The 72089-nt window shown below is 45.8% G+C and overlaps 1 protein-coding gene across 2 annotated transcripts; it reads left to right on the top strand.

The window, feature by feature from the left end:
- The first annotated feature begins 18620 nt into the window (after positions 1–18620).
- On the top strand, positions 18621–70821 carry LOC144501938 (transient receptor potential cation channel subfamily V member 6-like). 2 transcript variants are annotated; one of them, XM_078225971.1, is made up of 15 exons: positions 18621–18746; positions 37492–37589; positions 40162–40284; positions 41213–41353; positions 42365–42463; positions 45648–45814; positions 48754–48903; positions 48996–49208; positions 50359–50445; positions 51972–52048; positions 52731–52896; positions 59190–59256; positions 63344–63612; positions 66887–66993; positions 68896–70821. In XM_078225971.1, the coding sequence occupies exons 2-15, from the start codon at positions 37496–37498 to the stop codon at positions 69134–69136; spliced, it is 2001 nt and encodes a 666-aa protein (XP_078082097.1). In that variant the 5' UTR covers positions 18621–18746; positions 37492–37495; the 3' UTR covers positions 69137–70821. The 2 variants fall into 2 exon arrangements, with proteins under 2 accessions (XP_078082097.1, XP_078082096.1); XM_078225970.1 differs by lacking the exon at positions 18621–18746 and adding an exon at positions 34196–34326.
- Positions 70822–72089: the final 1268 nt, after the last annotated feature.

Raw genomic sequence — 72089 nt, 5'->3', positions numbered from 1 at the left:
CTGTTCGCCTCCTATTCATGTGTCTAAGATGGGTGCCTGGAACGCACTGCCTGGAACGCGCGTTTCTTAAGTGCCTGCTTCCACCACCACTGGCAGTGTGTTCCAGACACCCACCACTCTCTGTGTGAAAAACTTTCCCTGCACATCTCCCTTAAACTTACCACCTCTCACCTTAAACCTGTACCATCTTGTAACTGACATTTCTACCCTGGAAAAAAGCCTCTCACTATCCACCCTGTCCATGCCTCTCATAATTTTGTCGATCTCTATCAATATTAGTTACAGTGTATCAAATTAATCCTTTTCCTTTGTATAAAAAAAAGCCTTTCATTTAATGAGCGCATTACATTATCTCCAGATTTCCCAAAGCACTTCATAGCCACTGACATACTTTTTGAAGGGTAGTCACTGTTAAGTTAGAAGCGTAACAACCAATTTGCACACAGCAAGATTCCATAAACAGCAATGAGTTTCTAAGTAGTTAATCTGTCTCAGTGATGTTGGTTAAAGGATAAACACTGGGCAGAATACCAGGAAGAACTTCTCATTGATCTTTGAAATAGTGTCATGGAATCTTTTATCTCCATGTGTTTCAAGCTGGTTCGAGTTCCACCTTCTCAGCTCGTTACAGCTTGAGAGACCAAGCCTCTCTTCAAACTTAAAGTTAAACCTTTACTGGGTATGTCTGTCTTTAGTTCCGCTTAAATGCCACCATGCCTGAGCAAGTCCCACACAGAGGAGGCTGTTTATAGTCTTAAGGACATCAACATGCCACTAAATAGCGACACACAAGAGGATCAAGCTGTGTGCCCTAATTGCATTCACGCACCAACAAAGGGATCTCTTACACGTTTAATGGCAAATGATTAATAATATACAAACAAATTTTTACTCTCAAGCCTCACAGCACAGAAATAACATTTGATTAGGTTGCACAACTGTTAACCAACCAACAGTTTAATCATAGTAAGTTTCCCCAATGTTATATAGAAAAAGAACGTAGTCGTTCTCACAGCCCGTGATTTCCCAAATCAGATTACAGTCAGTGAAGTCATTTTGAAGTGTGGTCATTGTAATGTAGGACAGCAAGGCTTCATAAGCTGCAATGATAATAAACATTACAACATCATCTTTTTTTAGATTATGGCCACAGTATAGTACCATGGGATCCTTAATGTAATGTAATATGCTAGTATAAGCTGTTGTGAGGTATCCTGGCCTTTTGTAACAGCTAAGAAAAAAAGGCCTATTGCACAATGTGAACTTTGTATAATGTCATTTAATGTCAAACTGCCTTAATATATTCCAAGCCTGACACTTCCTTCATTGGTTAACAACTTGCAGTGATAAACATGACTTCCCACCTTGGAGGACTACATTTGGATAGAGTATGATTGGAGTTGTGCCTTGAATGTGGGTGAGTGCACACATACCCAGCTCCCGATCTGAGCAGCCAATCATACATACAACCTTGAAAAAAGTCATTTCTGCATCATAACGTCTCAGTTAACAAGCCCAGTAGTTGAATGCAACTTTGAGAAATGTCTTTTCCTTTCATTTTACTGCTTAAACAATTGTATTGATGTGGAGATGCTGGCGTTGGACTGGGGTAAACACAGTAATGTGGCTTTTGCTACCAAATAAACCTGTTGGACTTTAACCTTTAAACTTCTTACTGTGTAAACAATTGTTTGACATAATTGCTTTTCAGTTGCTGTGCTTTAGACCATACCAGCTTGTTGGTATAATACACACATGATAGAACATGCAGAGAATGTTGAAAAACATTAGGTGAGAATTATCTTAGTAATTTATCCAGTAACCACACTTTTTAAAAAGTTGATTTTGATTGGAATACAGTGAAAAGTATTGTTTCTTGCGCGCTATACAGACAAAGCATACCGTTCATAAAGTACATAGGGGAGAAGGAAGGAGAGGGTGCAGAATATAGTGTTACAGTCATAGCTAGGGTGTAGAGGAAGATCAACTTAATATATGGTAGCTCCATTCAAATGTCTGATGGCAGCAGGGAAGAAGCTGTTCTTGATTCGGTTGCTAAGTGACCTCAGACTTTTGTATCTTTTTCTAGATGGAAGAGAGTATGTCCGGGTTGCGTGGGGTTCTGGATTATGCTGGCTGCTTTTCCGAGGCAGCAGGAAGTGTAGACAAAGTCAGTGGATGGGAGGCTGGTTTGCGTGATGGACTGGGCTTTGTTCATGACCTTTTGTAGTTTCTTACGGCCTTGGACAGAGCAGGAGCCATACCAAGTTGAGATACATCTGGAAAGGATGCTTTCTATCGTGCATCTGTAAAAGTTAGTGAGAGTCGTAGCAGACATGCCAAATTTCCTTAGTCTCCTGAGAAAGTAGAGGAGTTGGGGGCTTTCTTAACTATAGCATTGGTGTGGAGGGACCAGGACAGGTTGTTGATGATCTGAACACTGAGAAACCTGAAGCTCTCGACCGTTTCCACTTTATCCCCATTGATGTAAACAGGGACATGTCCTCCACTACGCTTCCTGAAGTCGATGACTATCTCCTTTGTTTTGTTGACATTGGGGGAGAGATTATTGTCGTTGCAGCAGTTCACCAGATTCTCTATCTCTTTCCTGCACTTCGTCTCCTCATTGTTTGAAATCCGACCCATAATGGTGGTGTCATCAGCAAACTTGAAAATGGAGTTGGAGCAGAATTTGGCCACACAATCATGGGTGTATAAGGAGTATAGTAAGGGGCTGAGGACACAGCCTTGTGGGGCACCAGTGTTGAGGATAATTGAGGAGGTGTTGTTGCCTATCCTTACTGATTGCTTGGACATTTTGCTGCATTGGCCTCTGGTTTGGTTTTGTGTGTTCTATGAAGAGATGTCATAGAATCATAGAATCCCTACAGTGCAGAAAGAGGCCATTCTGCCAATCGAGCCTGCACTGACAACAATTCCCCCAGGCCCTATCCCTGTATCATAGAATCCCCACAGTGCAGAAGGAGGCCATTTGGCCCATTGAGCCTGCACCGGCAACAATCTCACCCAGGTCCTATCTCCGTAACGCCATGTTTCCAACCTGTGACACTTTCATCCCTTTGACACGAAGGAACAATTTAGCATGGCCAATCAACCTAACCGCACATCTTTGGACTGTGGGAGGAAACTGGAGCACCCGGAGGTAACCCACGTAGGCCCAGGGAAAACATGCAAACTCCAGTTGGTGTCTCAGTGAGGGAGTGCTGCTCGGGCTGCAGTAGAGTGTGACAGTTGGTGTCTCAGTGAGGGAGTGCTGCTCGGGCTGCAGTGGAGAGTGACAGTTGGTGTCTCAGTGAGGGAGTGCTGCTCGGGCTGCAGTAGAGTGTGACAGTTGGTGTCTCACTGTGGGAGTGCTGCTCGGGCTGCAGTGGAGAGTGACAGTTGGTGTCTCAGTGAGGGAGTGCTGCTCGGGCTGCAGTAGAGTGTGACAGTTGGTGTCTCAGTGAGGGAGTGCTGCTCGGGCTGCAGTGGAGAGTGACAGTTGGTGTCTCAGTGAGGGAGTGCTGCTCAGGCTGCAGTAGAGTGTGACAGTTGGTGTCTCAGTGAGGGAGTGCTGCTCGGGCTGCAGTGGAGAGTGACAGTTGGTGTCTCACTGTGGGAGTGCTGCTCGGGCTGCAGTAGAGTGTTACAGTTGGTGTCTCACTGTGGGAGTGCTGCTCGGGCTGCAGTAGAGTAATTAATTTATTTAATTATTTTTCAGTTCAATTAGTGAAAAAAATCGGAGGTTTTTTTTTCTAAACAGGAAATAGGCCCAGCAGCAGCCTGGGAAGATTTTGGAGGGTTTAAAAGTAGGCCGCACCTTTGAGCGGGCAGCGTCGTTAGCGGGCAGTGGAGTGAGCAGGAGACAGAGTGAGAGCTAAAAGGGCTTTGGCTCACAGGGCTTCGGCGAGGAAGGTTGTTTGTTTGTTTTTCTTCGGTTACACCCCCTTTTTGTTTTATCCCCAAAACTAAAAAGGACATGGCTGGTATGAGTGGGAGGCCAGTATACTGCATTCGGTGTGGGATGTGGGAGTTCCTGGAGACAACTTGCCTCCCGGAAGTCCATATCTGTGCCAGATGTGTGGAACTGCATCTCCTGAAGGATCGTGTAAGGGAGCTGGAGCTGAGGCTCGATGAACTCAGTTTAGTTAGGGAAAATGAGAGAGTCATAGATAAAAGTTATAGTCAGGTAGTGACACCAGGGTCTCGGAAGGAAGACACGTGGGTCACGGTTAGGAGGGGTAATAGTCAGAAGGGTGATGTGCCAGAAAGCACCCCAGTGGCAGTCTCCCATAAGAGAAAGGGATGGGCAACAGATGGGAGAAGGGAAGGGAGTGAGCAGTCTGTGGAGGGATCCCCTGTGGTTGTCCCCCTCCACAATAGGTATATTGTTTTGGATTCTGTGGAGGGGGATGACCCTCCAGGGGTAAGCCACGAGGACCAGATCGCCTCCACGGGGACAGGCTCAGGGGTCCGGAAGGGAAAGAAGGGGTTTAGGAGAGCGATAGTTGTGGGGGACGCAATAGTTAGAGACACGGACAGGCGCTTCTGTGGGACTGAACGAGAATCCAGGATGGTAGTCTGCCTCCCTGGTGCCGGGGTACTGGATGTCTCCGAGAGGGTAGGAAGCATATTTAAAAAGGAAGGTAGTCAAACGGATGTGATTGTACACATTGGGGGAAATGATGTAGGTAGGAAGAGCAGGGGGGTCATACGAGAGAAATTCAGGGAGTTGGGTGCTAGGCTAAAAAGTAAGACCTCCAGTGTAGCAATCTCTGGACTGCTCCCGGTGCCTAGTGCAAGTGAGGCTCGGAACAGGGAGATTCTACAGTTGAACGCGTGGCTAAAGGACTGGTGCAAGAGGGAGGGTTTTAAATTCATAGATAACTGGGAAATCTTCAAGTCAGGATGGCAACTGTACAGAAAGGATGGGTTACACCTTAACTGGAAGGGAGCAAATATCCTGGCTGGGAGTTTTGCTCGAGTGTTTCGGCAGGATTTAAACTAGTGTGGCAGGGGGGTGGGGAACAAAACAGGAGGTCAGTAAATACTGAGGCTGCGGTCGAGCTGGGGGCCAGGGCAAGGCTAGCTAAGAAGAGGAGCACTCTGGAGGAGGAGGACCTGACTGGGCCTGGAGGTCTGGAGTGCATCTGCTTCAATGCGAGGAGTGTAACGGGTAAAACAGACGAACTTAGGGCCTTGCTTGTGCGGAATTTGGATGTGGTTGCGGTGACGGAAACTTGGTTAAAAGAAGGACAGGACTGGCAGCTGAATATTCCGGGGTATCAGTGTTTTAGGCGAGACAGAGGAGGGGCTAAAAAAGGTGGGGGAGTAGCGATATTAGTTAAGGAGCATATTACCGCGGTGCAGAGGGTAGACAACTTAGAGGGGTCATGTACTGAGTCGCTGTGGGTGGAACTCAGAAACAGGAAGGGTGCAGTCACTATGCTGGGGGTGTACTACAGACCGCCCAACAGCCCACGGGAAGTGGAGGAAAGGATATGTCAGGAGATTCTGGATAGGTGCAGAAAACATAGGGTTGTTGTAGTGGGGGACTTTAATTTCCCTGGCACAGACTGGAAAGTGCTTAGAGCTGGGGGACCGGACGGGGAGGAATTTGTAAAATGCGTACTGGAAGGTTCTTTGGAACAGTATGTAGATAGCCCGACTAGAGAGGGGGCTATACTGGACCTAGTTCTGGGAAATGAGCCCGGTCAGGTCGTCAAAGTTTCGGTAGGGGAACATGTGGCAAATAGTGACCACAACTCTGTTAACTTTAGGATAGTAATGGACAAGGATGAGTGCTGTCCTACGGGCAGGGTGCTAAATTGGGGGAAGGCTGACTATAGCCGGATTAGGCAGGAATTGGTGGATGTTGATTGGGAGAGGATGTTCGAGGGTAAGTCCGCGTCTGGCATGTGGGAGTCTTTTAAGGAACTATTGATAAGGCTGCAGGATAGGCATGTGCCTGTAAAAAGGAAAGATAGGAAAGGTAGGATTCGAGAGCCGTGGATAACCAGGGAAATTGAGGATCTGATTAAAATGAAAAGGGAGGCGTACGTTAAGTCCAGGCAACTGAAAACAGATGGAGCTCTGGAGGAATACAGAGAGAGTAGGAAAGATCTCAAACGGGGAGTTAGAAGGGCAAAAAGAGGGCACGAGATGTTCTTGGCAGGCAGGATTAAGGAGAATCCTAAGGCATTCTATTCATACGTTAGGAACAAAAGAGTTGTCAGGGAGAAAATCGGACCTCTCAGGGACAAAGGAGGGGAATTATGCTTAGAACCCAAGGGAATAGGGGAGATCCTAAATGAATACTTTGCATCGGTATTCACGAAGGAGAGGGGCGTGTTAACCGGGAGTGTCTCGGAGGGAGGTGTTGACCCGTTAGAGAAAATCTCCATTACGAGAGAGGAAGTGTTAGGTTTTTTAGGGAACATTAAAACTGACAAAGCCCCAGGGCCTGATGGCATCTATCCTCGACTGCTCAGGGAGACGAGAGAGGAAATTGCTGGGCCTCTGACGGAAATCTTTGTCGCTTCTTTGGACACGGGTGAGGTCCCTGAGGATTGGAGGATAGCGAATGTGGTCCCGTTGTTTAAGAAGGGTAGCAGGGATAACCCAGGAAATTATAGGCCGGTGAGCTTGACGTCCGTGGTAGGGAAGTTGTTGGAGAGGATTCTTAGAGACAGGATGTATGTGCATTTAGAACGAAACAATCTCATTAGTGACAGACAGCATGGTTTTGTAAGAGGGAGGTCGTGCCTTACAAATTTGGTGGAGTTTTTTGAGGAAGTGACAAAAACGGTTGATGAAGGAAGGGCCGTGGATGTCGTCTATATGGATTTCAGTAAGGCATTTGACAAAGTCCCACATGGCAGGTTGGTTAAGAAGGTTAAGGCTCATGGGATACAAGGAGAAGTGGCTCGATGGGTGGAGAACTGGCTTGGCCATAGGAGACAGAGGGTAGTGGTCGAAGGGTCTTTTTCCGGCTGGAGGTCTGTGACCAGTGGTGTTCCGCAGGGCTCTGTACTGGGACCTCTGCTATTTGTGATATATATAAATGATTTGGAAGAAGGTGTAACTGGTGTAATCAGCAAGTTTGCGGATGACACAAAGATGGCTGGAATTGCGGATAGCGAAGAGCATTGTCGGGCAATACAGCAGGATATAGATAGGCTGGAAAATTGGGCGGAGAGGTGGCAGATGGAATTTAATCCGGATAAATGCGAAGTGATGCATTTTGGAAGAAATAATGTAGGGAGGAGTTATGCAATAAATGGCAGAGTCATCAGGAGTATAGAAACACAGAGGGACCTAGGTGTGCAAGTCCACAAATCCTTGAAGGTGGCAACACAGGTGGAGAAGGTGGTGAAGAAGGCATATGGTATGCTTGCCTTTATAGGACGGGGTATAGAGTATAAAAGCTGGAGTCTGATGATGCAGCTGTATAGAACGCTGGTTAGGCCGCATTTGGAGTACTGCGTCCAGTTCTGGTCGCCGCACTACCAGAAGGACGTGGAGGCATTGGAGAGAGTGCAGAGAAGGTTTACCAGGATGTTGCCTGGTATGGAGGGTCTTAGCTATGAGGAGAGATTGGGTAGACTGGGGTTGTTCTCCTTGGAAAGACGGAGAATGAGGGGAGATCTAATAGAGGTATACAAGATTATGAAGGGTATAGATAGGGTGAACAGTGGGAAGCTTTTTCCCAGGTCGGAGGTGACGATCACGAGGGGTCACGGGCTCAAGCTGAGAGGGGCGAAGTATAACTCAGACATCAGAGGGACGTTTTTTACACAGAGGGTGGTGGGGGCCTGGAATGCGCTGCCAAGTAGGGTGGTGGAGGCAGGCACGCTGACATCGTTTAAGACTTACCTGGATAGTCACATGAGCAGCCTGGGAATGGAGGGATACAAACGATTGGTCTAGTTGGACCAAGGAGCGGCACAGGCTTGGAGGGCCGAAGGCCTGTTTCCTGTGCTGTACTGTTCTTTGTTCTTTGTTCTTTGAAGGGGGGGAGGTTTAACACAGATATCAGAAGGACATATTTCACACAGAGGGTCGTGGGGGCCTGGAATGTGTTGCCGGGCAAGGTGATGGAGGCGGACACACTGGGAACGTTTAAGACTTATCTAGACAGCTATATGACCGGAGTGGGAATGGAGGGATACAAAAGAGTGGTCTAGTTTGGACCAGGGAGCGGCGCGGGCTAATTGTTCCTTATTTCTCGTTTCAAGGCTTCATTCTATGATCATCTTGCTGGTGCCAGTACAGAGCGAGACTGCGGATAGTTGGGAACCTGTCTCGGGGGCAGGGAATTCATATGGTGTTCATGGAAGTGGAAATGACTAGGGTTGGGAAGCATTTTCCGATCAGGGCCATTGTGATCTCCTGGACTCGTTTCGATCGCCTCAGGGGGTCGGAGAGGAATTTCCCAGATTTTTTTTTTTCCCCATATTGGCCCTGGGGTTTTTCACTCTGGGTTTTCGCCTCTCCCTGGGGATCACATGGTCTGGAATAGGGGGGTGGGGGTGAGTTAATAGGTTGTAATGAACAAAGCATCGTAGCTGTGAGGGACAGCTCGGTGGATAGGATATTGGTATGTAGATAGGCTGGAAAATTGGGCGGGGATCCTGGATTCAGGATTCAATCCTGGACCGGGGAGCGGCGCGGGCTTGGAGGGCCGAAGGGCCTGTTCCTGTGCTGTATTGTTCTTTGTTCTTTTTTTTTTTCCACACAGACAATGACCTGAGATCGGAATTGAATCTGGGTCCCTGGCGCTGTGAGGCAGCAGTGCTAACCACTGTGCCACCAAGCCGCCCATGAGAATGTCAAGTGATGATACATAAAGGCAAAATTTTCAATTCTTCTCCTTGTCACTCATGAACTGTTCAAAACGTTTAATCAGTTGACATTGCACCCAACCTGTGATTCAGTGCTTGGGTAGCAAAATAGTTTGACATCATGCTACTCCATTGAATAGACCCACACATTCCCAATACAACATATATCATCCATGCTTAATGAGGGAGAAGGACTTTAGAGCCCATGAGAGTACATTTGATTAGCTATTTAAAGTAGTTTTAGCAGGCTATTACCATTTTGGCACAGAGAGCTTAAAATGAGGGTGAGAAATAGCCATCGATATAAAACAACTTACGTCTATTAGCAATGTTAGGCTATCTTCCCTTACTGTGATCATCAGTGGGTTATGTGATGTTCAATGGTTTGATTGATCTATGTATGATTGTGTTATTCTGGTAACTGATCCTTGTTCACAGTGCTGGATTGCTTAAACCTGTAGACACCACAGGGAGAACATTCTGGAAAGACCTGAGGCTCTGAGTTGTGACTATGTATGTATATAAACTCCTGTAAGTTCTGATCTGTTTGTAAGTACTGCGAGTAAACTGTTGTCCGTTTAGAACTAGTATCAGCTCTGCTTTACTCAGTGTCATGTTCCAGTATATTATGAACTTTCAGACAATTCTGAACAACAACATAGTTAAAATGGCCACGACATACCCTATGACTTTTAGTAGTATCAGACGCAGACAGTCCTGAGATTCAAGAAAATACCTAATTAAACACAGCCATCCAGGAAATTCATACATTCCTTTGCTTAAGGAGGACTGGCACAACAGCTGACTTACCATTCTGATTCATCATGGACAAAAGACTTATCAAAACTCAAACAGAAAATGCTGGAAAGTATCAACAGGTCTGACAGCATTTGTGGAGAGAGAACAAGACTAACATTTCGAGACAGGATGACCCTTTGTCCAGTTATGACGAAGGGTCATCCAGACTCGAAACATTGACTCTATTCTCTCTCCACGGATGGTCAGACTTGCTGAGATTTTCCAGCATTTTCTGTTTTTTGTTTCAGATTCCAGCATCTGCAGTATTTTGTTTTTAACTTATCAAATCTCACTGTGTGTTAGGTGAATGTGAATGGATCACTTGCAACCACCCATTTTTTTTAATGACGGTCCCTCTTCCAAACCTAAATTTCAAAGTGCCAGAGGATGTTTATTGACCTGACCACCCCCACCTTATTTGGAAAAGGATTCTGGAATTGTGGCAGGTCCCATGGGCAAGACAGGCATGTTTGTTGCTACTTATAAAGCAGCAAGAATTAGCTCTGAATCAGAGTGAGACCACCAGAAAGCCATCGAACCACTGCAGTCAGTTAAGCAGCCAAGGTAACAAACAGCAATATCATGCAGGTGGGAGAAGGGCTCTCTTCCAACTTCAAGTTCGCCTGAGAACCAACCCTCCTGGAAATGCAACTACAAGAAGCCTTGCAGCTTACTGAGAATCCACTACTTACAGGACTATCAACATCCTGGGGTTACCATTGACAAGAAACTTGAATGGACCAGCCATATAAATACTGTGGCTACCAGAGCAGGTCATAGGTAGGAATCCTGCAGTGAGTGACTTACCTCCTGACTCCCCAAAGCCTGTCCACCTTCTACAAGGCACAAGTCTGGAGTATGATGGAATACTCTCCACTTGCCTGGATAAGTGCAAGTCCAACAACACTCAAGAAGCTGGACATCATCCAGGATAAAGCAGCCCGCTTGATTGACACCCCTTCCACTGTGATGATAGTAGCGCAATTAATATATATATATATTATATTTAAGGCAATGTTTAAAATGTAACTTTATTCTACAGGCGGTCGGTATATCTGGCAAACATTTAACTCAAATGTTGTAAAAGCAGGATAATTACTCATTTCAGCTAGGAATTTGTTATTTTGATAGAGCTAATGGATTTTTGTTTACACAAAAGATTCTTTGGGAAGTTGATTGACAGGGTCATGTGATGATGTGGTTACTGAGTAGAGCTGGGTCTGTAGCAAAGAGAAAGAAGATTTTGCAGTTCTAGCTGGGAATTGTGTGAAGACAGGCTTCTGCAAGCTGCTGTGAAACTCATTTTCTCTCTGAAAGCTTCAAGACTGTCTACACTCATTACAGCAAGTATATTTATGTTTGCTAACTGTACTTAAAGTGGCATTCAAATCTGTAATAGGAATGTTGCTTATTTGGAACTGAAACAGTGATAAGTTAAAAATTAAAGCTTTTTCCTTTTCATTTTTAAATATTGTTCAGCTGTTAATAGTTAAGTTCCTCCATTTGTTTGAGTTATAATTAAACTGTATTATTGGATAAAGTTTGTTTTACTATAAAAGATCCCTAACTTGTCAGTGGAATTACTCCTGGAGCGAAGCATCCTAACCTCACATTTATGCCAAAATAGAAAAAAACTGTTGGGGTCTAGTCTGGCATCCTAATGTAACTTGGGGTTCTGGTCCAGTACCCTAATGCCACAAACATTCCCTCCCTCCACCACCGACGAACAGTGCAGTCATGTGTACCATCTGCAAGATGCACTGCAGGAACTCATAGAATCCCTGCAGTGCAGAAGGAGGCCATTCAGCCCATCGAGCCTGCACTGACCAGAATCCCACCCAGGCCTCACTCCCGTAACTCCTCATATTTACCCTACTAATTCCCCTGACACTAGGGTCAATTTAGCATGGCCAATCCACCTAACCTGCACATCTTTGGAGTGTGGGAGGAAACCGGAGCACCCGGAGGAAACCCACGCAGATACGGAACGAATGTGCAAACTCCACACAGACAATGACCCAAGCCGGGACTCGAACCCAGATCCCTGGCGCTGTGAGGCAGCAGTGCTAACCACCATGCCACCCCAAACTCACCAAGGTTCCTTAAGCAGCACTTCTTAAACCTACAACTACTACCATCTAGAAGGACAAGAGCAGATACCTGAGAACACCACCACCTGGAGGTTCCCCTCCAAGTCACTCACCATCCTGACCTGGAATTCACTGTCATTGGGTCAAAATCCTAGAACTCCCTCCCTAACAGCGCTCTGGGTGTACGTATACCTCAGGGACTGCAGCAGCTCAAGTAGGCAGCTCACCACCTCCTTCTCAAGGGCAGTTAAGAATGGGCAATAAATGCTGGCCTGGCCAGTGACATCCACGTAAATAAAAAAAAGTCACTTTAACTGGAATCAGCAATGCACCTGAGATACTACAGCCCACCATGACAGAGGGACTGAGACAATTATACTTTGTCATGGGAATTTCTTTTATTAATCAGTATCTACCCTTCATATGAGTGATCTTGTGTGTGAATTGAGTGAGTGAAGCAACCGACGTTTAAATCTCCAGGGAAGTGTGGGATAATAAATAACATTCTTTCTTTTAAAACCCATTGAAAAACTTGCTGCTGGATTTTTTTGAATTGGGTCAATCACTCTGAAGATAAGAAAATAAACCCACCTCATGTCCAAACATGTTGGTCAGGGACAGTAAGAAAACACATAAATTCTGTCTGTGGTATCTGAGATAAATCAGATATCTCAGATAAGATACAAATCAGCACCAGCGGATACATAACAAACATGGCGATAGGGAAGGTTGTGAGAAGTTCAACCATAACAACTTCAGAGCCATTTCTTTCATCGCCAGGATATCCTCCCTTTTTGTGGGTGTGGTGGTTTTTGGGGTTCAGGGTTTACTTGCTCGCCACAGGGATGGACAGTCTGGATGTAGCAGCAATCTGCAAGAAAGTGATGTCTGTACATTGTCTCAGAGTAAAGGCCAGTAAATATTCCAACACTGATAGAAAAATACATCTACGTTTGGTGTAGCAGTAAATGGGGTAGGCGATGACCTCGTGGTATTATCGCTAGACTATTAATCCGGAAACTCAGCTAATGTTCTAGGGACCCGGGTTCGAATCACGCCATGGCAGATGGTGGAATTTGAATTCAATAAAAAATATCTGGAATTAAGACCTACTGATGATTGTCAGAAAAACTCATCTGGTTCACTAATGTCCTTTAGGGAAGGAAATCTGCTGTCCTTATCTGGTCTGGCCTACATGTGACTCCAGAGCCACAGTGATGTGGTTGACTCTCAACTGTCCTCGGGCAACTAGGGATGAGCAATAAATGCTGGCTAGCCAGCAATGCCCATGTCCCACAAGTGGAAAATAGTGCTCTCCAAAAATATTCGGGGCCAAAGAAAAGTGTGATGATCTAATGGTACACAATCTGTCAGAGATCCCAGGGGAATAGTGAGCCCATCAAACAGCATGTGTCAGTGTTGTGGCGATTGGTTTCCACATGTAAATTTTGTATACTTATCAATTAAATAATCTGTAACCAAATAATTGAAAAGACTTCAGTTCCATGAATTAGGGAACATCTCCTGAGGGAGGAGAATGATCGAACTTTGGAAAAAAACCACAAGCTTGGCAGTCCAAATCAAATCTGTCATGGTAGATCTGAAGAGGTTATGCATCAATGCACTCGAAGACTCAGGGTCACGGACATATCCTACCCAACAAGTTCTGCTATGGTGGCCACGAAGGCTGGGGAGGGGGGTGGGTGGTGGTGGGGTCATCAATAGATCCACCCATGGGCTTCGTGAAATATAACTGTCTTATTGAGTGAGTGGAAGCTCGCCCAATGGGAAGCAGTCAGCAGAGGTTTTTAAGCTTGTAACTTTACCCGGACCAGAGTTGTAGGTCTCCAGGTGAAGACTACCTGACTGTAAGTTGCAGGAGTGCCCTTTTCTTTTGGTGCACTGGCCAGTGTTGGTGGCGGGAAACTGGCATTTGGCTGAATTATTACAAGTTCAATGCCAGACTTATGAACAAGGAGAGCAATCTCATTACGGCTTTATTTCATGTTGAACAATGAATATTGTTCCTTTCCAGTCGAGCTTCCCGAGTTATCACACATTCTGAGAACCGGTAAGGTTTTTTTCCCGATTATTTGTGTTTGAATCAGTATCTTAACCCATCATTCTTGCTGAAAGCTTTGTCACAGTCAGGCCCAAATTGTAGAAATGCTCGCTGAATCGGAGCAGCATGTCCAGCTCAAGGGTGAAAGAGTGTAAGTGGTGGAACCATTTTGTAAATATGCGCCGGTTATTAAAGAAGAAAAGCCCATCAGTTTGACATGTGGAAGAGAATTTTCCTGAGAGCGAGGTATGACATGTATATACCATCGCAAAGTGACCTGCTCGCAGAGATGTGTGTAAGAAACACAAAAAGACACACTCGGCAGAGAGACCATTCCAGTCTGAGGACTGTCAAGCTTTGTTACAGACTCTCTCCAGAGACATCTACTGATACACGACAGTGGACAAGCTTTCAGATGTGATCTATGTGACAAAACCTGTGTGACTCTCTCTGTGATTAAGAGGCACAAGAAGACACATTTTGAAGCGAATGAGAAGATTTGCCTGTGTTGCGGCCAGAGATTTAACAGCAATGGAAGGTTGCCTGTGCATTCTTGAAGCCACACAGGTGAATGCCCTTACCAGTGTCCCTGCTGTGACAAAGCTTTCAGCAAGAGTGACAGGTTATAATACTTATTCAAACACAAATATCGAAAGAACCTTACCAGTTCTCAGAATGTGACAAGGTTTTAGTTAGAAGGGGGGGCTGAGATAAATGTGTGAGGACAGTAACATAAAAGCAAAATACTGTAGATTCTGGGATCTGAAATACAAACAGAAAATGCTGGAAAAATTCAGCAGGTCTGACAGAGGCTGGAATTCTCTGATCTTGTTCGCCCAGCTACTGCTGCCAGCGAGAGCAGAGGATTTGGCGCTCAGCCAAATCTCCATTCACTGCAGCGGGACCAGAAAATCCCAGCTGCGGGTGAAGTTGGAGAATTCCAGCCAGTGTCTGTGGAGAGAGAAATAGGGTTAATGGTTCGAGTCTGATATGACTCTTCTTCAGAACTGGAAGGAGGTGGAATTGTGAAGGGTTTTATGCTGTTGAGATAAGGGAGGGGGCAAGTGGAGCAAAACAGAAGGTCATGAATAGGTTAGAGGACAAGACAAAGGGAGTAGTAATGATAGTGTTAAAGACTAAAGGTTTGGTCTGGAGTAGGTGTTAATAGCAGAATAAAGTCAGCACAGTCTGAAAGCAAAATAGCAGAATGTGTTAATCGCAGAAAAATAGTCAACGCTGTCTGAAAGCGAAAAGATGAGGATATACTACAGACTTGCATTTGTGGGGAAGAAGTCAAAATTGAGGACAGAGCTGAAGTGTTAGAACTCAGTATTGAGTCCAGAAAGCTGTAAAGTGAGGATAATAATGGTCAGATCGTCTATTCTTAGGTTTTGGTTGAGGGATATCTATTGGCCAAGAAGCTGGGGATAACTCCCTGTGTTTCTTCCAAATGGTAGCATGGGATCTTTTACATCCGGCTGAAATACTCACATCTCATCCACAAAACTGCAATTCCAAAAGTGCAGCACTCCCTCAGTCCTGCAGTAAAGTGACAGCCCAGTTTATCAGGCCAAGGCTCTGGGCTGGGACCTGAACTCATAATCTTCCATTTCTGAAACGTTTGCAGCAGCATGGTGGCACAGTGGTTAGCACTGCTGCCTCACAGCTCCAGGGACCTTGGTTCAATTCCCGGTTCAGGCCACTGTCTATGTGGAGTTTGCACATTCTCTCCATGTCTGCGTGGGTTTCCTCCGGGTACTCCGGTTTCTTCCCACAGTCCAAAGATGTGCGGGTGAGATGGATTGGCTGTGCTAAGTTGCCCCTTAGTGTCAGGGGGGGACTAGCTAGGGTAAATGCATGGGGTTATGGGTGGGATTGTGGTCGGTGCGAACTCGATGGGCCGAATGGCCTCCTTCTGCATGGTAGGATTCTATGAAATAATGGTGCTACTAGGTGAGGCACAGTTAGCATCCTAGTTGCTGTTATCCACCTTGAGAGAAGTATCTCGGTTTGTTTGGAGGGTATCATCGCAGCCGAAAAGACAATTTAGAAATGGAATATCTGGAGGAAGCCTGATGCGCTATCAATAAGGCGAAAGACTACCTGTGTGCCAATACAAGTGTAGGCTTTTATTCACAACAGAATCAGGAGCAGATCCCAACAAGTAACCGACCCGGACTGAACAAGGGGGAGGAGCCAGCCACCTTTATACTAGGTGCCGAGGGGAGGAACCAAACTGGAAGGGGATGTGTCCAGGTATGACAAGCACACACAACGGTGGTCCATATAGGACAAAGGCACAACTAAGGTCCACCACAAAGCCATTAAAGGAGATGTAATAGGAAGCTTGGCTGCTATACTTTGCTGAGCATTTCTAAATTCACGTCACCACCCAGTATTAATAACAGCTTGCAAACTAGAAACCATCAGTGCACAGAGCTGTTATTACCAAAGATAGGAGCAGGTTTTAAAAGTTACTGATCCATTCATTTACTCCACAGCCAGAACCGATGAATTAAAGAGGAATTTGAGAGCAAGTTTATGCTGGATTATCTGTCTAAAATATTCGGAGACTGAGCAACTACTTAACATTTCTGTTACAGTGTTTGCTCTCTGTGTAACCCTTTACTTGTCTGAAAGATTTTACACCATTAGGCCCTCTTCCACGTGACTTCTGTCTCGTCCTCTACCTAGGTTTTCTTTTCAGCTATGTGATGCCAACAGCAAAGCCTTCCTTCAGTGAAGGTGTGTGTGTGTGTGTGTGTATACGGCACTCGTCTTGCTGGTCTGAAATCTGCACCATCGGCCTTCTTCATCAAGTGTTTGACATAGGTTCAGTAAGACTTCTAATGGGAGATTGTTGATTGTTTTATGGGGAACAGGCTGGACAATTCCTTCAAACGAAAGCAAAGGAAAGGCCACACTGTGAAGGGAATCACAGCACTAGGGCTTTCTATGACTACCTTTGGGCCGATGAATGGAAGGTGGAGTTTAGGTTAATTTAGGAATGTCAGGACCTACTCAGTTAATGGTAGGGCATTGGAGAGAGTTATAGACCAAAGAGATCTAGCAGGTTCATAGCTCCTTGAAAGTGGAGTCACCAGTGGACAGGGTGATGAAGAAGGCATTCGGCATGTTTGCTTTCATTGGTCAGGACATTGAATACAGAAGTTGGGAGGTCCTGTATGTCTCAATAAGGCGCTGGGTCCAATGTTATTTGTCAGTTATATTAATGATTTGGATGTTTTGTGGCATAGTGGACAGTGAAAAAGGTTATCTAGGATTGCAATGGGATCTTGATCAATTGGGTTGATGAATGGCAGACGGAGTTTAACTTGGGTAAATGTGAGGTGATGTGTTTTGGTAGATCAAACCACGGCAAGACTTACTCTATTAATGCTAGGTGTGTTGGGGAGAGTTATAAACAAAGAGATCTAGGAGTCACTTGCTTGGTTTCATTGGTCAGAACATTGAAGTGGAGATGCCGGCTTTGGACTGGGGTAAGCACAGTAAGAAGTCTCACAACAGAATGATGTCCCGAGGCATGGTACATTGGGGAAACCATGCAGACGCTACGACAACGGATGAATGAACACCGCTCGACAATCACCAGGCAAGACTGTTCTCTTCCTGTGGGGGAGCACTTCAGCAGTCACGGGCATTCAGCCTTGGATCTTCAGGTAAGCGTTCTCCAAGGCGGCCTTCACGACACACGACAGCGCAGAGTCGCTGAGCAGAAACTGATAGCCAAGTTCTGCACACATGAGGACGGCCTAAACCGGGATGTTGGATTTATGTCACATTATCAGTAACCCCCACAGCTTGCCTCCTGGACTTGCAGAATTCCACAAGCTGTTCTGTCTGGAGACAATACACACCTCTTTAACCTGTGTTGAATGCTCCCTCCACCCACATTGTCTGTACATTTAAGACCTGGCTGGCTGTAGAGATTTGCATTCTAATCAGTATTCTGTAATTTGATTTCTGTGTCTGTGCCCTGTTTGAGAACAGATATCCACTCCATCTGACGAAGGAGCTCTGCTCCGAAAGCTTATGGTATTTGCTACCAAATAAACCTGTTGGACTTTAACCTGGTGTTGTGAGACTTCTTACAGAACATTGAATACAGGAGTTGGGATGTCTTGTTGAAGTTGTACAAGACATTGGTAAGGCCACACTTGAAATACTGTGTACAGTTCTGGTCACCCTATTATAGAAAGGATATTAAACTAGAAAGAGTGCAGAAAAGATTTACTAGGATGCTACCGGGACTTGATGGTTTGAGTTATAAGGCGAGGCTGGATAGACTGGGACTTTTCTCCCTGGAGCGTAGGAAGCTTAAGTGTGATCTTATAGGGGTCTATAAAATAACAAGGAAACCCACGCAGACACGGGGAGAATGTGCAGACTCCACACAGACACTGACCCAAGCCGGAAGTCGAACCCAGGTCCCTGGAGCTGTGAGGTAGCAGTGCTAACCACTGTGCCACTGTGTGCCCTAACGGTTTGTCCTAACCTTGCAGAAAGGTGCTATATAAATGCAAGTATTTAATTACAGTTGCCATGTATTTTGTTGTGTTTTTATAGCAGTGGGGAACAACCGGTGGCCTGGGGGGGGGGCCACATGCGGCCCATTTGGGTTCTGAGTGCGACCCATGAGGCAATTTGTTGACTTCTGTCCACGTGCAGGGTTGCCACATTCCATTGATTTCCATCCACGTAGCCTTTTTCCGATTGGTCTGACTGAAGTGATTTGCACGTAAAGCAAAAAGTAAAGTTCTTTAAAAGTTTATTTATTAGTCACAAGTAAGGCTTACATTAAACTGCAATGAAGTTACTGTGAAAATCCCCTAGTCAACACAGTCCAGTGCCTGTATGGGTCAATGCACCTAACCAGCACATCTTTCAGACTGTGGGAGGAAACCGGAGCACCCGGAGGAAACCCACGCAGAGGTAAGTGAAGTGAGGTTCGTGCTGATTGCTCACAACATTGACTGTGAGAGCCGTGCGCTCCCTCTGCGTCCAATCAAGTATAAATATATTTTTTTGTTTTTACTATTTAAATGAAGTTGATGACAGTTTTATTAATACACAAATAATTATGCATTTTCTCTAGCTCCCTATGAAATATTCAGCCCGTATTAAACGTATTTAGTCTTATTCATGGGGTCATGGTTAGCGAACAACCCCGATTTGAATCCTGTGGCCCACTGAGATGAAGGAAGGCTGCTCACGCAGCCCACTCACAACACAGGTTGCCAATCACTGTTTTATAGCAGCATAGTTAAGGTAGGTGGGTGGGGGTGTGAGTTGAGGCGACTAAGCCAAGCAGAGCGAAGGCAGGAACTAATGTGGAAGTCAGGTTGAGTGACTGCGTTGCAGTATTGTCATTATGCTAAAAGGACTGGTGTGGATTAGCTGTGTCCTTCCAAACTAGTGCTGCAGCAATATCAATCATAATCATCATCAAAGTTTATTTCAAAAGCACCTTCTGTCAAGGACTGAATTGAGGTAAGTTTTACAAATCAATCATTCCAAACAAAATATAAAAAATATTAAAAGAACAGCATAGAAGAATGTATTAAAGTTTATTTACTAGTCACAAGTAAGACTTACATTAACACTGCATTGAAGTTACTGTGAAAATCCCCTCGTCGCCACACTCCGGCACCTGTTCAGGTCAATGCACCTAACCAGCACGTCTTTCAGGCTGTGGGAGGAAACCGGAGCACCCGGAGGAAACCCACGCAGACACGGGGAGAACGTGCAGACTCCACACAGACAATGTCCCAAGCCGGGAATCGAATGCAGGTCCCTGGCGCTGTGAGACGGCAGTGCAAATTGTGCAAATGGGCAATGGCATTGGACTATTCTTAAATGTTGTCATTTTAATTCTTAAATGGCATAAAAATAGTGCTGATAGCAGATCTACAGATTGTCACAGTTCTGAATATAAAGGAAGAAGCTCCACTCGACAAATGTGAGATGTGTTCACCTCTTCACCCAGAAATGACAATATCAATTTAATCCACAAAATAGGGATTAATTTCCTCGGCACTCAGCTCTGATCAATGACATACCATGACAGAGGTCACTAGGCAAGTTGTGGATTCTAGGCCTACACCAGGGTTTAGTCATACAATGTAGATTGGCATTCCAGAGCAATAGTGATAGGCTGCTGCACTAACAATGGCACCATCTTTCAGATGAGAATTTAAACTGAGACATCATTTTCTCATGTCAGAGAAAATAAAAGATCCAATGGAACAATGTGAGGAACAATGTGGGACAGCACGGTGGCACAGTGGTTAGCACTGCCACCTCACAGCACCAGGGATCAGGTTCAATTCTGGCCTCGGGTCACTGTCTGTGTGGAGTTTGCACAGTCTCCCTGTGTCTGCGTGGGTTTCCTCCAGGTGCTCCGGTTTCCTCCCACAGTCCAAAGATGTTTGGGTTAGGCTAATTGGCCATGTTAAATTGCCCCTTAGTGTCAGGGGGACTAGAATGTGGGGTTATGGGGGTGGGGTCTGGGCGGGATTGTGGTCGGTGCAGGCACGATGGGCCAAATGGCCTCCTTCTGCACTGTAGCGATTCTATGGATTCTAGGAACAACCAGTCTTTCTCTTGGTCAACAATCTTCCCCTAACCATTATCACCCATGGGTCTTATCAATAAAACTTGTCACCAAGTCACCTAAGGAGATATCAGGGCACTTTCCCCAAGGTTGGTTACAGAGGCCAATTTTAAGGAGTAACCTAAGGGAGGAAAGTGTGGTAAAGAGACGGAGAAGTTTAGGGAGTGAATTTTAGAACCTTTGGCCATGGGAGCTGAAGGCACAGCTACCATCAATGGGGAAATTAGAATCAACGATGCGCAAGAGGCCAGAAGTGAAAGAACACAGGGTTCTTGGAAAAGTCCTTGCATCCCTGGTTGACCAGATTTTTAGTTAGCGGGATCAGAGTATTGCCTTCCCCCCTTAACCTTTGATCCCTTTGCCCCAAGAGTTATATCTAGCTCCTTCTTGAAAACATTCAATGTTTTGACCTCAACTACTTTCTGTGGTAGCGAATTCCACAGGCTCATCACTCTCTGGGTGAAGAAATTTCTCATCTCCGTCCTAAATGGTCCACCCTATATCCTCAAGACTGTAACTCCTGGTTGTGGACACCCCCACCATCAGGAACATGCTCCTTGCATCTACCCTGTCTAGTCCTGTTGGAATTTTATAGGGTTCTATGACATCCCGCCTCATTCTTCTAAACGCCAGTGAATATAATCCTAACTGACTCAATCTCTCCTCATACGTTAGTCCCGCCACAGAAAGAGCAGGGGTGTGAAATGATTTGGATAGCTTTCTTAAAGAGCTGGTACATAATGAGCCGAATAGCCTCCTTCTGAGCTCAGTGATTCTGTGACTACACACTTTATTACCAAACAGTTGGTGGGGATGTGGAATGGATCTGCCCACTGTTGCTGAGACTCTTTTGATGTGGAGATGCCGGCGTTGGACTGGGGTGGGCACAGTAAGAAGTCTCATAACACCAGGTTAAAGTCCAACAGGTTTATTTGGTATCACGAGCTTTTGGAGTGCTGCTCCTTCATCAGGTGAGTGGAGGTTAGTTCATAAACACGGCCTATATAGACAAAGACACAATTGCAAGATAGTTACAGATTCTTCACATTCCAATCTGTAATTATCTTGCAGCAGTGTCTTTGTCTACATAGGCCGTGTTTGTGAATACTAGCTCCACTCACCTGATGAAGGAGCAGCGCTCCGAAAGTTCGTGATACCAAATAAACCTGTTGGACTTTAACCTGGTGTTGTGAGACTTCTTACTGAGATCTTTTGATTGATTGAAATGTGCTGAATTACTGGCAGGGTTGGAATGTTGGCAATGAAACCCCACACTGGAGCAGGGTGAGGAGATACTGCGGTTTGAGGAACAAATACTTTCTGCAGCTTAATTCTGTTCCTTTGAGCACCACAATATTTAAAAAATGACCATGCAATACCAGGGTCTTGGACAAGTGTCTGTATAGCACGCAAGAAGCAATGCGCCCGATTCTTTCAAAAAAATTCCAAGTGCTGAACTGGCGAGAAAACTGGTGTAATTCACGATTGTTTTTTGGGTGGGAGTTCAGATTCAAATCTCCCACACTCTGTGGAATGCAGAAGCCACAATTGTGAATCACATTAAAAGCTCGGGGGGCACGGCCTATTCGTCCCGGAGTCTGAGCAGGCCGGAGTTCTGGAACTCTGTGCATGCGCAGTGGCCCCGGTCTGTCAGGTCGCAGTTTACTAGCCAGCTTGATCGCTGGCCAGCCCAGGACCCCCTCACTGCTGCCCCTCCAACATGTCCCCACAGCCCAATCGCAGACCCCACGAGCATTTCCGGGCCAGCCCCGACTCTCCCCCCTCCCGGCCAGGAGCGCCCCGATCTCCAGCGACCCCCCCCCCCCAGCAGAGGCGATTTTCCCCACCACGGCAGATCTCCCCCGCTGCCACCCCCACCCGGGAGGCAGACTCCCCCACCTCCCCGGCGGACCACCTCCCTGCCCGAGCCTGCCCCGATCGCTGGCCTCCCTCCAGCCCCGATTGATCCCAATGCAGAGTGGCAGCGGGACCCCCCATTACCTACTGATTGCCTCTAGGCCCCATCCCCTTGGCCCTGCCCACAATAGGCCCTGGCCCTGCCCCTAGTCCACTAGGCTCCACCCCCTTGCTCCGGGCCTCACCCCCTTGACACAGCCTGATGCCCGGTGGGCAGTGCCAAAGTGCCCCCTGGGTATGGACACTTTGCCCCTTGGGCAGTGCCAGGGGGCACAGGCTGGCACTGCCAAGGTGCCCATGCCCAGGAGGCACCCGCCGCCCGACCCCCTGGGGGAACCTCGATTGCCCCCTTCACTCCGTTGGGGTCTCCTGCTTGTTCCCTGCAAGTGGGGAGCTACTCTAAGCCCCGCCGGAGTGAAATACTCCTGGCGGGGTGGGAGATGCTAAGGGGTCCGGAGAATTACGTGCCGGGCCGATAATGAGATTTAAAATACATTAAAAAAAGATTTAAATGACTTATCTCGCTTCCCGCCAGTTTCCAGCGTGGTGCCGACTGCTCCTGCTCTCTGGCTGTGGGAGACACACACACGCACAAACCCTGCAAAATGGCCGACACCCGATTCTCCCATCCCAACGTGTCAAAAAACATGCGTGTCTGGATGGGAGAATTTTACTGTATACTAATACATGTAACAATAATAAATCAAATCAAGTGCCTCCCCTAGGGTTGCCAAATGTAATTAAATGCATCTCTGGAGGTTTCATCACATGACTCCCCCCTCCCCCCACACTCCAGCCATTAGTCGGCCAACACAACCCACCCTTGTATCGCACTGCCCTCCTACACCAATTGGAAAGCAAAAGACCCCAATCTTGACTGTCAGGCAAACGGCCTCTCTTTCCCATTTCCAATATTTTTAGATCTGGTGAAGGGAAATTACAATTAAAACAATCCGCTTTAATGTCCCGATGCTTTTCCCCTCCAGCCGTGGACTGGACACTGATCTTCAATTCCTGGAGACACCAGGCCAATCCTGGAGGGTTGGCAACCCCAGCTGCCACTCCAATCGGACAGCTTTCAATCAAAGGCCCTGATTGGATGCCAGTGGCTGGAGCACCAGCATAAACGGTGCAGCACATTACTCATTTCCAGACTGCTGCTGCCTGATCTGAGCCTGGTTAAAGTTGCAGGTGAGTGTGATGCAGTGTGTTCATCACCCAGCAGGTGGTGGTGTTGTATTATATCAAGGCAGCCAGAGGAAAGCCCACATCACAGTGCAGCACTGCCCCAGCGAGACGATTGAAAGCAGAAGGAATTCTAATTTCTAAGACTGAACTCAAAATTTCCTCAGCTATCTTCTCGCTACCTTTAAAATTGGTTGGTGAACACAGCAGCTATTCTGCATGACCAACATCCTATAAAACAATGGTCACAGGAGTGAACAGTGAACCTATTTCATAGAATCATAGAATCCCTACAGTGCAGAAGAAGGCCATTTGGCCCATCGAGCCTGCACTGACCACAATCCCACCCAGGCCCTATCCCCGTAACTTCACGTATTTACCTGCTAAGACACTCAGAGGCAATTTAACATGACTGATCAACCTAACCCGAGTGTGGGAGGAAACCGGAGCACCCGGAGGAAACCCATGCAGACACGAGGAGAATGTGCAAACTCCACACTAATAGTCACCCAAGGCCAGAATTGAAGCCAGGTCCCTAGCGCTGTGAGGCAGCAGTGCTAACAACCATGCCGTCCACAAGGGGAAATAACCTCTCAGCATCTACCCTGTCAAACCCCCTGAGAATCCTGTATGTCTCAATAAGGTGCTGGGTCCACTGTTATTTGTCATTTATATTAATGATTTGGGTGAGAATTTAGGAGGCATGGTGAGTAAGTTTGCAGATGACACCAAGATTGGTGGCACAGTGGACAGTGAAGAAGGTTCTCTCGGATTGCAATGGAATCTTGATCAATTGGGCCAGTGGGCTGATGAATGGCAGATGGAGTTTAATTTAGATAAATGCGAGGTGATGCATCTTGGTAGATCGAACCAGGGCAGGACTTACTCAGTTAATGGTAGGGCATTGGGAAGAGTTACAGAACAAAGAGATCTTGGGGCATATGTTCATAGCTCCTTGAAAGTGGAGTCATAGGTGGACAGAGTGGTGAAGAAAGCATTCGGCATGCTTGGTTTCATTGGTCAGAACATTGAATACAGGAGTTGGGACGTCTTGTTGATGTTGTACAAGACATTAGTAAAGTCACACTTGGATTACTGTGTACAGTTCTGGTCACCCTATTAACAAAGAACAAAGAACAATACAGCACAGGAACAGGCCCTTTGGCCCTCCAAGCCTGCGCCGTTCATGTGCCCAACTAGACCATTCGTTTGTATCCCTCTATTCCCAGTCTGTTCATGTGGCTATCTAGATAAGTCTTAAACGATCCCAGCATGTCCGCCTCAATCACCTTGCTTGGGAGTGCATTCCAGGCCCCCACCACCCTCTGTGTAAAATACGTCCCCCTGACGTCTGTGTTGAACCTTGCCCCCCTCACCTTGAACCTGTGACCCCTTGTGTTCGTCACCTCCGACCTGGGTAAAAGCTTCCCACTGTTCACCCTATCTATGTCCTTCATAATTTTATACACCTCTATTAGGTCGCCCCTCATCCTCCGACTTTCCAGGGAGAACATCCCCAGTTTACCCAATCTCTACTCATAACTAAGACCCTCCATACCAGGCAACATCCTGGTAAACCTTTTCTGTACTCTCTCCAAAGCCTCCACATCCTTCTGGTGGTGTGGCGACCAGAACTGGACGCAGTATTCCAACTGTGGCCTAACCAACGTTCTATACAGCCGCTGTATCATATATTTCTATATTATAGAAAGGATATTCTTAAACCAGAAAGAGTGCAGAAAAGATTTACTAGGATGCTATCGGGACTAGATGGTTTGAGTTATAAGGAGAGGCTGGATAGACTGGGACTTTTTTCCCTGGAGCATAGGAGGCTTAGGAGTGATCTTATAGAGGTCTATAAAATAATGAAGGGCATAGATGAGATAGTTAGTCAATATATTTTCCCAAAGGTATGGGAATCTAAAACTAGAGGGCATAGGTTTAAGGTGAGAGGGGAGAGATACAAAAGGTTCTGGAGGGACATTTTTTTCACAGAGTGTGGTGAGTGTTTGGAACAAGCTGTCAGAGGTAGTAGTAGAGGCTGGTACAATTTTGTCTTTTAAAAAGCATTTAGACAGTTACATGGGTAAGATTGGTATAGAGGGATATGCGCCAAACATGGGCAATTGGGACTAGCTTAATGGTAAGTATTGGGAGGTGTGGAATAATTGTGTCGAAGGGCCTGTTTCCATGCTGTAAACCTCTATGATTCTATGACTCTAAGGTTGTCTCCCATTCTTCTAAATTCCAATGAGTACAGGCCCAACCTACTCAACCTCTCCTCATACCCAGGATCAACTTAGTGTCTGGACTGCCCCCAATGCCAGTATATCTTTCCTCAGATAAGGGGATCAAAACTGTTCACAGTATTCCAGGTGTGGTCTCACTTGTGCCTTGTATGGTTTTAGCAAAGCTTCCCTATTTTTATACTCCATTCCCTTTGAAATAAAGGCCAACATTCCAATTGTCTTCCCCCTATTTCCTGCTGAACTTGCACGTTAGCTTTTTGCGATTAATACACAAGGACCCTCAAATCCCCCCGTGCTGCAACTTCCTGCAGTCTTTCTCCATTTAAATAATGTTCAGCTCCTTTATTCTTCCTACCAAAGTGCAAAACTTCACATTTTGCTACATTATATAACAGCTGCCAAGCTTTTTCCCATTCATCTAACCTATCTATATCCCTCTGTGGACTCTTTTGTCATCCTCACCACTTGCCTTCCCATCTATTATTGTGTCATTTGCAAACTGGCAATAGTACATTCATTTCCCTTGTCCAAGTCATTGATATATATTGAAATATAGAGTGGGCAGAGTTGATGTAATGCGTAGAGTTGGTGGTGGGTGAACAGTTTATGGAACAGGCAGTAGACAGTGAAGTGGTCCCTTGTTGGATCAATAAAAGTGATACTCAGGACTTATAATGGCTTCGCTTCATGTAAGCAAATTACAGCAAGTTTACACAGTGCAGGGACAGGCCATTCAGCCCATTAGTCAATGTTGGCATTTATGCTCAACATGAGCCTCCTCTTACAATACGTCATCTAAATTAGTTAGAAAATCTTTCTAATCCTCTCTGCCTGATTGCACTTATCCAATTCCCCTTAAAGTACATCAATGCTATTGACCTCAACTGGTCCATGTGGCAGTGTGATGTTCAATTGTTCTGTGTTTGATTATGTGAGTCTGTTTACTATTGATGCTCACTATGCTAGATTGGTTAAGGCTGGGTGTGGACACAGGGAAAAGTAAACAAACTGTCGAAAGAGCAGGAAGTGTGGAGTAGAGGCATTGGATAAAACACCTGCAAATAAAGTTCTTGCACACATATGGTGAAATTTTCCCATAATTTGATAGTGTCAGTCTCTGACTGAAAACTGGTGTGTATCTCTTCAGACGCACAGCCAAGGTTTCAGACCAGATCTTCAGCCACTCTGACAAAAGAAACCGGGGATGGGGGGTGGGGGAGGGAGTAAATGGTTTGTACCATCACTCTGGCGGGCTCCACAGAGATCGGAATCAGGGCGTCATCTTTAAAGGGTGCCCTGATCAGCGCTGAGGTTAAACTCCCCCCACTAGCCCCTCCCTCGACAGAGGAACACACCCCCACAAGCATCAGGGCGACTCAACTCCCCAACCCCACCAGCAAGAAAGTATCGGGGCTCTCCCCCCACCACTGTAGCAGTATAGTGGGCTCTCTCCCCCCCTTCACTGACAAGTCTCCCCCTTCAAAGGCATCAGCCATTTTCCCTCCCCCATGGGGTTCCCTGGTGGGCCTGCCCCGGCACTGTCCCAGTGCAGGTTGGCAGTGTCACGGCACTGCCCAGTCATTACCCTGTCCCCTGGGGGCTCTGCTTACCTTGGCATGCCCAGCGCAATACCGTGACTGAGTCCTGTTCTTACAGAACTCACTGATGTGATGACATGTTGGTGAGATTTGAATATTCAGTGAGGGGAGGCCACATAATATTAAAACTTATTAAAATATGTTGAAATGAAAAGGCGGAAATCTCATTACGTCACTGGTGAGAATCTCAATTCCCAACTCTCGCGAGATTTTTCACCCGCGTTGCTATTTATGTTCACGGCAAACACGGGTGCAAAATCGCCCCCATAGAACTGGTGTCATCTCTGCATAGCTCCAAGATGTAAAATTCACAACAGATTCCACAATATAAATGGTGGTGAATGGGACAACAATGAACATTTAATTTGTTACTCATTGCGAGGCAGGAAGGGACTGATTAAGGAGGCCCTTGACTACGAACGGCAGGGACCCCAAGGGAAACCCCATTTCTGTGGGCGCAGGGAATCCACAGTCATGGCTCTGGAATTCACCACTGGCCGCTTAAAGGGACGATGAACGCTATGGACAGAATTTTAAGGCCCGGTCGAAGTGGCGGTGGGGCTGGAAACTGCAGTGAGCCATTCAAAAGTCCATTGACTTCAGCAGGAGTGGAAAATCCCAGTGTTGGGAGTGGCTGTAAAATTCCTACAACTGGGAGAATCTCTTTCTCAACCTTGGTTCAAATTGAGAATCTGAAGAATAAGGCAAGCTCATTGTGTTAAAATTGAGAGTGGGAAGTCTCCCTCTATCTGAGACCGTTACCACGTGGTACCCAAGCCAACCTGGTACCACGCAACCCGAGGGATTGTTGATAGGAAGGGTGGTTAGGTGGAAAATGGCACAGGAAACCAGGCACTCCCCCAGACTGGCACTGACGCATGGAGGGGAAGAAGAGGTGGAACTGGATGGCGGTCCAGAAGGGGCAAGAGGGCAGGTTGTCAGGCAGCTTTTTACAAAACCCGACAGAAAACCACAAAGCTGTTCCAAGGTCAGAAACACAGCAACTGAGAGTTATTGCATGAAAAATGGTCAGTGAAATCACTGTTATTTTACAACCCATTGGATGCTGGGGAGGTGGAGTGAGGTAGCTCCGAGGAGGATTTGGAGGGAGTTCTGAGTTGTGATTATTAGAGGCATGTTGGTGAGGAGGTTAGAGGGGTTTTGGAGAGGGCAGTTGGACGGGAATGTTCAAGGCAGAGGTGGGTGGAGGTTGGAGGAGTTGTTGGGAGGGTCTGCTAGAGGGGGTTGGAGTAGGGTTAGGGAGGTTAGAGGGAAACTGGAGGAGATCATAGAATCCCTGCAGTGCAGAATCATAGAAACCCTATAGTGCAGAAAGAGGCCATTTGGCCCATCGAGTCTGCACCGACCGCAATCCCACCCAGGCCCTACCCCCATACCCCTACATATTAACCTGCTAATCCCTCGAACCTACACATCTCAATACACTAAGGGGCAATTTAGCACAGGCAATCAACCTAACCTGCACATCTTTGGAGTGTGGGAGGAAACCAGAGCACCTGGAGGAAACCCACGCAGACACTGGGAGAATGTGCAAACTCCACACAGACAGTGACCCGAGGCTGGAATCAAACCCGTGTCCCTGGCGCTGTGAAGCAGCAGTGCTAACCACTGTGCTACCGTGCTGCTGCCACATTGGCGGGAAGTTGGGCATGTTGGGGGAAATTAGAAGGGGCTGGGGAGAAAGGGCTAAGGAGGGAGCTTCGAGGGTGGTTGAGGGGTGAGATTGGAGGGGGTTCAGGGCAGTTGTTGGCGGAGGTTGTGGGAAGGACAGGGAGGGAGTTGGGGGAGGTTAGCTACAGAGTTGAATTGTTTTGTAAATGTAGTGATTTCTTTGCAACCACTTTTCTAACGTCAGTTGATTGCTCTGTGATTAATTATCTCAGAGAATCAGCATTGGGCTTCCTTTTTCACCATCGCTACAGTCACACTGCCTACTGCTTGCTTGTCTAAGACAAAACCTACATTTATACAGTACCTTTCGCAATGTTCCAGATCACTTTACAGCCAATTAAATACTTTTGAGTTCTTGCCACTGTGTAATGTTGGCAATGTTATCAAGTGGCGGAGCAGGCTTGAGGGGCCGAATGGCCTAATCTGCTCTGAATAGATAAATTCCTGTGTCATTCTGGATGAATGAGCTTGTTAAGACCCAGGCCAGAAACTCCAAGGTGTTTTGTGAAGTTAACCTAGACACAAAGTTTTGCACTTTGATTTTGGCATTGGTGAGCATAAGGTGTTTCACTTGTGGTAATATAATCAGGGCCTAGTTTTAAGGCTGATTAAATTGGATATCCTAAATTAAAATCAAACACAGTCAAACCTCGGGCAGGCCAATTGTACAAATACACAAACATGTCTGGGCCTGATCCATCAATCACCCATCAAAGGTCGTTGCACTCGACTGATACTTAGCAGGAGATCATGGCACCCCATTGAAATGCACCGGCCTATTGTTAGAAGCCCAGATTGGGCCAGACTTTCTGTCACCAAGAGTTCCTGCAGTCACCTTATCTGACAACAGGTTACATGTAAGCAACAGCATGGAGATAGACTCCTGGGGGCGGACCCTGGTGTCCTGTCAGGCAGACATCAAGAAACCCACTGGGTATTGGAACCCCCTTCTGGGACCTCATTGGCCGGAAGCCAGAGAAGTTTCTGGAAAGGCAAGCAGGCAGGGGGATAAAGGTACACATCTCCGATACACCAGCAGTGAAGACTCGATGAGGGAGATGTCCTTGACCATCCGGAAAGCTGACCAGAGAAGGAAGGAAGGAAGAAGCTGCCATTAAGATTCACCTTCGTGATGATGGACCAGAGGGACTCAGGGAATTGAGCCTGCAGTTTAACCAAGCCATCTTTACGGGTAGTATACTTGAACCTGGGGTATCCTCTTGTTTTAAAGTGGGTAATTTAAGAGTTAATAGTGTTATTATTAATAAACTTGTTGAACCTTTACTTGTGTTTGTCCTTTGTCCATCTTGCAAATAAGGACACTGGGGTAAAACCTTGGAGTAAGCAAACTGGTCGAAAGTATCTGAGAATTAACAGGTACAACACATTCCAGATACGATTCAAGTGTTCCGCTAGGAAGCTTTGATCAAACAAAGTTTATTTAAGAACACAGTAAAAATATAACAAAAAAAATTAGCATAACTTTTACCAACTACAAGATTTAAACATGACACAGTATAACTCCTAACAGCTAACTATCTCTGTTGTTCCAGTGTAAAGTAATATCCCACAGACGTACAACCTTCTTCAGCATTGACTAGCACAAAAACAAGTATGCTCACGTGATGCTGGATTTCCTACTTTTTAACACTTCTGGACAGAGATCCCAACAGCAGTTTTCAGAGAAGGATATATCCTCCAAACAGCAAAACCTCAGAGAGGTAAATCCGGTCTTTGGCATCTTCCAAAAACAGCTACCCAGATGACAGAATCACCAACTCCACAGAGGGGGAGTTGTCTCTCTCAGTTTCAATCAGCTTCTGAAAATAAAACTAGAATTGGAATGCTCTATGAAAAGTTGCTGTCCCTAGCTACATGACCTGACCAATTATCCCCAATCAAGCTCTACTCAGCAATCCCAGGGGAACACTGAAACAACAGAACACTGCATTAGTTCAGATTAAAATAACCATAATGTCAACTATACTGCTTCAGTAACAATAAAGGACACTGGCTACAGACAACACGGTGCCGACAAAATCCCAGGGACTGCTAAAACATCCTGCAGAGAAACATGATTAAAATACATTTCTTAATGGCACAGTATCATCACAAGATGAACTGAGCTAGCTGGCCTTTGTCATCTATAATGATCTTGTGCACAGAAGGTTGAATCACGTCGGGAGTTCTGTTTATTTTGTTGCTATAGGAAGTTTACTGTGAGCGGGCTTTGTGGGATGAGCTTGCCAGTACAGGAGTACATAATGGGCTCATAGTGCATCAGTAACCTGTTCCACACTGCACATGATTCTCAAGAGTCTTTCCCATTGACCACTCTTGTCTTTTTGTCCACTTACCTATTATCCCATTGTACCTTGGTGCATTTTATGATTTTTTGAGTTATCGGAATATTTTGATAAAGTTGTGTTGCATAGTAGATATTGAAAATATATTGTAGTGAGAAGTAGCAATCAGCAGAGTGTTCAGACTTGCTGATCACAAAAATGCAGATACAACTGTGAACCATTTAGTCTTTGTCCTCTGGCCTCTTAAAATATATGTCAACAGAGACACCTGGGAGCTCCAATGCTTCTCACTGTCAGTGAAGCCCTATGTTGTTCAATCATTCTACTTCATTGCTCAGGAGCGATTTGATCTTCCTACCCTGTGAGGTTACTAATAAAATAGAATTCAATTGCACCCCTTGTATGAAATAATGATATTGAATAATATCATGCACCCAGGCAGAAGAAAGTCCTCTACTTCTACAGGATGGAAAAGATCTTGTGCAGTTTATCTGGGTTGCAAAGACTGAATCTTTTCCCAAATATGAATTTACTGTCACGATGTCCAGATGGTGCAGTGTGCAGAGTGTGTTAATGAGGGCTGAGGCAGTCACCACAACCAGTGTTATTGCCTGCACAGTGTTACAAATAATTAATGGGATAATTTCCTGTCAAATTAACAATATTGTACAATGCTTTTAAAGCAAAATCTGTATCACTGGTTTAAAAGTTGTCGTGGGACCACCTTTAGGGCATACACAAACTGGCGCTGCATTGTTTGGTTGCTGTTAATATTAATGACACATGCTACATAAATGCAACAATAGAATCATAGAACCCCTACAATGCAGAAGGAGGCCATAAAGCCTGCACTGACTCTCCGACAGATCATCTTACCCAGGCCATATCCCCATAACCCCATATATTTCCTCCACTGGTCCCCCTACCTACACATCTTGGGACACCAAGGGAGGGATTATCCGGCCACCGTGCCACCCTAATATATACATATTATATGTCAGATGATATTTGTAAGCACATGCCAACAAAGGGCATCATCATTTTACTAGGATGTTTCTGTGATTGGTGGATTGATTGGTGTATCTGAAAAGGGGGAAAAATGTCATGCATGATTCAGGGAGGGAGAGGGGTGGTGAGGGAGACATTAAAGTTGGGGGAAAGGAATAGGGGACCCGGAAACAGGAGAAACACAGAAGCCAAGATTTCACTTGCTGGCCCTGGTGTTGGGGGTCCTGCCCACCTGGAAAGCCAGTGGAAGCCCTTTGCCCCCTTTTCACAGAAGGCCCGATGCTATTTCTGTACGATCTTATCTGGACAGCATTAAGTCTCACACCGAATGAAGCCCCAATGAGAGGCATTCCTTAATTGCCCTTGAACTGAGTAGCTTTTTAGGCCATTTCAGTGGATAGTTAAGAGTCATCAACGTTGCTGTGTGTCTGGAGTTACATGTAGGCCAGTCCAGGTATGGGTTTCCTTCCGTAGAGGGACATGATTGAATTGGATGGGTTTTTACAACAATCAATGGTATTTGTCATGACCATCATTACTGAAACCAGCTTTCATTTCCAGATTTATTAATTCAATTTAAATTCCACCAGCTGCTGTGGTGGGATTTGAGCCCACGTCCCTAGAGCCTGGGCCTCTGGATACTAGCCCAGTGACATTACCACAATGGCACCATCTCCGCATCTCTTGTGGTACACCTGCTCACAAAATCTATCATATATTGGAGGTGCACCTTTGCGGACTGGACCTGGGAGGCTGACTGTGGCAAACTAGGCTAGGTAGCCGAGCTACTAGGCTAGGTCCTGGGGCAGGGGGTTGCTAGGGCCCATGGAGCAGTTGCCCTTAGTGGGACTCAGCAACTTCAAGTGGGATGTTGGGCGGGGAGGGGGGGGGGGTTAGTTGTAGGGGGGGGGGGGAGAGGTGGGCGCAGGGTTAGCTGTGATGTTAGATTACATGGAATTTACAGCACAGAAATAGGCCATTCTGCCCGTGTGTATGCCCCACAAAAATCCTCCTCCCACCTCTCCTCATCTAATACTCTCTGTGTATCCTTCCATTCCTTTCTCATGTACTTATCTAGCTCCCCCTTAAATACACCTATTCTGTTTTCCTCGGCGACTCCCTGTGGTAGCGAGTTCAACATTCTCACAGGCACCAAAACATTGCTCACAGAAATGAAACCATCTATCAGCGCTGAATGTTTGTTGTTTGCTGTCAAGTGTCCCTACAATCTCCCAATCTGCAGTTTTCCAGCAAATTCTCTGAGCTCTACACTTCTCCCTTATTCTCCTGCCAATCAATCACTTTGCAGTTGGCCAAGTGAGGGGATAAACAAATCTCTCCTGGCTGCCGTGACAACGCCCTCAGTAGGAGTGACCACCTCAGGTCAGCCGTTGTGTCACCAACGACCTTTCGTACTTCTTAAAGGGGCTACACTCACAAACCGGCCCCTTGAGCACATGAAGGGTAAAGGTGTCCCCACATCCTGACTTTTGGACCTGCCTCCACTCCTGGGTTCATGCACTGCGGGGAGGGGAGGTGGGGGTGTAGGGAAGGCAGGGGTCCTCTTTGTTTTATTCGTGGCAGAAAGAAATAGCTGGGCAGGCAGTAGAGGGTTAAGTCAGGAAGTGCATTCAGTGCGGAACACAAGCTGAGTGCATGTGGGCTCAGAGCAGCAGCAGATTCACAGTAAAGTCTCAGCAACCTGAGGTGACATTCGGGAAGATTTGGGGAATAGCGGGAGTTCTTCGCTCTGGTTCCCCATAGCCAATCCTCCTGGGCACAGAAAGCGAGAGCTGGAGGCAGCGAGCGGAGGATGATGGGATTTCTGCTGGGCAGTGGTCGATGGTCCGTCTTCCACGGTGTCAATGAGCTGTCGTTGAAACTCCAGCCCAGGATCGCGCAGCAGGAGAGAATCGATGAGCTTCACATCTTGCAACACAAGAGGTGAGACAGAGGGCCCTGATGTCTGCATGGCAAAGCCTCCTCCGCGGAGGAGGCCACTGGGGGTACTGCCTTGCGTTCAGGAGAGTCACAGCCAGTTCATAGCCCAGGATACCTGCTGGAAGAGGGACATGACTAGGCACTGAATGAGTGAGTGAGTGAGAAGCTGTGATGCCTAGTGTTCAATGCTGTCGCAGCACTTACTGCCTGAACTTGCATGTGATGAGTGCCTGTTTGATAAGAGTGTTGTCCATTGCAGACTTGCATTCTCAACAGGGACCTTTAGGTGGTGCCTTTCTTCTTTCCTAAGCCTAAAGATCCTGGCCAAAACACTTTGCGATGCCCTGAAATTGTGAAAGGCATTGTATAAATGCCAAATAAATGATAGTTTGGAAATCAGCCTGGAGACTATGTCTACAGCAGTAAAATAAAGTCTGGGCGTTTGTGGGATCTTGCTGTGCACAGATTAACTGCCATGTTTCCTACGTTACAACAGTGACTAACATTTCAAAATTACTCTGTTGTCTGTAAAGCACTTTGGGATGTGCTGAGGTTGTGAAAAGCGCTCCATGAGTGCAAATCTTTTTTCAATTTCCACTGCCTGTCGCATCGATTTCATAACCTGCGTTTCTATTTAAACCAAATTTTGCAAACAAGGGATTGGAATGAACACATTGACACGGACAGAAATTCATTCCCTTAGGGCCTGAGTCACAATGTGGAGCAAATCTACTGTGTGTGCGTGAGTGTGTGTGTGTGTGCGCGGAGGTCGGCGGGGGGGGGGGGGGGGGCTGTTGGGGGGTGAACAGCAGAACATTTGGAAAGTGGTACACTGCATTTTCCACTTAGCTTCAATTTAATGGCATTTCAAACAACACAGCTTCCATCTCTCTGTTTATAGGTGGATTGGCCATGCTAAATTACCCTTAGTGTCAAGGGGACTAGCTGGGGTAAATACATGGGATTATGGGGATAGGGTCTGGGTGAGATTGTGGTCGGTTCAGACTCGATGGGATTCAATGATCTGTTTCTACCTACCCATACCTGCTCAGGTATACGTAGCTACTAATTTATCTATCTTTTGTATTTATTGACCAGCTATGTTTCTTGTAACTTTGTTTCTGTGTATCTTTTTATTGTCTTTATGTGTCTGTCTCTATATATCTAATTACTGATGAACCTGTCTCTACGCATGTATCTCTTTCCATCCATCCAGAAATATAAGACTTTTTTCCATCAATGTTTCCATTTACTATCTATTCCTGTCTCTTTGTGTAACTAGCTGTCTTTCCGTGTTAATATTTACTGTCAGTTTATGCTGCTATGCCTGAGGGCTGATACCATGTTGGAGTATCTCTTTTACTGCTCAGTTCAGATTTTTAAAATTTTATTCCTTTCTCAGAGTTACAAAGCCAATGCGCAGAGTAACTGGGCGAGCCCTCAATCCGTCTCTTTGATTCTCCAAAAAACAATTCAAATTCTAACTGAATTCAATTCATGGTCCCCACAAGAGAGACATACAGTTTAAAGTTTATTTATAAGTGTCACAAGTAGGCTTACATTAACACTGCAATGAAGTTACTGTGAAAATCCCCTTGTCGCCATACTCGGCGCCTGTTAAGGTACACTGAGGGAGAATTTAGCATGACCAATGCACCTAACCTGCACGTCTTTCAGACTGTGGGAGGAAACCGGAGCACCCAGAGGAAACCCACGCGGACACGGGGAGAACGTGCAAACTCCACTCAGACAGTAACCCAAGCCAGGAATCAAACCTGGATCCCTGGCGCTGTGAGGCAGCAGTGCTAACCACTGTGCCACCGTGCTGCTCCAAGATCCAAGCTGACAAGAGCAGGCATTACACCTACAATTGTATAAGATGTTGGTGAGGCCACACCTGGAGTATTGTGTGTTTTGGTGTCCTTATCTGAGGAAGGATGTCCTTGCTTTTGAGGGAGTGCAGCAAAGGATTACCAGGGCGATTCCTGGGATGGCAGGTCTGTCACTGAGGAGAGACATAGAGGGGATCTCATAGAAACTTATAAAATTCTAACAGGATTAGACAGGGTGAATTCAAAAAGAATGTCCCCAATGGTGGGAGAGTCCAGCACTAGGCGGGGGTCATAGTTTGAGGATAAAGGGTAAACCTTTTAGGATTGAGGGGAAGACAGAAATTTCTTCACCCAGAGGGTGGTGAATCTGGAATTCACTATCACAGGAAGAAGTTGAGGCCAAAACGTCTGATTTGAAGAAATTAGATATAGCTCTAGGGGCTAAAAGGATATGGGGGGGAAGGTGACATCAGGATATTGAATTTGATGATCAACCATGATCAAAATGAATGGTAGAAGAGGCACGAAGGGCTGAATGGCCTACTTCCGCTTCTATTTTTTGTGTTTCTATGGTCTAGGGCTTGATCCTCTGCTTGATCTTAGCCAAAAGCCCAGTTCAGATCAGCTAACACAGCACATGTCTGGTGACTCATTCAGCAGTGTATTTACTGCGTTCACTGTCTGTAGGACTGAGTGACAGTCACTTTTCAACTGTATCTATCCTGGCATTGGGGTGTGATGAAGATACTGCACTTTGTCACTGGTCCCATTTGATTCTCATAACCTAAGGCTGCCGACAAGACACAGTCAACCTTGTGGACATGAATAAGCAAAATGTGTTGTCACATTTGTATAAAATGAGATTAGGTTCAATAAGGTTTTGCGAGTTGTAGCATTCTCAGCCTGTGACCTGCTGTACTCATTCTCCGAATCTCAGGAGTGAAACTTCTTAATGTGTCTGCCAAAGAACCAGGAGGAGAAGACATTTTTCTCATGCAGCAAACTGTTATTGTTCAGAATGTGCTGCTCATGAAAGCGCGGATCCAAAAGTCAGTTTCAAAAGAAAGTTGAAGAAATAATTCGAAAAGGACACATTGGCAGGACGATGGGAAAGAGCAGGGGAGTGGAACTAATTGGATAGCACAGGCACAATGGGCTGATTGGCCTCTTGCTGTGATTCTATGGGAGGATGGTTTCCTGGCCCTATGAAAAGGGTGACAAGCCTGGAGAACAATACGGCCTCCAATCGAGTTAGCCTCATCCAGATTGGTGTGACAATCAATATCACTCTTCATCTTTGCCTTCAATGCTCTCACTCTGACCTCTCGCCCTACAGAATCATGGAAACACCTCTGTTTATAGCTGCAAGAGCAAATGATGTCAATGCCATCAAGAAACTCCTCGCTTCTCCCTCCATCAACCCCTTTGAAAAAGGTGAGAGCCGACATTTCATTTTGAGAAAAGGAATGAATGGGTTGACACTTTCATTTTGTTCCAAGACTGTTACAGATGATAAACGCCACACAAACATGCCATTCGGCCCAACCAGTTAATGCTGGCATTTATGTTCCACCTGAGCCTCCTCCACTCTCTCCCTAAACCTGTCCACTCTCTATTTCTTTCTCTCTCATCTGCTAGTTTCCTCTTAAATGCATCTAAACTATTTGCCTCAACCACTCTCAGTGATAGTCAATCCCACCACACTCTAGATAAAGAACTTTCTTCTGCACATCCCATTTGATTTCTTAGTGACTATCTATATTGATGGCCTTTAGTTTAGCTCTTCCCACAAGACAACATTCTCTCTGGGAGGGAAATTTGTTCCTTTATCCTGTCGGGATGAGGGATGCGGAGTGGAAAATCCAGGAATGCTGGCAATGAGACCCCAGAGGTGGTTTGGGAGTGTTTCTTCAGAAGGAACTCTTCAAAATGCAGCTAATGAAACACAACAAAACTTACTCCAACTTATAAATCAAAGAAAGGGTTTAACAAAGAAACATCATTATTCCAAACTTGGGGCCTCGTCCTGGGACACTCCAAGCTCTCCACAATTCTATATAGTTCCTTATTTATAATGAATCAGCCGGTCAGCTGACTATTACATCACTCTGTAATTGGGGTTCCATGGTTTACTGGGTCAGCTGACCCTTACATCTTGTTCCCATTGGTCACATTACATCCAATACAAAGTAGTCACTGGTTACATTCTAACAGGGTGGAGGTAGCCAATTATGTGGCCGCCTCTGGTAGCCCTGTCCAATTAAGGCTAGCAGGCAACTCTCAGGTCTGGAGGGCCAATAGGAGGCCATTCAGCACTGAAAGTTTTCCAGTCCCTGCACGGGGATGGCTCTGCTGAAGTCTATAGGGAGGTAGGAGAGAGCCCCCATTCATGGTTACCTGTCACAAATGGAGAATATAATGAGGGCCCAAACATTTGGGGCCAATAGACAAGAGGGGGAAAGCCCTCCATGGTAATGGGCACTGTCAGGGTTATAGTTGTTTATAAATGCAGTGCCATTGAATGTGAGGTCTGATTCCTAAGGCTGCCGGACTACCACTGGGAAGCTGCCATCTATTCACTACCAGCCTCATGGCTCAATAGGTAACTGGTATACCAGCTGGAACATCCAGGTGGCATTGGGTGTATATTTTATATTCGTTCAGGGGTTGTGGGCATTGCTGACTGGGCCAGTATTTATTTTCCATTCCTAATTACCCTTGAACTGAGTGGCTTTAAGAGTCAACCACATTGCTGTGGCTCTGGAGTCACATGTAGGCCAGACCAGGTAAGGACGACAGATTTCCTTCCCCAAAGGATATTAGTGAACCAGATGTCATTGGTTGTGGTGGGATGCAAACCCAGGTCCCCAGAACATTACCCTGGGTCTCTGGATCACTAGTCCAGTGACAATACCACTAGGCCACTGCCTCCCCACTCCTAATTAAGCTCTCAAATAATTTAATTAGCTACCCAGTCATGTAAACAATCCCACCATTAACCTATCTCTTGAAGAAGGCAGAACGTTTTTGAGCCCTCCACACTCCATTCGCCAAGGATTATGGAATTGAGAATTACTCTACAAGACCCCTGTCATTGGACAGGACTTTAGGTCACAGAGTTAACCATATTGCTGGCTCTATCTTCAATCCTTCAGCTTTTGAATCCCCCCCTAAACCTTTCTGCTCTCTTCTTCTCTCCCTAAACCTGTCTACTTTCTCCCTCAACCTGTCCACTCTCTCCCTTTCTCCGGCAATCTGTCCACTTTCTCTCTCTTTTCTCTCTTAAGCACTCTCTAAATTCTACTGCTTTGAACAATCTTTTGATCACCTGCTCTAACATCTCCTCCAATTTCTTTTTGTCTGATAAAACTTATTTGGAGCAGCCTCAGGCCATTTTACCACCTTAAAAACAGTATATAAATGCAGGCTGTTGTTGTGTAGTGGTGAACTCCTCGCCCTACACTGGGAGCAGTGGTTTGTTTATTGCAGCTAATGTTGCAAATGATTCACTGTGATTTATTATGGACAATAGTCAAATGACCTTGAGGGCCATCATACCAAATGATAAGCCTCATTAATTATAGCTTCATACTCATTGCATACTCTAGGTGAATGACTGATAACCATGTTTGATGTAGGGGTTTGGAGTGTTGCACTGATTGTGATACAGCACCGTGGGATGAGCAATGTTTGAAACAGGGTTGCCAACTCTGGTTGGACATGTTCAAGGAGGATTCTTCAGACGATTGCTGAACCTTAGCTCTCCGGCCCACCCAACAACCCTTTCCCCAATCTCCAATATTTCAATAGCTAAAATACTAATGTGTTTAAAGAAGATAAAAAGAGAATTGTTTTAATGCCACCAGTGATTTTGAACTTTCAGCAATGTCCAAGAGATCAATCTTTAATTTCCAAAGATTCCAGGACATTCCTGGAGATTTGGTAACGCTAGCTGAATGTAAACCTTGGTGTTCCGTGTGATTGCCGCTGCTTTATTTCCTGATAGGAGTGATGGGTGAGACGGCATTGCACATCGCAGTATTGTACGGTAATTGTGAGGTTGCAACCGTGCTCCTTGAAAAAGTGCCAGATCTTGTCAATGTACCAGCCACGTCTGAGCTGTATGAAGGTAGTCTTCCCAGATTCATTCATTTCTCTTCTTTCTTGTTAGTTGATAATGGGGAGGCGGCTGAGATATACAGTAGGGTAGGTGGGATCAAAAAATACGGATAGGTAAGGATTGAAAAGTTGGTTGACACAGTGGATTGAGGTGTAGTGTCAAGTAGTCATCTAGAAATGAGAGATAGAAAATGAGTGAGCAGTGGGGGATGGGCAGTGAGTGGGGAATGGGGTGCGATAGTGTATGGGAGTGGGGTATGATAGTGTATGGGGAGTGGGGTACGGTAATGTATGGGGAGTGGGGTATGGTAGTGTATGGGGAGTGGGGTATGGTGGTTTATGGGGAGTGGGGTACGATAGTGTATGGGGAGTGGGGTGCAGTTGTGTATGGGGAGTGGGGTACTGTAGTGTATGGGGAGTGGGGTATGGTAGTGTATGGGAGTGGGGTGCAGTTGTGTATGGGGAGTGGGGTATGGTAGTGTATGGGGAGTGGGGTACAGTTGTGTATGGGGAGTGGGGTACGGTAATGTATGGGGAGTGGGGTATGGTAGTGTATGGGGAGTGGGGTACGGTAGTGTATGGGGAGTGGGGTACGGTAGTGTATTGGGAATGGGGTATGGTAGTGTATGGGGAGTGGGGTACGGTAGTGTATGGGGAATGGGTATGGGAGTGTATGGGGAGTGGGGTGCAGTTGTGTATGGGGAGTGGGGTACGGTAGTGTATGGGGAATGGGTATGGGAGTGTATGGGGAGTGGGGTGCAGTTGTGTATGGGGAGTGGGGTACGGTAGTGTATGAGGAGTGGGGTGCAGTTGTGTATGAGGATTGGGGTACAACAGTGTATGGGGTGTGGGGTACGGTAGTGTATAGGGAGTGGGGTTTGGGGCAGGAGAATGTTACAGATTGATCGAAATTGAGCACATATCATTTTATTGTGTAGGTCAAACAGCCCTGCACATTGCTGTGGCAAACGACAATTTTGATTTGATTAAAGAGCTGGTAAACCGGGGAGCCGATTTGGCATCACCACGTGCAACTGGGGTCTTCTTCAGGAGAAATGAAAACAACATAATTTATTATGGTAAGTGTTCATCATAATATGTTCTGAATGTCCAATCATCCTCCTTGCCTCACAGTAACCTAGCTCGGCATCTTAAATAACAGAGAACCTCTGAGTGCGCCTCATCATGAACTATTCAATCTGTTTGAGGCCCTTCATGTGAATGGGAGATAAAGAATACACCGCCTGGTTTACTCCACCATTTTGTGATCTGTGTCTTCTTGATCCACGGTAGCACAGTGGTTAGCACTGCTGCCCTACTGCGCCAGGGACCCGGGTTCAATTCCGGCCTTGAGTCACAGTCTGTGTGGAGTTTGCACGTTCTCCCCATGTCTGCATGGGTTTCCTCCGGGTGCTCCGGTTTCCTCCCACACTCCAAAGATGTGTGGATTAGATTGATTGGCTAACCTATTCTGAATCAAGAGAGTATATAGCAGAGAAATAGGCTAATTGGCCAGAGCAATGTGCAATGTGCACTAATTGATCAAAGAATCCCTACAATGGAGAAGGAGACTATTAGGTCCATCGAGCCTGCACTGATAACAATCCCACCCAGGCCTTATCCCCGTAACCCCATGTATTAACCTGCATGGGTTTACGGGGAAATAGACAGTGACCCAAGGCCGGAATTGAACCTGGGTCTCTGGCACTGTGAGGCAGCAGTGCGAACCACTGTGCCACTGTAATTCTGCCATCCTGTTTTCGTCTTCGCTTTTTTGACTTCCAGCTGGTTCCAAATATTTCTAATCAATTTTAATTTATTGTGAGACCGGCTACTTTGAGTTAGATGTCTCCTTGCTGGCAGGAGGCAAGGTCACAGAGACAAAATGCAATTGTGGTGTTCAGAATGTAGCCGGGACAGTTCAGAGTACGAGAGGGATAGGAATTGATGGGCCAACTGCCCTTCATTCACTTGGATTATTGCTGTATCAGTGACTGTCAATACTGTCATGCTCAGACACATTCTGCTTCGTTAACATTGAGTTGGTTTACTTGTCTCCAGTTTGTTGAGTTGTTGTCACTTTGTTTCAGGTGAACACGTGTTGTCTTTTGCTGCTTGTGTTGGGAATAAAGAGATCGTTCAGTTCCTCATTGAAAATGGTGCAGACATTAAGGCCCAGGATTACCTTGGTAAGGGTCAGCAATGAATTGACTTAGAATCATATTGACCTTGAAATGTTAACTCTTTCTCTCCCAATAGATGCTGCCAGACCTGTCGAGTTTTTCCAGCACTTTTAAAAAATATTACAGTTCGTAGCCCCACTCCAAAAAGTCTACAACCAATTGGAGCTTGTCAAACTATGAACTGAGAGGCACCCCACTGTGATAATGGAAGGTTTTGACATCAGTCATACAGCATTAAGTCTGTATGATGACACCCAGGCTTTTGGAAACAGTGTGAAATAGCAAGCACTGATTTTTTAAAACGCTGTATAGTTTTCCCCCAAATATTTAAAGGGCAGGTGTTTTAAATGCTGTGACAGCTTGACCGCCCTTTTTGACAGCTCCCTTGACAGTTCCAATGAGCTTGATGATTCAAATTAATCTATGCATTCTTTACAAACATTTATGTCTATAGTTAATCCCAAAAGGCACCTTAACTCTCCCAAATGGCAGCTTACCTCCCCTTGAGGGCAACTGACTTCCCCCACATCCAAGAGGGTACCTTACCTCTCCAAAAGGGTAACTGAGCTATCCGATGAACTCCACAAAGTTTATACCAGCTCCTACCCGATCTAATCTGCACACATCATGTGTCCCACTCCTAGCTGTTGAGAATCAGACATGGCTAGAGGCAGTTGCTGTTTTATATGGACAGCTGCCTCCATGAACCATGTATGTGCAATTTGGAACCCACCCTCATTACCCTCTGTGGAAATGGTAGATGCTGTCTTCAGGGGCGGGACTTCCAGCCTGGACTTCCTACATTTCCTGGAGCCATTTTTGTAACGACGGATAGATTTGGTTGTTGTGAAATTCAGGCCTGTGACTCACAAACATCTATCGATCTCAATTTTTAAATTGTCCAGTGACCATAGGCCTTAACAATTTTGGGGAAGAGTTCCAGATTTCCACTACCCCTGTTTTGAAGAACTGCTTCCTGAAAACCTGTGACTCTCTGATGTTTAATTTTAAGGTGTCCCCTTGTTTTGGGCCATTCTACCAGAGGAGATAGTTTACGTCTATCAGATCCTTTAATCACCTCAAACACCTGAATTAGATTACTCCTTAACCTTCCATACTCAAGAAGAATACAAGCTTTGTCAATGCATACTCTCCTCATAATTTAACCCAGTTTGCCCTAATATGGTTCTGTTGAATCTGTGCCCGACACACTCAGAGGCCAATACATCCTTTCTGAGGTGCAGTGCCCAGAAATGAATCCAGGTGATGGATTTATGGGTCTTGCTGGAGATCACAAAGTTGAATTACTCTTAAGCAGGGTGATTTAGTGAATGGAGTGACTCACACAGAGTAACACCCCACTCTGGCGTCCTATTATCTCTGAGCAAACCTGAGAGGACTGAAGGCCTCCTCCATTGTAGGGGACTGGGAGGTGCAGTACCTTCACTTAATATCCCATTTTTGTATTGAACCCAACACTCAGATTCTCAGTGTGCTGAGTTATTAGATGCCAACTGTGGCTCTGTTGGTATCACTCTCGTCTCTGAGTTTGAAGCACATTGGTTTAAGTCCCGTTCCAAAGACCTGAGAACAATATCTTGGCTGACACTCACAGAGCAGTACTGAGATAGTGCTGCACTTCTAGAGGTGCCATCTCTTGGATCAGATGTAAAACTGAGGTGGACATAGAATCCCTACAGTGCAGAAGGAGGCAATTCGGCCCAACAAAACTACACCATATCTCTGACAGAGTAACTTACCCAGGCCATCTCCATAAGACCATAAGACCATAAGACATAGGAGCGGAAGTAAGGCCATTCGGCCCATCGAGTCCACTCCACCATTCAATCATGGTTGATTTCAACTCCATTTACCCGCTCTCTCCCCATAGCCCTTAATTCCTCGAGAAATCAAGAATTTATCAATTTCTGTCTTGAAGACGCTCAACGTCTCGGCCTCCACAGCCCTCTGTGGCAATGAATTCCACAGACCCACCACTCTCTGGCTGAAGAAATTTCTCCTCATCTCTGTTCTAAAGTGACTCCCTTTTATTCTAAGGCTGTGCCCCCGTGTCCTAGTCTCCCCTGTTAATGGAAACAACTTCCCTACGTCCATCCTATCTAAGCCGTTCATTATCTTGTAAGTTTCTATCAGATCTCCCCTCAACCTCCTAAACTCCAATGAATATAATCCCACGATCCTCAGACGTTCATCGTATGTCAGGCCTACCATTCCTGGGATCATCCGTGTGAATCTCCGCTGGACCCGCTCCAGTGCCAGTATGTCCTTCCTGAGGTGTGGGGCCCAAAATTGCTCACAGTACTCCAAATGGGGCCTAACCAGTGCTTTATAAAGCCTCAGAAGTACATCCCTGCTTTTGTATTCCAAGCCTCTTGAGATAAATGACAATCTCCCCTGCCTTATTCCCGTAACTCTACACACATTTGCTAATCCGTCTAACCTACACATCTTGGGACAAGGGGCAATTCTGCCATGGTCAATCTACATCTTTGGACTGTGGGAGGAAACCCACGCAGACACAGGGAGACGGTGCAAACTCCACACAGACAGCCATCCAAAGTCGGAATCGAACCCGGGTCCTTCGTGCTGTGAGGCAACAGTGCTAACTGCCGCCTATAAAAGATGCTGCGACATGATTTAGAAGATCCGGCAAGTTCTCCCATGTGTTTTCAGTCAGTATTAATCCCATAGGAAGATTATTGAAAATAAAAGATCTGATCATTGTCACTTTGCTATTTGTGGGATCTTGCTATGCACAGATTTTAAAATTCATTCGTGGGACATGGGCGTTGCTGGCTGGCCAGCATTCATTGCCCATCCCTAATTGAGAGTTAACCACATTGCTGTGGTTCTGGGGTCACATGGAGGCCAGACCGGGTAAGGATGGTAGATTTCCTTCCCTAAGGGACATTAGCGAACCAGGTGGGTTTTTCCGACAAAAGACAATGATTTCACGGTCATTGGTAGATTCCAGATATTTTTTATTGAGTTTAAATTCCACCATCTGTCGTGGCGGATTCGAACCCAGTCTGCTGTGCTTCCCACATAACAACAGTGACTACATTTGCTGGGTATTTCCATAAAGGTCTTTGGGGCATCATGAAGCTGTAAAAAGCACTATATAAATGCTAGTCTTTGTAATTTCTTTCCTCCAATGTGTCTATTCCAGGTAACAGTGTTCTGCATCACCTGGCCCTGCAGGCACACCAGTACACGGCACACATGTACGATTTCATCCTGTCGCTCGACCCAGAGAACGGCAGTGTACTGGAAATGATCACAAACAAAGATGGACTGACTCCCTTCAAACTCGCTGCCCGAGAAGGAAATGTCCAGGTGAGGGGGTGTTCAGTAATTTATCATTTTCACAAAATGGAGAGGCATTACCACAGGAATAATCAAACTCATACAGACAGAAAGGAGCAAAGGCCAGGCAGGCCAGAGAGAGTGAAAGGGATCGAGTTCTCTTTACCATTTGATATTACATAGAACCTAAATCCCAAAACGACAGAACTCGACTCAACAATGTCCAAACACCCACTAACAGCCATCACTCTGATCAAATACTGCAGATGCTGCAAATCTGAAACAAAGACAGAAATTTCTGCAAAGACTCAGCAGGTCTGGCAGCGTCTGTGGAGAGAGCGAAACAGAGTTAACGGGCGCGATCTTTCCGGCCGTTCGCGCCCCGCTGCCGCTGCAATTGAGAATGGAGAATTTGGCGCCCAGTCAAACCTCCGTTCACTGCAGCGAGACCAGGAAATTCCGCCGGCGTGAACAGCCATAAGATTCCGCCCAGCGTTTCAGGTCTTGGATCAGAACTGGAAAAAGTTAAAAATGTTAAAACGTTGTAAACAAGTGAAATGAGGTGTGTGTGTTGGGGGGAGCGGGGGAAGGAGGGGGAAGGTGGGGGGCCGTGGAGAGAGGGTGGGGAAAAGGGTAAAAGAAAAAATGACAAAGTGTTGGTGGTGTAAGGCCAAATGGAGCGGTAATGGAAGAAAGAATGTGCCTAGAGAAGGGTCTCAATGGCAAAATGATGTCGCTGCTGTCTGAAAGCCAAAAGAGCAGAAAAACACGTTAAAACCAAAGCCTGCACAGAAAAAAGATACAACAATGGGGCTGAGGTTATGGTCTGAATTTGTTGAACACAATGAGAGTTTAGAAGGTTGTCTAATCAAAAGGTAAGGTGCTGTTTCTTGAGCTTGTATTGAGCTTTATTTGGAACAGGATAGGAGAAAGGTGAGCAAGATGGAGAATTACAATGATGGGTAACCGGGAGCGCAAGGACATGCTTGTGGACTTTGTGGGGGTGGATTGCAAAGTGATCACCCAATCTGTGTTTGCTCTCTCCAATGCACGGCAGACCACACTGAGCAGTGGACACAGCATCCTAAACTGAAAGAGGCACACACAAATCACTGTTACAGCTGGAAGGAGCGTTTGGAGCCTTGAGCAGTGAGGAGAGAGGAGGGAAAAGGGCAGGATTGGCATCTCCTGCGCTTGCATTGAAAGTTGCGGCAGGGAGAGGAGTGGGTGTTGGGCAGATTGAGGAGTAGACCAGGTCTTCATGGAGAGAAGGGTCCCTTTGGAATGCTAAAAGGTGAGGGGTGTTTGGTGGTGGCATCAAGCTGGAGAACGATGCAATGAGTAAGGTGGCTGCTAGGGTGGAAGTTTAAGGGTAAGGGGAAACCTATTGTGGCTCTGGGAGGGAGGGGTAGGGGTGAGGGCAGATGTGTGGGTGCACCTGATTGAGGGCCTGTCATGTTAATTGAGTAAAAAGGAGGATATATTGACATGAGGGATTTCATCATCAGAATAAAATCTTGTAAAATGGAATGAGAGTCCTGTACAGGAAGTGGGGGAGGAATGTAGGCGAGTTAACTGTGGGAGTCAGTGGGCTTCTGGCGAATATTTACTGACAGCCTATCCCCAGGAATTGAGACAGAGAAGTTAAGGACGGAAAGGCAAAGGGCAGAAATGGATCATATGCAGCTGGGTGCAAATGGGAAAAAAAATCAATCAAATGATCCAGTTGGTATGAAGAAAGATATATGTCCTATAAAGCCACTGCCTGACTTTGCTATTAGGCTTTATTCAACAGTAACACTCTTGCCTCTACCACAGGAGGTGTGTGTTCAAACTCAACTACAGCAACTTGAGCACAAAGCCCCGGTTGACACTTTAGTGCAATAATTGAGGGAGTGCTGCATTGTCACACACGCGGTCTCTCAGAGGAGGCATTAAACCTCAACAATATCTGTCCTCTTAATTGTACATAAAAGATCCCATGGCTTTTTTCAACAGAATGCTGCAGTAATGTTCATGCATTAACCAAGATTACTAAAATAGGCTATCTGACCAGTGATCATATTGCACAATTTGGCTGCTGTGTTTCCCATGTTATGACAGTGGCTGCACTTCCAAAACATTTAGTTGTCTGTGAAGTACTTCGGGACATCCGGTGATCGTAAAAAGTGCAATACAACTTTCTTTCTTTAAAATAATTCGTACGCAGTCTATACCATCATGGTTTCTAACCTACTCTGTACATCTCTTCAGAAGAACTATAGAGTCATAGAGGTTTACAGCATGGAAACAGGCCCTTCGGCCCAACTTGTCCATGCCGCCCCTTTTTTTTAAACCTCTAAACTAATCCCAATTGTCCGCATTTGGCCCATATCCCTCTATACCCATCGTACCCATGTAACTGTCTAAATGCTTTTTAAAGGACAAAATTGTACCGGCCTCTACTACTATCTCTGGCATCTTGTTCCAGACACTCACCACCCTCTGTGTGAAAAAATTGCCCCTCTGGACACTTTTGTATCTCTCCCCTCTCACCTTAAACCTATGGCTTTTAGTTTTAGACTTCCCTACCTTTGGGAAAAGATATTGACTATCTAACTGATCTATGCCCCTCATTATTTTATAGACCTCTATAAGATCACCCCCTCAGCCTTCTACACTCCAGAGAAAAAAGTCCCAGTCTATCCAGCCTCTCCTTATAACTCAAACCATCAAGTCTTGGTAGTATCCTAGTAAATCTTTTCTGGACTCTTTCTGGTTTAATAATATCCTTTCTATAATAGGGTGACTATTGATTGAAGAATTTGTAACCTGCAAAATACCTACCCACCTTCACATGTCCCCTCCTGATCTCTGGTTCACTTTTCTCTATAAACACTATCCCTTAACACATTGGGTCGCACTGAGTACATGGTCTCATTCTCAAAATGACAGCAACTAACACGCTGGATTTGTATTATATTTTCCAGCTGTTCCAACATTTAATGAGAAAGAAGGAATACCATATGCAATGGTTTTTCAAATCGATTTCTGCCACCTTCTGTGACCTGACTGGTATCGATTCCTGGGACGATGACCATTCTGTCCTGGATCTGGTTTTGTGCAGTAATGAAGTCGAGGTGAGTCAAGGCATTGCAGACAGGAGCATCCTGTGAAGGTGGCTGAGTAGAGAGTAAACGCTGAGTGTTTCTGCGACGTTCTGTTTTCACAGGCCCTGAAAATCCTCGAACTCCCTGCGATCAAAACACTGATCCGATTCAAGTGGAACAAATATGGAAAGTATTATTTCCGCATACTCGCTCTTTTCTACTTCATCTACATTATCATATTCACCTCCTGTTGCATCTTTCGACCTCTTATACCACGGCGTGACAATATCACAGACCCTAGAGATACACAGATTCTGGAAGAGGCGCCATTAAACGTTAGTAACCATAACCATGTGCCAATGGTGGAGTGGTACCAGCTGCAATTTGGAGCAAGGTGGGGAGGAATTTCTGCCATCAGTACGTCTCACCCAAGGGACCACATATCAGAATTCAGGGCGTGTTACATACAAAAGTCAACGTGGCTACCCACTGGGACCACCAAACCTGAAAGTTACCTGTTGAATGTTATAGTTCCCAAGGGCCATCTTTTCTGTAGTGGAAGTCAAACTAAAGGGACGTAGAGCGCAGTTTGGGTGACCTTTCCCGTGAATCGATTCAAAATTGTGATGTGTTACCACCAGTGCATGCAGAATCATGTATCTTATAGATTGTATATTCAGACAGTGAGGGAGAGGGGAGTAGAGAAATGAAAAGGTTAGAGCGATGTTATCATCCACATTCTTAACACATTCATTTGCAATTGCTCTTTGTTTATCTTTAAATAATTGTTTGTATGTTTGGCATGGAGATTGTGGCTGAGGTGTGGTGACTTCAAGAGAACATTTGTTAAGATTTATTATTTTTTCAAACCTGTTTAAGATATCGCTGAACAAAACACACAAGAAATAGAAGCAGGAGTCGGCCACCAGGCCCTTCAAGCCTGCCCCGCTATTCATTACGATCATGGCTGATCTATACCGGCCTCAGCTCCTTTCCTGTGCCGTTTCCCCATAGCCCTCTATTCCTCGATCTATCAAATATTTATCCACCTCCACTTTAAATACTTCCAATGATCCAGCCCCCATCACCCTTTGGGGAAGAGAATTCCAGAGATTCACCACCCTCTGTGAGAAGAAATTTCTACGCACCTCAGATTTAAATGACCGGCCCTTTATCTTGTAACTATATCCCCTTGTTCGAGACTCTCCCACTAATGAAAACATCTCACTATCTATTCTGTCAAGCCCCCTCAGGATCTTATATGTTTGAAAGAACTAAAAAACACAGAACTCTTCTCCCTGTTGCTATATATAAAGGCTATCATATCTGCCACTTTGGTGTGTACTGGATCTATCTACCTCTCAGTGAGGAAGTTCAATGGGAGTTATTTTCTGTATTAGAAACATTACACAGACACTAACCTCCTGTTGATCTATTGTCACACTGCAATGGGTGTAACTTTCACTCTCTGCCTCTTGATTCCAGCTGTGTTACGTATCAAACGAGGATTACATCCGTCTGGTGGGGGAGTTCATTTCTGTCTTTGGAGCCATCGCCATCCTTCTGGTAGAAGTAAGGAACATGTTTTCTTTTTGCTTGGCTGGGTGTGCGCATGGAATGAAAACTAAAATAAACTTTATTGCCCATACTTAATTGCCTTTGAACTGAGTGGCTTGCTAGGTCATTTCAGAGGGCCTCTTAGAGTCACATGTAGGCCAGAGCAAGTATGGATGGCAGATTTCCTTCCCTAAAGGACATTAGTGAACCAGATGGGTTATTCCGACAATCGACAATGATTTCATGGTCATCATTATCTCATCATTATTTCATGGTCATCATATTCCCTCTTTCTCATATCTTTCAAAGACTATTTCCTCGGGTGAATGGAGTGGTAACTAGGGGGCATAACTATAGGGTTCATGGTGGGAGATATAGGAAGGATGTCCGAGGAATTTGTACATTCTTCTCGTATTTGCGTGGGTTTCCTCTGGGTGCTCCATTTTCCTCCCACAGTCCAAAGATGTGCGTTGGCCATGATTAATGTGCAAGGGAATGAAGGGTTACAGTGATAGGGTGGGAAAGTGGAGTAAAGGATTGTATCAGATCAGCCAGGTAAGCATTATAAGCCCACCGACTCCCACAACTATCTTGACTACAGGTCTTCAAGCCCCACATCCTGTAAGGACTTCATCCCATACTCAGTTCCTTTGCCTCTGCTGCATCTGTTCTGAAGATGCCACTTTCCAAAATAGCACTGCCAATATATCTTCCTTCTTCCTCAATCGTGGTTTTCCACCCACTGTGGTTGACAGGGCTCTTGACCCATCCTCTGGGCCACGGCTGTCACCACCTCCCCTCCCTCCGGGGTCCCCTTTGTCCTCACTTTTCACCCCACCAGCCTCCACATTCAAAGGATCATCCTCCACCATTTCCATCAACCCCAACATGATGCCACTACTCAACACATCTTCCCTTCAGTTTAAAGTTTCATCTGAAAGACAGCAGTGCCAATAGTGCAGCATTCCCTCACGACTGCCCTGGAGTATTAGCCTATATCGTGGGGGTCAAATCTCTGGAGTGAGTTTTGATTCAGACTATGAGTCACTGAGCTATGACCGAGGGATCCCATCCACCAGTGTTCCACCATTGCTGAAAGTAAACATTTGCCCCTAAATTTTAAGAAATATCACAGTGGCAGCCGTGTGAACCATCTACAAGATGCACTGCAGCAACTCCTCAAGGTTCCTTGGGCAGCACCTTCCAAACCTGCGACCATTACCATTCAGAAGGACAAGGTAGAAGATACCCGGGAACACCACCACAAGCAAGTTCTCCTCCAAGTCACTCATCATCCTGACTTGGAAATATATCGGCCATTCCTTCACTGTTGCTGGGTCAAAATCCTGGAACTCCCTCACTAACAGCACTGTGTGTGTAACTACACGGAATGCAGCAGTTTAAGAAGGCAGCTCACATCAACTTCTCAAGGGCAATTAAGGATGGGCAATAAACGCTGGCCCAGCCAATGATACCCACGTCCTGTGAACAAACAAATTAAGAAATGTTTACGAGTTGCTTGTTTTCTCTTTTCTCCATAGAGTGCTGACATGTTACGATATGGAACAGCAGGATATTTTGGGAAAACTGTCCTAGGAGGGCCATTCCATGGTATAATGTAAGCAGAATGACAATAGATTGTCAAAAGAAAATCAGTTAAACCTGATGTGTGAAATTACAGATATTTCCACGTTGTGTTCTTCCAGTTTCTCACTGTGTTCTTCAACCTCTCACAGCCCATGATGAATGGACACACATCTTGTCTCAATTCCATTGGCACTAGTTTGTTTTGTGTGTGTGTGGGTGAGGATACTATTTCAACCGGGCCATCTTGAGAATGGACACAGGATCATCTTTTTTTAAGGCTCCAGATTATGATCTGGGAGGCGCTGACTGAACGGGCAGTCGAAGCAGATTCGATAGTAACTTTCAAAAGACAATTGGACATTTCCCTTATTTCCTCCAGAAAATCTTGGCGTGCATCTCTCATCCTCCTCTTCTCTTACACTCCCCACCATCTAGTTCCTTCTCTCTCTCTCTCTCTGTTTCTTTGTGGTCCTACTCTTTTCTTTCTCTCTTTGTTCATCATATGACCTGAAATTACTTTCTCACTTCATTTTACTGATTTGTCCATGGGCCCTATATCTATCTGCTCCTCCACAACTGCTAGCTTCTCACCATTTACGAAATGTACAGGTGGATCTTTCTTAGATCCAAAGTGGAAAGTTCACATTTTTCCACTTCTTCATCAGCCACAGTTATTTTCCCTCGTTTTAATCTTTGTTGTGCTTTTCTCTCAGAATCTGCTATGCATTCCTGGTGCTATTGATTGTCATTCTAAGGCTGACAAGTGCAGGTGCCGAGGGATTCTTCATGGCTCTCGCCATCGTCCTGGCCTGGTGCAATTCCATATACTTTGCTCGGGGTTTCCGGATACTCGGGCCATTTGCCATCCTCCTCCAGAAGGTAATCAAACCAAATCTCCACTTGGGACAAACAGTGCGCAGTTATAGACTGAACTGAAGGAAGCGCATTAAAACAGGAAGGAGCAAACAGAAAGACGGTGCTTCACTGCAAGTGGGTTTACTTTGCAAAGTCAACGAAAGTTAACTGATTTACTATTGATGGCCAGGATTCTCCAACCTTGCCCGTGTCTGGTATTCTCAGTCCCACTGCAATGAATGGAATTTTAGCTGAGCACCAAATTCTCCATTCTCAATGGCAGCAGTGGCAACACGTACGACATCGGAGAATTCCAGCCAATATGTTTGGCAAAGAGGGGCTGGTGCGGGTGGGAAGAGGTTCCCCTAATACACTGGCTGATCTTGCTTGGGAATAGGAATCGGGGAATTCATACCCCAATGTCAGTACCAGATAGCAGATATAGGAAATCTTTCCCCAAATGTCTGGATTGGTAAAGTTGATGGGGAGGATTCACTGCCTTTGTCAGACATGATGTGGAGATGCCGGCGTTAGACTGGGGTAAACACAGTAAGAGGTCTCACAACACCAGGTTAAAGTCCAACAGGTTTATTTGGTAGCAAACGCCAGCACTTGTCAGACAGCCAGTGGCAATCTCGATGCCCCGATGAATGGGAGATCAGCCAAAAATCAGGATCAGTGCCAGGCGTGAGGGATGTTGGGATTCATTCCTAGCTGGCCGCAACCCAATTATTATGTAAACCCACTAATTGTAGTACAATTAGCGGTCTTGACGGCCCATTCACCGGCTCCCTGCGATTCACCCGGCCCCTCAGTGGGCAATACACTGGGCGGGCTTGTGTGCTGGTAATGATCAGTGTGCACCTGGCATGTTGGACCTGGATGATCCAGGGGAGCACCACCAACCCCTCAGCAAAGAAGGGCATTCTCCCATCCATTACTCAGTAACGGGTCACCTCCCCCTCCCACCCTGCAGCATGAGAGTGACCTGACCCAAACTCCCTCAGCACCACTACCCCCACTCAAGCCCACTCCCCCCTTATCCCCCCTTAGACCCCCACTCAGACCCCCCTTCAGGCCATGCACCTTGGCAGTGCCAATGGTGCACTGTCCCCTGCCACCCTGGCACTGACACCCTCGCCTGGTGGCTTGGTCCCCAAGGGGGTCAAGAAGGTGTGTCCAGTAGCTGCCTGCTCTTCTGCTGTTGCCAGGCTGCAAGGTTCCTGAGGGTTGGGTGGGCTTGGGTTGGGAACAAGGGGTTGACCTCACCACTCTCCCCTGGGATATGGGTCCTATGGCTGAACTGCCCCTTCTAGCCCTGGCAGACATGTAGATCACCCTTGTCACAGTGATTTCAGGCAGCCCTGTGATCAACATCTGCATTCCTGCCTGTCAGCTGTGAATATCTGAAGTGGCCAGGTCACTTTAATCTCCATGCCCCCTGGTCACCTGGCAGGATTTTAAATCACTGCAGCACTCCATTCTGCAGCAGGGATTTCCCTTTCTCCCTGGCAGAAGCTGCAGGTGTGAGCAGACCGCTTTGAGCTTCTCTGACAGAGAGGCAAAGTCAGTTTCACTGAGGAAGGGGTTCTCCTCTCCACAGCTGTTCATTCAGCCCCAATGTATTCGCACAGCTTTTACTTGAAGTCTCTGAGACTTCTTAGAAAGCTGAAACCTTTGAAACCTTCTCTATTCCATTGAAAACTTTGATCTCTTTCAATTTCAGTAGTGCAGTGCTTTGAAATAGGCTCTGATTGACAGCTCAATGGATTTCTATTCAGCCTCCAGTCAGCTGTGTTTACTTACCTTTCCCTTCATACTTGAATGGATTTCAAGCCCCCATTGTTCCTAACCACAATATTTACAAAGACTCTCAGCCTGATTGATAGCTGTGGTTTCTTCAATGGGAATAAGTGGTCTACAAAAGAGGAAATTAAACCACTTATTCCCTACGAAGAAACCACAGCTGCCAGTCTTTGTAGGGTCTGAGGGGGGAACGGGGTTGAGTGGGGGGCCTGAGGGAGGAGGGGGGCTGAGTAGGATTGGCAATCTGCGTCCATGCACCACTCCAAGGCAGTTACACGCTGTGTTCTTCTGGTATATAATGTTCTTTGATAACTTTGGCAATTGAGCTTTCATTGTTATTTGATTATTAATCTACACCAAAGCAATAGTTAAAGTGATGACTTTGCCTCAAATAACTCACTATCAATTATCTTTATTAGTGGATGGACACTTGACATGACACAGCATTCCTTTGTCTGTGACTGTATTGCCAACACTAATCTATGGGTTATAATAGCAGACAGAGGAATGTATCAGGTACATTCAGCCTTGGTTTACTGGTAACACTAATAGTAGATCCTTGGGTGAGAAACTGCCTCACATAACACAGGGTGGATTGCAAATCAGTATCCTTGTGCCCAAAAATTAGCTTAAGACAATTTCTGATCCCAAAGTTTTATTCTCAATTCATTCTATTGAAAATAATCAACAATGATTGTATTCTCCTTGCTCCATGGGCAGGCATAGCTCTGATATTAGCAGAAAACTGGGGAGGTGGTGGGGAGGGGAAGAGGAAGCCAGCAAGGCTTGGGATGCAGGGACCCTGCCAAGTTGATGACAAGATGTCAGTAACATATTGTAGGACCTCCATCTGTCTGAGAGTTGGGCCAATGGCCAGCCTGGCTGGCAGGCAGGAGGGAAGCACCGGCAGGAGACAGACTGCCCATGAGGGAAGGAGCATCAGCCTAGTACTGCATTCAGGGGGACTGAGTGGAGGGGAAGGGAGGAGTTTGGAAATCGAGAGGGTTGGGGATAGGGAGGAGGTTGATGATCGGGAGGGCTGAGTGGAGGGGGCGGGAGGAAGTTGGTGATTGGTGGGCTGGATAGAGGGAGGAGGTTGAGATTGGGGAGGCTGAAGACTATCTTGAAGCCATCAGCTTCTGCCTCAGATCAAATTTAAGTCATGGCTCCAATGATGTCATCCAGTTGGAACTTTGCTGTGTTAATTGGGCCACCGCCAGACTTTAATGGGGGTCTTGTCCATGGTCTGTTAATGCAGTTTTTAAAACTGAAAGGGATGGGAATGGGATCATGTTGGGGTTGGGTTGACCAATCCAGATATTTAACTCCCCTCCCCCACCCCACCATTGACCATCTCCCGTCCATCGGGGTAAGCAGTGTTCTGATTGATATCGCTGTGTCTGGAACTTTCCAAGTGGCATTCAATGTTTTGATTTTATTTAGACTTTATGCAAAGTTCCAGTGTTTTGGCAAAGCAGTAATGATCTGTAATGCATTGGCATCGTCCTGTGACCAAACACATCATCATGTATATCAATCACAATGAATCAGAGTAAGAATCTTATGACATTCTTCAATGAACCGTGGTCTATCTTTGAGAGATCCTGGCAGAGTGTCTTGCTGGGAATAGGCCATGTCGGCATCAAGTGTCAGACCATGAAATGTTACATTTGTATTCTCTGCTGGTCCCGTGTTCTTGGTATGACATTGTCCGTTAGTGAGTGGGTGAAGCTAAGGTCTCAGGAATGGCGCTGGGCTTGATCTGAAGCTTATTTATCATGCCTTGTTAAATAAATGTCTGTAATAGCTGCCAGAGGGAGTAGTAGAGGTGGGTACAATTTTATCTTTTAAAAAGCATTTGGATAGTTACATGGGTAAGATGGGTATAGAGGGATATGGGCCAAACGTGGGCAATTGGGACTAGCTTAGTGGTAAAAAAAAAGGTGGCATGGACAAGTTGGGCCGAAGGGCCTGTTTCCATGCTGTAAACCTCTATGACTCTATAACATTGAAGTACCTGATCTATAGCTTAAAATAGTTTGCCAAGCAAAGTCTTTAGAAGAATCATCTGTAGCCCATGGTCAGAAATGTAGGGCCCTGAAAGCCCCAGTGGATTCACTTCTCTAATAGAGGCAATAACGCCCTTGCTATGGCTTAACTCAGCAAAGGTTTTATTGCCAACAATAAGAACAATATATACAAGGTCAGACTAGATTACAAATGCGACTGCTCTACATGACTCCCTGGCTCCAATTGTGAGTCCACCTCGATCCGTGGTGTGCACCCTCCTCCCAATTGGATTAGTTTCCCACCGGGACAACCCATCGGGTCCTTGCCAATCACATGGCTTTCGGGAAATGCACTCCCTTAAATGGTCACGCTACTGCAACGTTATTGTCAGTATTGAGGGGGAACAACAGCGCAGCGTGGAATGCAGTGACAGCTCTGCACAACTTTATAGGAATGGAATCAATTGAATGCTCAAGCAGGACAGCTTACTCCTGTAAGGCCACCTATCAAATTCATCAACCAGCAAAACTGGAGCTGTATCATGCTGCTGACAAGGGTTCAACTGACACCATTAAAAGTATTTATGGGTAAAATTCCTGGGCCATTCCCCCCTTACACCCTGTTCCTAGTGGAATGCTTTTGGCTGGCACGTGAGAACAGGGCAAAACTCTGTTGGATCCCTCCTGCCACCCACTTTCGATTGAGATCGATTGTTGTCTATCATATTTTGAAGCTTGGTATCTAACTCACATGTTAGAATAGATCTCCTTCAGAGCAGAACATTCTGCAATACAGTATATGAATGATTTGAGATTTGATTCGTGGTTCAGGAGTAACGGATGATAATGGACTGATGGTTTCCAGAGCTCTCTAGTGCTGGGATTTTCCTCCTGTCGAATTGGTGGAGATTCATTCTGTGGCTGGTCAACAACTTCATTGCTGTTGCATGGTGTGATGGAAAACCAGAAGGATTATAGAATCATAGAATTCCTACAGTGCAGAAGGAGGCCATTTGGCCCATCAAGTTTGCACCGACCACAATCCCACCCAGGCCCTATCCCCATAACCCACACATTTACCCTAGACACTATGGGGCACTTTAGCATGGTCAATCCACCTAACCCGCACATTTTTGAACTAAAGTTAAAGCTTATTTATTAGTCACAAGTAAGGCTTACATTAATACTGAAATGAAGTTACTGTGAAATTCCCCTGTGGGTGAAAACTGTGGGAGAAAACCGGAGCACCCGGAGGAAACCCATGCAGTCATGGGGAGAATGTGCAAATTCCACACAGACAGCGACCCAAGCCGGGTCTCTGGCACTGTGAGGCAGCAGTGCTAACCACTGTGCTGCCCCTATACAACATTGGAGATTATGAGGTTATGCACTTCAGTAAAACCAGCAGTTGCTCTGTTCCTGCATCAGCTTGTTAACTTGCTAGCATTTCACTCCGAAACACCCAATCCTTTCCGCTGCAATTGTTTTTCAGTATCCTGTCGCGGTTACCAGTATAACAGTCCAGTTAGAGGGAGGACGGGTCTGGAGCTGTCACAGCCAATAAATCTGATGTTCGTTTTTCTACTGCTGATTGGTTGGGAACTTAGAGGTGGAAAAGTTTTAAGCTGAGCTGCAGTTATCAATGGACGAAATGATTCACATTTGTGCTGTATCATTCACATTTGTGCTGTACCGCCTTGGAGAACGCTTACCTGAAGATCCAAGGCTGAATGCCCGTGACCGTGACTGTGGATCTTCAGGTAAGCGTTCTCCAAGGCGGCCTTCACGACACACGACAGCGCACAGTCACTGAGCAGAAACTGATAGCCAAGTTCCGCACACATGAGGACGGTCTAAACCGGGATGTTGGATTTATGTCACATTATCAGTAACCCCCACAGCTTGCCTCCTGGACTTGCAGAATTTCACAAGCTGTACTGTCTGGAGACAATACACATCTCTTTAACCTGTGTTGAATGCTCCCTCCCCCCACATTGTCTGTACATTTAAGACCTGGCTGGCTGTAGAGATTTGCATTCTAATCAGTATTCTGTAATTTGATTTCTGTGTCTGTGCCCTGTTTGAGAACAGAGACCACTCCATCTGACGAAGGAGCATTGCTCCGAAAGCTTATGGTATTTGCTACCAAATAAACCTGTTGGACTTTAACCTGGTGTTGTGAGACTTCTTACTATGATTTTTATATCCAGTTATAAAAACCTTTCTTTACTAAGATTAAAACACACTCTCGGACCACAAGTGGCTGCAGGTCAGTAATAGTGGTTGCAGCATTCACGGAACATCCTTTGGTTTGTTGCTCAAATGAAGGCAATTCCACAAATCTTTTATATTATTTAAGGTCAGGAAATCCATGGGCAACTGTGTCCTGAAATTCTAATACATGTGGTTGCTAGGCAACGTTAGCAGTGCAGACACACGGACAATATGCAACCTCCTCGCTGGAGAATGTTAATGGAAAGCTTTTTTTACTTTGTTTCTCAGATTATTTTGGAGAAATTCTTGACCTTTGTGATATTAATGGTGATGGTGCTAATCGGATTTACAACAGGTAATTTTAAATAAATATCACTTTGTTAACGTTTTATTGATGCATTATACATTAACTTCAATAAACATTACATTATTACAATTAACAATAACATTAATACATCAAATCAATTCAAAATCAAACTTTGTGTCTTTCTTACCCCAAATTTTAATTGTGATTTTGTTAAGACAGTAAATGTCACCTTCCCCACTTTTCTGTTTAGGTTTGTAACTGAAGAATTTACTGTATTAGATAATTACAGAATGTTGCAACAGGAGAATGGGGATGAGAAAAATATCAGCCATGACTGAATGGCAGAGCAGACTCGATGGGCCGAGTGGCCTAATTCTGCTCCTATGTCTTATGGTCTAACTTGGAAATTGGCCATGTCAAATCTGCTTTTATCATCCTCCAAAACAGCAGCCCCCCCTCCCCCCACCGCGGTTCTTGATATTAACACTCAAGAACGGATGAGTTGGGCTCAGATTGGAAGTTTGAAATCAAACCCGCCCAATTCTGGGTCTAACCCAAGTCAGCCAGCCAATTCCCAGGGGGTCAGGTTGGCAATTTATAAATATAGATGAGGCTGGCAGACTCTGATTTAATCAGATTTACAGGTTAACTGTGACGTGCCGGGTTTCCCAGGCCTCGGGAAACCTAGCAGCAACAGGAGAGCACCTGAGGCAAAGAGAAGTGCCTTTACAGCACTCCTTGTGGGTCAGACATAGTAGAAGTGCTTGCATCCAGCTGGCCCCTCAAGTTTTGCTTCCTGTATCAGAGTCCTTCCCTTCCATACAAAGACCCCTTGGATCCGAGATCAGACTTTCCTGCACCTCCGGGGTTTGAGGTCAAACACCTCCTTCCTCCAGAAAACAAAAACTTTCCCAAACTTGGGATTGAACCTACCTGGGTGTGGGGCCTTTTCCAGGGGTCTGCCTGCCTGACTGAAAGTCAAGCAAGCTAACATCCAGACAGGGGAACTGTCCCAGAACATGCACATGCAGAGGGATTTCTCCCTCACTTGCTGCTTAAACCCCCTTCCTACATGCAACACCAACCCCCTCTCCCACTGTTAATATCCAGGCCACTGACTCCTTCTTACTCATTATGTTGAAAGGAATTTTAATGTTCCTCTCTTTCAAACAACTCCATTGTAATAGAGTTTCGGGATTCTGCCTCAAGAATGGCTTGTGGGGAAGAGCTGCCCATTTGAACATTGCCCCGTGAAGATATTTTGTCCAACCACTTTATTTTCTTTCCCATTATTTTTATTTTATGTGCCCAATTTATATTCTTTTCAACCAGTGAAAAGTATCTAACTTTACTTACCTTGCTGTTCTCCTTGGCAATATTGAAGATCCTTATTTCAGTTTTTTAATCCTTCTCAGCCCTGGTGAAAAGTGCAGTAACTTCTTAAGCTTCCCACCATTACTGATAACCCCCTCAACCGTGAGTAGGTCCCAGTCAATCCCAGTCCAAAGATGTATAGGTTACGTGGGGTGACCATGGTAAATGCGTGGGGTTACAGGGATAGGGTAGAGGGGAGGGCCTGGGTGAGATGCACTTTTGGAGAGTCGGTGCAGACTTGATGGACTGAATGGCCTCTTTCTGAACTGTAGGGGTTCTATGGTATGGTTCAATCTCTGCTGCACTTTTATCATTGCTTTCATACCCGAGCTCTACAGGGATGCCCTTAACTGAAGCAGTAATCCAGAGACCCAAGGTAATGCTCTGGGTGACCAGGGCTCGAATCCTGCTATGGTAGATGGTGAAATTTGAATTCAGTAAACATCTGGAATGAAAAGTCTAATGATGATCATGAAACCATTGTTGATTGTTATAAAAACCCATCTGGTTCACTAATGTCCTTTAGGGGAGGAAATCTGCCATCTTTACCCAGTCTGGCTCCATGTGACTCCAGAGCCACAGCAATGTGATTGACTCTTAACTGCCCTCTCAAGGGGAATTAGGGATAGGCATAAAATGCTGGTATAGGCCAATGACACCCACATTCTGTAAATGAGTAACAAAAAGACCCGCTAACCATGGCATAACAACGGCACTATACAAGTTCAACATTCTTTCGTATTTCTCTAAATATAAATAAAAAGTCAATGATTACATTTGCCTTGCTTGTTTGCGAAATCTCCTTTTTTGGCAGAGTGGTATTAGAACATAGAACATAGAACATTACAGCGCAGTACAGGCCCTTCGGCCTTCGATGTTGCGCCGACCAGTGAAACCAATCTAAAGCCCATCTAATCTACACTATTCCGATATCATCCATATGTTTATCCAATAACCATTTGAATGCTCTTAATGTTGACGAGTCCACTACTGCTGCAGGCAGGGCATTCCACGCCCTTACTACTCTCTGAGTAAAGAACCAACCTCTCACATCTGTCCTATATCTATCACCCCTCAATTTAAAGCTATGTCCCCTCGTGTTAGCCATCACCATCCGAGGAAAAAGGCTCTCACTATCCCCCCTATCTAATCCTCTGATCATCTTGTATGCCTCTATTAAGTCACCTCTTAACCTTCTTCTCTCTAACGAAAACAACCTCAGCCTTTCCTCATACGATCTTCCCACCATACCAGGCAACATTCTGGTAAATCTCCTCTGCACCCTTTCCAATGTTTCCACATCTTTCCTATCATGCGGCGACCAGAACTGTACGCAATACTCCAAGTACGGCCGCACCAGAGTTTTGTACAGTTGCAGCATGACCTCCTGGCTCCGAAACTGAATCCCTCTACCAATAAAAGCTAACACACCATACGCCTTCTTAACAACCCTATCAACCTGGGTGCCAACTTTCAGGGATCTATGCACATGGACACCCAGATCCCTCTGTTCATCCACACTACCAAGTATCTTACCATTAGCCCAGTACTCTGTATTCCTGTTACTCCTTCCAAAGTGAATCACCTCACACTTTTCCGCATTAAACTCCATTTGCCACCTCTCAGCCCAGCTCTGCAGCTTATCTATGTCCCTCTGTAACCTGCCACTTCCCTCCGCACTGTCTACAACTCCACCGACTTTAGTGTCATCTGCAAATTTACTAAGCCATCCTTCTACGCCCTCATCCAGGTCATTAATAAAAATGACAAACAGCAGTGGCCCCAAAACAGATCATTGCGGTACACCACTAGTAACTGAACTCCAGGATGAATATTTCCCATCACCCACCACCCTCTGTTTTCTTACAGCTGGCCAATTCCTGATCCAAACCACTAAATCACCCTCAATCCCACGTGTCCGTATTTTCTGCAAAAGCTTACCATGGGGAACCTTATCAAACGCTTTGCTGAAATCCATATACACAACATCAACTGCTTTACCCTCATCCACCTCTTTGGTCACCTTCTCAAAGAACTCAATAAGGTTTGTGAGGCACGACCTACCCTTCACAAAACCGTGCTGACTATCCCTAATCAAATTATTCCTTTCTAGGTGATTATAAATCCCATCTCTTATAATCCTTTCCAAAACTTTGCCCACAACAGAAGTAAGGCTCACCGGTCTATAATTACCAGGGTTGTCCCTACTCCTCTTCTTGAACAAGGGAACAACATTTGCTATCCTCCAGTCTTCTGGCACTGCTCCTGTAGACAATGACGACACAAAGATCAAAGCCAAAGGCTCTGCAATCTCCTCTCTAGCCTCCCAGAGAATCCTAGGATAAATCCCATCTGGTATTGTCACTGGACTAGTAATCCAGAGACCCAGGGCAAGATGTGGGGACCAAGGTTCGAATCCCACCATGGCAGATGGTGAATTCAATAATAGAAATCTGGAATTAATAATCTACTGATGACCATGAAACCATTGTCGATTGTCATTGAAAAACCCATCTGGTTCACTAATGTCCTTTAGGAAAGGAAATCTGCCATCCTTACCTGGTGTGGACGACACGTGACTCCAGAGCCACAGCAATGTGGTTGACTCTTAAAATGTTCTCTGAGATGGGGGGCAGTGAGGGGCGGCAATAAATGCTGGCCCAGCCAGTGATGCCCACATCCCATAAAATTAAGCTTAAGAATAAAGGTAATACAGTGAGGTTCCAGGTTTGATGCTGACAGTGATTTCTTTTCATTCCAGCCATACACATGTCATTCCAGGAGCTCGACCCTGCCCAGTGGGTTCGCTTTAATGATTATAAGAATCTGCTCTTTCTGATGTTCATGCTCTTCTTTGGACTTCTCGACATCCCACTGAACTATGAAAAGCACACGCCTTTCATGGTGAAGATCTTATATGTGTCCTACATTATGATGACCTTCCAGGTGATGGCTATTGTCTTCATCTTCTTGATTGCTCAGACACTGCGGAGGGTGATGAAGAATTTGGATGTACTCTGGCAAGCGCAGGTATAGAGTTCACACTCATTCACTTGTTTGTCAATGCCTGAAATGAGATTTTCTTCATTTGTTGTCCTTTTACATCATTGGGTGAAATTCCATGCTCCCAACAGGTGCAAGGACAAGAAAGAATTACCTGCATTTATATAGCACCTTTCACAATCTCAGGTTGTTTCCAAAGCTCTTTACAGCCCATTAAGTGCTTTGAGGTATAGTCACTGGTGCATTGTTGGAAGTGGTAGGCAATTGGCACACAGCTACACCAATAGTGATAAAGCAATTTGTTTCTGAATTGGTATTGATTATGGGATAAATATTGGCCAGGACACCCTCTCTTCCTCAAAATTATAGTGCCAAAATAGTGGAAATCGTGCTTTTACATCCACCTGAGAGGGTAGACAGGGCCATGGTTTAGGACAGAATTTTCCATTTTTAACACAGATTGTCACCGGCCCCAACGGTGGCTTTCTCCATCCTATCATGAGGAACAGCGAGGAAAACAAATCCAAGGGCGGGTCCCACAGCTCCATTGAGCCCAGCCTGCCAGCTACTTAGTTGTTTTAAAGGTTGGGCCGCCATTTTTAAAGGCAGCAGTGAGGAAGCTGTGGGTGCGGGGAGGGGGGAAGAATTGGTGAAGGGGTTCCCTTCATCTACTAACAGCAGAGAAGAAAGAAAAAAGAATGAATAAGCATTTCTCCAGCAACTTTCATGACTTCTGTGTGTCCCAGACTGCTTCACAGCATTTCAGGATGAGGTCACTGCTATAATATGGAAAATGTGTTGGCCAGCCAGTTTCGCGCACAGAAAGCTCCCATAGACAACAATGTTGGACCTTTGGGCAGCACGGTAGCACAGTGGTTAGCACTGCTGCCTCACAGCGCCAGGGACCCGGGTTCGATTCCCAGCCTGGGTCACTGTCTGTGCAGCGTCTGCACATTCTCTCTGTGTCTGCATGGGTTTCCTCCGGGTGCTCCAGTTTCCTCCCACACTCCAAAAGACGTGCTCAGAAATTTAACTTCAGTTCTATCAGTTTTAATTTCAAGCTAACAGTTTCTCATGCAAAAACTTATCAAATGTTTCTGGGAGCCCAGGTATACTCTAACAGTCTCCTCACCACTACAACTGTTTCCTCAAAGAAGTTCCATTAGGGTTCATTAGACATGAGCTGCTCTTTGCAAATCGAGCCTGTCTCCAATCAGCACCGATTTCTCGGTGCACTCAGTCATCCTGTTCTTAACTATAGATTCCAACAATTTCCCCACAATAGATGTTAAACTGACAAAACTATAATTTCCTGGTTTCCCTCTCTCTCTCTCTCACCTTGTTTGAATAATGAAACTACATTTGTAATTTTCCAATCTAAAGAGGATATCCCTGGAACAAGAGGTGTGAAAGACTGATGCTGAAGTATCTTTAATTTCCTCACCTGAACCCAGGGTGTGAACCTATCAGGATCTGGGTTTTGTTGATATTTTGGGGCATTTTTTCCCCAAGCTGTTTTTATGTTTAGGCTAACTTCAGTGAGTTCCAGTCCTTGATTACTTATTCATTTCCCTGGAATGTCAAGTATGTTATCCTCTTCCTCTGTTGCAAGGGTGAACACAAAGTAATTATTTAACAAATTTGCCATTTCCTTGCAATGTTTCATTTGTAATATTGTGCTCATCTGTTTTTAAAAACCCACACTCCCCTTTTTCTTAATGTTTTGTGTCAATCCTGTTATCCCACGCAGGTTTCTTGTTGGGTGGCACGGTCGCACATTGGTTAACACTGTTGCCTCACAGAACCAGGGACCCGGGTTCGATTCCCAGCTTGGGTCACTGTCTGTGCAAAGTCTGCATGTTCTCCCTGTGTCTGTGTGGGTTTCCTCTGGGTGCTCCAGTTTCCTCCTACAGTTCAAAAGACGTGCTGGTTAGGTGCATTGGCCATGCTAAATTCTCCCTCAGTGTACCCGAACAGGCGCCGGAGTGTGGCGACCAGGGATTTTCACAATAACTTAATTGCGGTGTTAATGTAAACCTGCTTGTGACACGATTAAACAAACTTCAAAACTTTTTGACCTTCTTTGCTTCATAGCTGACACAATCGGTGCATTGTGGGAGTCGGTTAAGCAAAGAGTGGGGGGTAAATGGGTGTTTTTCTGGTTGGCGATCAGTGACTAGTGGTGTGCCTCAGGGATCAGTGTTGGGACCGCAATTGTTTACGATTTACATAGATGATTTGGAGTTGGGGACCAAGTGTAGTGTTTCAAAATTTGCAGATGACACTAACATGAATGGCAGAGCAAAGTGTGCAGAGGACACTGAAAGTCTGCAAAGAGGTATAGATAGTCTAAGTGAGTGGGCAAGGACCTGGCAGATGGAGTACAATGTTGGTAAATGTGAGGTCATCCATTTTGGAAGGAATAAAAGCAAAATGGACTATTATTTGAATGGTAAAAAATTGCAGCATGCTGCTGTGCAGAGGGACCTGGGTGTCCTTTGGCCTGAATCACAAAAAGTTGGTTTGCAGGTGCAGCAGGTAATTAAGAAGGCAAATGGAATTTTGTCCTTCATTGCTAGAGGGATGGAGTTTAAAAACAGCGTGGTTATGTTGCAGCTGTATAAGGTGCTGGTGAGGCCACACCTGGAGTACTGTGTACAGTTTTGGTTTCCTTATTGAGAAAGGATATACTGGCACTGGAGGGGGTGCAGAGGAGATTCACTTGGTTGATTCCAGAGTTGAGAGGGTTGGCTTATGAGGAGGGACTGAGTAGACTGGGACTATACTCATTTGAATTCAGAAGAATGAGGGGAGATCTTATAGAAACATATGGAGGGAATAGATAAGATAGAAGCAAGGAGGTTGTTTCCACTGGCAGGGGGCATGGCCTCAAAATAAGGGGGAGCAGATTTAGGACTGAGTTGAGGAGAAACTTCTACACCCAAAAGGTTGTGAAGCTGTGGAATTCCCTGCCCAGTGAAGCAGTTAAGGCTAGGATAGAAACAGTTTTGATCAGTAGTGGAATTAAGGGTTATGGTGAGCGGGTGAGTAAGTGGAGCTGAGTCCATGAAAAGATCAGCCATGATCTTATTGAATGGCGGAGCAGGCTCGAGGGGCCAGATGGCCTACTCCTGCTCCTCGTTCTTATGTTGTCATGACACAATTGATGCATTGTGGGAGACACAATCGGTGCATTGTGGGATACAATGGGCATTTGTACCCATCTTTCATGACATCAGGATGTCCCAAACTGCTCTGTTCAGCCAATCACGTAATAAAGTTCATTTCTTCCCGACAACAGATTACGGCATCGATGATTCACCTGGAACGGTGGCTTCCCAGATATTTCTGGTCCCGTGCTGGTATCTGTGGGACGAGGCTGGGACTTGACAACAACTGGTACATCTGGTGAGAGCTCGGAAGCTATTTCAAAAGCATTACAAGAACACAACACAGGAACACAAGAAATAGAAACAGGAGGAGGCCACCAGACCCTTCAAGCCTGCCCCGTCATTCAATATGATCATGGCTGATCTATGCTGCCCTCAGCTCCTTTTCTGTGCCGTTTCCCCATAGCCCTCTATTCCTCAATCTATCAAATATTTATCCACCTCCACTTTAAATATTCCCAATGATCCAGCCTCCATCACCCTTTGGGGCAGAGAATTCCAGAGATTCACCACTCTCTGCGAGAAGAAATTTCTCCACACCTCAGTTTTAAATGACCAGCCTTTTATGTTAGAGCAGCGAAATAAATTATCTGAGGTTTCCTTCTGGATTCACATTAGAGAAGTAGGAATTTGGACATGAATTATGTGTGATATTCAAATCATAAAGATTAGAAACAGATGTACTATTGGTGGACAAGGTTGCGTTGGGTTGGGAAACTGCCAGTTTATGCAACATCTGCACCAGCATTTGGAGGGAAAAGCAATGAGGGAAATGTATGAACCATAGACCTTGTCTAAGTGCTTAAATCCTCTCTTGCCTGTTCCAGGCACAGGGTACTCACTGAATCCTGCTGCCAGCTAGCAACTTACTGACTGGCCGTAAACTCTTGGTGAGGATTGAACTGTTGAAATATGAAAATCTATTTGCCTACAGGCTGCTTAAAGCTCCAATGAGGAGGGCAGGGAGAACATTAAGAGCTGGGGGTGCTGTGCCCACCACCTCAGTTATAGCCCAACAACCAAAACACGCGTTAGCCTTTTTCATATGCAAGTAAGGAACTCAGCATCTTTCTGAGGCCCTCACTGTAACATTGGTTTATTCTGCGACTGACAACATTAACTGCATTCAGGAACAGCCAGGCCTACCTGCAGCCCATCAGTGAATGGGTGGGTGGTGGAGTGGTGAGTGGCAGGGGAGCGGTGCAGTGTCCTTAGAGAAACCAACTGCAGGAATTCCCTTCCAGAGCCCACAGTAAAAGAAAGCAGGTTGTTTCCAACACCCTGCCACACCTAGAATCCCTACAGTGCAGAAGGAGGCCATTTAGCCCTTCGAGTCTGCAATGACCACAATCCCACCCAGGTCATATACCGTCAACCCCACCCATTTACCCTGCTAGTCCCCCTGACACTAAGGGGCAATTTAGCATGGCCAATCAATCTAACCCGCACATCTTTGGACTGTGGGGGGAAACCAGAGCACCCGGAGGAAACCCACGCAGACACGGGGAGAACATGCAAACTCCACACAGACAGTCACCCAAGCCAGGAATTGAACCCAGGTCCCTGGTGCTGTGAGGCAGCAGTGCTAACCACTGAACACTGAACCACCATGCCGCCCCTCATTCTTAACACATCTCTTCCCTTCCCCCTCTGCACTGCACCAATGATGCTATTTTCCTCTTCTTACCATACACCCCAAACCTGCTTGCCATCTCTCCTGTTTCTGATTAGCTACCCTCCCATCACCTCTATCTCATCATCACCCCTCCCCCACTCACCCCAGCTCATCTCCCTTAAATCACTCACCCTTTCTGACAATCCACTTACCTAAGGGCCCCTGCTGGTGTTATGTTGACCTGATCCTCAATTATGCTACACCGGTAACTCTGTGTAGCTTGCAGATGGAAATGAGGCTCAATATTGGGGTGTGTTGGATCTCACCGGTCCAGCACCCGCATTGTACCCTATTCTGCAAGGCCCCAGAGTTAGTCCCCAAGCACAACTTGCCGACCCCTCTTTCAGGCCTCCTCCCCAACTTTCCCATAAAGACTCATCATCCACTTGCTACCTGTCCTCCGTAGAAGATGCTTGAGGTGCTAAAGCAAATTAATTGTTTGTCCTCTCTATTTTGGCCTCACAGGGTGGAGGATGCAATCGAGGGCAATATGAAGAGCTGCAGCAGACCCAAGCATGCAGAGGTGGAAGAGCATCAGGAATCTGGGAGCAAGACTGAGAAAGGGCAAAATGGCCACTCACCCCCCACTGGCAATGAAGCTGAGCTAAACTCCAGCATAGAACTGCACATTCTCCGGCGTAGGTCCCGGACTCACTTCACTGATGAAGCTTCCAATGGGGTTAAAGAGGCCGAGTGTTACCTATAAACTCTAAGAGACACTCTGTGTTAGCTACCATTGGAGCCTCTATGCTGTGGAGCATCTGTCCATTCTCCTATCACTGTGTAGGGAACTTTACCACTGGAGGGGCAAAGGGGCCTATCATACACAAACCTGAAGGTTTGGAGTGGCAAGGACCACTGGCACCTTGATACTTTGCTCAGACAGAACATGGTCTGGTGAACAGTTGATGGTGAGGACTTTTCTGAAGTTCCTCTTCCAGCCAGTGCTGCTGAGCTTCGCTATATTTACTACGTATCCTTCCCCTTCTCTGAAATCTGAGAGAATCTTACCTTTGATTGAGGGATTCAAATGTTTTATAATAGATACCTAGGAGCAAATCATAGGTTGGGTTCTAATTGAGCGGTTCAGATGATGACAGATAGCAAATAACCGCTAATCTAATCTTGGCCTTCAGATGGTTTATAGATAGGATAATGTATATCTGGGAGATTGAGCACAGAGAGAATACAGATCAATGGTATTTCTGTGTGTACAAGATTTCCACCTGATGAACAGCATGAAGATTGAAACCTCTACTTACTGATCTGACATTTAAATACACATATATATTATACACATTTAAATCTAAATAAATCTCTATTCAGATTTGTGCTTTTGTTTATGGTGAGCATCTTAGCAATTCCAAAAGGAAGCGTTCCAGTTCTCTGTATCCACAGGAGTGCTGGTCCTCCAAGGCTCAAACCTGGAAGGGCAGTGCAGGGGAGATTTAACTGCTGGAGTTTAGGTTTAATTAGAGAGCGGGGAATATGTGAAACCACAAAGGTATTCAAATTCATTCAAGAGTCTGGACCGAGGGACAAATTGTTCCCATTGCTGGAAGGACCAAGAACCAGAGGGCACTGATTAAAGGTAATTGGCAAAAAAATGGCAACACAGGGAAAATCTTTTTATACAGAGTGAGTGTTCAGGATCTGAAATGCACTGCCAGGGAGTGTGGTGGAGGCAGATTCCATCATGATCCAAATGGGATTGGATCATTATCTGAAAGGGAAACATTTGCAGGGGTACGGAGAGAGCTGGTACAGACGTGATCGGCCAAACGGCCTCTTTCTGCACTGTAACCATTCTAAGATTCTGTGAAGCAGGGTGTGGGGGCTGATAAAGTGGGAACGTTTTAAGGAAGAGAACTGAGGGGGCTGGATGATTGAGGGAGGCTTGAACCGCATGGAGCTACTGACTTGGTTTTGCTTCTTGCGTTCCCTGCTCTTTCCCATGCCTCTTACATACTCTCCCTTTTCAAAAAAATGTCTAATTCCCTTTTAAATAATGCTATCACCTGCCTCAGTTAATATGGGTGGTGAGACATTGTGCAATGAGTGTCGCATCTCACTTGTTAGACCGTGGAATGAACTCCTTCCTCAGACATTTCCAGGAATCTCTGCTTCTTGCATTTTTCTCACTGTAATTCCAGCTCCACCCCCCCCCCCTCCCCCCGCATTCCCACAAAACCCAGATTGCACATTTACCCAAACAGGTTCACACCTTTATTCCTACAGATACTCACTTGATTTGCTCCCTGTGTTGGAAGATCTCAGCAAAATTTAGCACATTTCCCATTGGTTTTCAACTTAATAAATCTCTATTCAAGTTCAGGAGTTTGATGTGGATGGAACTTTGAGCATGAAATGTGGTTCGACCATTTGTACTGCAGCGTGTTGCTGCTTTGTTGCATACCTAGTGAAATAAAACTCTGATGTTTGAATCAAAGGTTGCTTGCCATCTGTGTTCCCCCATGCTGCTGGAGAGATTTCCATTGCTCGAGGTTAGATTTATATCTTACTTCTTGAACCGTGGAGCATGTCAAAACATTTACATTCGACAGACCTACCAAAACATCTCCTTCCCCAAGGCCAGCTGAACAGGGCATCTCAGCTCCAACCCTCCCAGTTCTCAGAGCCTGTCAAAAAAGAAGGAATTACATCCATACGAGGCAGCACTTTTGAAATGTAGTCACTGTTGTAGAGTAGAGATGATGGCAGCCACTATTTTTTTTCATTCATGGGACATGGGCGTCGCTGGCTGGCCAGTATTTATTGCCCATCCCTTGTTGCCCGAGGGCAGTTGAGAATCAACCACATTGTTGTGACTCTGGAGTCACATGTAGGCCAGACCAGGTAAGGACAACAGATATCCTTCCCTAAAGGACATTAGAAACCCTACAGTGTAGAAGGAGGCCATTTGGCCCATAAAGCCTGAACTGACAAGAATCCCACCCAGACCTTATTCTTGTAACCCCACTTATTTAACCTGCCAATCCCCCTGACACTAAGGGACAATAAATCATAGCCAATCCACCTAACCTGCAGATTTTTGGAGTGATGTGGAGTTGCCCACGTTGGACTTGGGTGGGCACAGTAAGTAGTCTCACAACACCAGATTAAAGTCCAACAGGTTTATTTGGTAGAATGAGCTTTCGGAGCGCTGCCCCTTCATCAGGTGTTCCATTTTTGGACTGTGGGAGGAAACCAGAGCACCTGGAGGAAACACACGCAGACACAGGGAGAACGTTCAAACTCCACACAGACAGTGCTCCAAGGCAGGAATTGAACCCGGGTCCCTGGTGCTGTGAGGCAGCAGTGCTGACCACTGTGCCACCATGCCGCCCCAGATGAATTTTTCCAACAATTAACAGTGGTTATGGGTAGCGGGTGGGTAAGCGGAGCTGAATCCACGAAAAGATCAGCCATGATCTTATTGAATAGCTGGAGGGGCCAGATGGCCTACTCCTACTCCTAGTTCTTATGTTTTTCTTATGATTCATGGTCATCAATAGATTCTTAATCCCAGATTTCTTTTATTGAATTCAAATTCCACCACCTACTGTGGCGGGATTCGAATTGCACACAGCATGGTCTCACAAATTGCAAAGGCCCCATGCACCCGACTGCACACGCAAACATTTCACACCCAGACCTGT

Source organism: Mustelus asterias, chromosome 12 (assembly GCF_964213995.1).
Source record: "Mustelus asterias chromosome 12, sMusAst1.hap1.1, whole genome shotgun sequence".
Taxonomy (NCBI): domain Eukaryota; kingdom Metazoa; phylum Chordata; class Chondrichthyes; order Carcharhiniformes; family Triakidae; genus Mustelus; species Mustelus asterias.
This window is presented reverse-complemented; position numbering and strand designations above follow the sequence as displayed.

Coding starts and splice junctions, on each gene's coding strand:
- LOC144501938 (XM_078225970.1), top strand. CDS start 34,196: ATGATGGGATTTCTGCTGGGCAGTGGTCGATGGTCCGTCTTCCACGGT. Junction 52,897..59,189: donor TTGCCATCCTCCTCCAGAAG/GTAATCAAACCA, acceptor TTTGTTTCTCAG/ATTATTTTGGAGAAATTCTT. Junction 66,994..68,895: donor GACAACAACTGGTACATCTG/GTGAGAGCTCGG, acceptor TTGGCCTCACAG/GGTGGAGGATGCAATCGAGG.